Source organism: Aythya fuligula, chromosome 7 (assembly GCF_009819795.1).
Source record: "Aythya fuligula isolate bAytFul2 chromosome 7, bAytFul2.pri, whole genome shotgun sequence".
NCBI classification, from domain to species: domain Eukaryota; kingdom Metazoa; phylum Chordata; class Aves; order Anseriformes; family Anatidae; genus Aythya; species Aythya fuligula.
Window position 1 is genome coordinate 2,195,917 of NC_045565.1, and position 72,089 is coordinate 2,268,005.

At 39.6% G+C, this 72,089-nt stretch overlaps 1 protein-coding gene across 5 annotated transcripts; it reads right to left on the bottom strand.

Moving 5' to 3' along the window:
- Window positions 1-4,246: 4,246 nt before the first annotated feature.
- RHOBTB1 (Rho related BTB domain containing 1) lies at window positions 4,247-52,891 on the bottom strand. Of its 5 annotated transcripts, none has more exons than XM_032191543.1 (11): window positions 52,864-52,891; window positions 48,686-48,784; window positions 27,637-27,838; window positions 27,158-27,261; window positions 14,051-14,236; window positions 11,329-12,299; window positions 10,778-10,896; window positions 8,162-8,312; window positions 6,432-6,520; window positions 5,191-5,296; window positions 4,247-4,678 (listed from the first exon to the last, which is right to left on the bottom strand). In XM_032191543.1, the coding sequence occupies exons 3-11, from the start codon at window positions 27,826-27,828 to the stop codon at window positions 4,509-4,511; spliced, it is 2,088 nt and encodes a 695-aa protein (XP_032047434.1). In that variant the 5' UTR covers window positions 27,829-27,838; window positions 48,686-48,784; window positions 52,864-52,891; the 3' UTR covers window positions 4,247-4,508. The 5 variants fall into 5 exon arrangements, with proteins under 5 accessions (XP_032047434.1, XP_032047436.1, XP_032047437.1 ...); XM_032191545.1 differs by having other exon boundaries at window positions 52,849-52,868; XM_032191546.1 differs by lacking the exon at window positions 52,864-52,891 and adding an exon at window positions 51,961-51,981.
- Between the last annotated feature and the right edge of the window lie 19,198 nt (window positions 52,892-72,089).

Here is a 72,089-nt window from a genome sequence, read left to right on the forward strand (position 1 = left end):
TTACAAATGAAATAGTAAGGCTGAACAATTGCAAAGGCGCCATCACAACTGTTGTCCTATGGTAACTGCTCTCTCTGAATCACATCTTAATCTTCTCAGTTTGACTTTCTCCAGAGCTTAGATACATTAGCATAATTATGCTTGCATTTCTAATGTTCAAATTTTCTTCTTAGCCTCGTGCAGCCTTGATCCAAAAGCTTCTCAAATCTCTACAAGAAATCAAGATTTTTATGTAAGCAGCAGTGAGGGATTTAGTTTTTCTAAACAGATATGCAATAGTCTCATTGCTCTGGCTGCTAGTGTAGAATCAATTTGTGACACGGGTTATATTTTTTTTTGGCTGAAGGCAATGATGTATATTAGCTGAGAATGAATTATCCTGCTGTAGAGCCTGTAGAATGGGGGTTATTGTCACTAATACACTCCTATCCTGCACGCACACAGAGCAAACTTCTGTCACCAGATTTGGAACAAAGACAAGCAACAATGTCTAAGTTCATTAGGTGGTACCTCAAAGCCCAAAGTGTGTTTGTGTGTGTGTGTGCAGAGTATCTTACCCACTTCAATAGGAATTTTGCCTATTAGGAAGTATACTCATGTAAATGCTGTTACATCATATTCAGGAGTGGCAAGCAACCCACTTTAAAGATACCTCACTGCATAGTACATGCCTTGAACTCCAACACAGAGTAAATAAATGCTAGATTATCTGATGACAAAAGTATAAAAACTGCACTAGAAAAAAGGGTAGAAGAGAAGAGGGGCAAAACCTGTGGTTTTATCTGACAAAGACAGCAAATATCTTCTAGACTGACAAAGACTAGTCCAATGAAATGAAATATTTTACCACTTTCTGGAGTTTAGATACCAAAATCAATCCTATTTAATATATTAGATCTTTACCTAAATAACTGTGTAAAGGAGATGGAAGACTTGGCCCTCAGAACAGGATTTCCAAGATGCCTTCAGTCAGACTCCCACTGCTTGTTACTGGAACATGGCAGGGAAAAATCTTTCATTTTACAAAATGAACGCTTCAGGGTATAAATTGCTGTGCTTGAAGGATATTTGCGGGTATACTGATGAAGAATTAGGGCAATAAAGTAGAGTGCTGCTCCTCCCTTACTTTCTCTGGTACTATCACACTTTCAGTGCTCAGAAGGGATGTCCAAATTTGTCTCTTCTATGAGGTAATCCTTTTTAATTCATCCATGTATTTAGTGCTATCTAGCTTTTCTTTAAACATCTTGAAGCCTCCAACCAGAAGACAATTCTGACTACATCTTCAGTAAATTAAATTAGCAAGTTGCAGCTGAAGTCTGGCCAATCCTGTATTAATCACAAAAAACTTTATTTCTTGCTCTGGTGTGCTATTTGTGGTTTGGGAGGCTGAAAGCACTGGTTTGAGTGTTGGTGCAGGTTCTTTAGGCCAGACCTTACTTGCTTGCAGTTCTCTCTGTCTTAGGAAAAACAAACAGAAGAACGCTGTTTCTAAGAAATAAGCTGAGACTTTCCAGAAAGAAAAGATATGCAACTTTCTCTAAATGGCCATAATAATTAAAAAACAAAACTAAAAACCAACCTAAAGAGTAACACTTCTGATTTGATCCTTTCATGCCACTAGTTTTAACATAATCATTCTTTTTTTTTTTTTTTTTTTTTGTCAGTATTGATTCAACAGCCTTTTCTAATGGTAAATTCAAAGGAATGAAATTTTGCTTCTAAAAATATTCTAAATCACTGACATATATAACATTCTCAAATTGCACTTGAGGAGAAATGCACATTGTATTCTGGATGCAATGTCCTTTGCATTGCCTAAGAGCTTCAAGAAAAAATCACAAATGATGTTCTTTGCATGATATCTTGTAAAAATCTTCTGGATCTTTCTACCTTTATAACTTGATAAAGTCTGTATTTGAGGATGTAGTTTCTGAGAGCCCACGAACAGGTAATTAGGATTTCTGTATAATGGCTGACAACAACAGTAGTGAGAAAGCAGGAAAGACAATGGCTGTAGAAAGTTTAGAGTCTGCTGAAAACCTTATGGAGTTCCTGCTGTTTACCTGCATTTTTCCTCCCCATGGCTGTCATGACTAATTAGTTTCATCTCCCTTGGGTAATATCATGGTAATTAAATATCAGAAATTATGTGGAAAAGTGGCAGGAGATTTTTTTTGTTTAACAGTAAGCAACAAGCACTGACCTTGCCCCAGCCCCATCATATACAAACACTATAGGGCTTCCTTGTTACGTTCCCAATCATAAATCCTAATATGCCATACAAGCGTCAGCTCAGCAAAATTCAGTGAATGATACCACAGCTGCATGCTTACAAGTGGCTAGAAAAAGGGTGGAATCCTTTTCACAAATTTAGAAAGCCTCTTCAGAGAGATGAGAGACAACTTGTAACTAAACCATTTTATTGACTTTTTTGCAAAATAAAAAACACAAAATAACCACCATGATTAAAGGCCATAGACAGCATTAACCAAATGAACCAGCCACTTGGTTATAGTAGCTGATAACTAGCACAACTGGATATTATTGCATATACCTCAGGTTCATTTATATATCCCTTAGTTTGGCAAGATTACAATCATACTGTAGCTTTGGTTGTGTAAAACCTAGTAGCAATACTTAAAATGTGACTAGTTAATGTTTCATGACATCAAACACTTATCTCTTCTTAGTCTTGATGCATCTTTCCTCAGTCTTTCTTCTCTACAATTTTCATCTTCACTGACCAAGAATTAAGGAGACTATATTTGCAACTGTCACTTATAGCCCTTCTTTATCACCATACGGTGACAAATCTTTATCAGGGGTTTACCTGTCACTTGCTTGCCTTATAAAAGTCTGTAGAGCAGCATCTCCTTCCATGCTGGGCAGCTTCTACCACCCTGCAGTAGCATCTGCCAAGAATTACTCCGGTCAGAACTCAAATAGGTAGAGACGTATATGGCTTTCGGTCCAAAGCATTTCCTGACCTACAGCATGGGGGCTTGACCATACTGCCTTGCCTTTGAATACAGAAAAACAAACAAACATAAACAGCTTTTCACAGTGGTATGCTGAGGTGCCAGCACAAAACAATATTAACAGACCTAATACACAATACTACCCTTGGTTACAGAATTGTGCCTGAGACACTGTATAGGATTGCATGTGTACGTCCTACGGTCTATGTATTTTAGTTTTGGTCTTTTAAAAATGCTCTCATCCCTTTGTAATCTAGTGTAATACTGCAGCTTTAGAGCAATGGTTGATAAAAAGTCATAAACACACAAGATATTTGAAAACTCTGGAGGCTTTTTCCTTTTTGCATCACTCGTGTGGAATTCCATCATTCTGCCCCAGCTTTCTGGGAATACCCGTTTCCAGAGGAAATATATGACCTACTTAAAAATAATCTAACACTTTGAATTCTATCTGGGAAAAGTTACAAAACAATTTGGATCAAACTGAAGTGATGGTGTGTGAAGATCATTCTTCACTTACAAAAGGCTATAATGCTAGATATCTCTTACTTGGTTTTGCAGCCCTTTCATTTGCTTGCACTGAAGCAAAATGGAATTCGGCATGAGGAGTGGCTGCATGGTTAAGATTTCACCGAACAAGGTAACTGCCATGCAGTAATTCAAATGCAAGCAGTATAACTGCTTTTTGTATTCAGATCCATACTAATATAAGGATATAAATTAATAAGCCCTTCTAAATGGTTTTAGAAATATCCTCTTTGATCTAGACATTTAAAACCTCTGAATACTTAGAATCACTAGATTTCACATAGCCCACATCTTCATAATTATTTGCACTTACATGGCAAATATTAGAAATACATTTGCCTGCAGTTGAATGGGTAATTATACTGCCTATTATTCAGCTAAGCAAAGATCAAGCGCTCTATAACTTGCGGTTACTGGATCTTATTCTAACCCTTTACTTTAGAAAGGAAAAATAATCACCTAATTATATCACCAATGCACAGTACTTTAAAAAACAAAACTTATACTAGGCAGCTAGATTTTTTTTTTTACTAAGATGACTTTTTATGAGATACTCTAAAAGCTGTCTCTTATGACTGAGGATTGTCTATTTCACTGTAGTCGCATAGTAAAAATAGTTAAAATCTAATACAAAGCTGCTACATGGTTATTTTGTGGTTTGTAAAATAAAATGATATCCAGTTTTTTTTTCTGAACAAAATACACTAGACAGTATAAAAATATTTCCCAATTGGAGATTGAAACATTAATGCTGGATTTTTTTTTTGGTATAAAAAGAAATGTAATAATGGTAGACATTTATCTGCTTCCTAACCAAAAATATACATATGACTTTGAGGAGCTGTTCCAGGCTCACTTTCAATGAGCTTGTGCTTTTGACCCTAGCAATAATAAATGTACACGTGGAACAGAGTTTCCTGAAAACCTGAACTACATCTTGTTCCTAACAATAAGACTAACTTCTGACACTGGCTATGGATTTCCAGTTATGTGCTTTGTTCAGGCAACTACAGCAGAGGAATTCCAGAAGCACCACTTCCGCTTTGAATGGTGTTTATTCAGTGCAACATCTTCCTTTTCTCTCTCTTTCTTAACTCGCTGGTAGTGATCTTCTTCCTTTAAATACCACACAGGTGGCCAGCGATGCCTCTCAAAATATTCTTGATTATCTGATTAAAAAGAAACAAAGTCCCAAAACAAAACAGTAAGTTACACATTCAGAAACATCTTGATTGTCTGCCAGAAGCTCTACAGCTAATCATTTATCTAGCGTCTGTGTTAGCTGGCTTATCAGGAATTTCCCCAGTTTCCCTGATACGCCTTACTTATGGGGTGAAAAGTTTGAGAGCAGCTGCACCTGAGACCTCAGTCCACCAAAGAAGAATATAAAAATGCAAGCCCTCTACATCATGTATCTTTCATCATGGAGTTTGAGAACACCTCTGCTCCTTCTAGCATCAATGAAATAGGTAAAGAACATAATGCTTGCCCAGGAATCAGGCTACTGACTATAACCTTTCCTTATAGATTAGAAGAATATATGAATGCTACACAAGATAGCTGAGCTATGAGACAGAACCTCTGCAGTACCTGAGTTCATCTTTGTCTTCATATATAATGGACTGGATGGGGAGAAAGAAGGGAAAGCCTCATGAAAACCGAGGTGGAAAGTTGCTCATACCTGAAGATTTAGCTTTGATTTCCTTGCGGAATTTGGAGCAAACGCTGTTGTAATTGGTGCAGATGTAGTGCAAGCACCACGCTGCCAGCTGGTTAGCGTTGTGAAACTGTAAAGAAAAAACAAGAAGCATATTCCACTTCCTGAAGTTATCATTTATTTTTCAGCCTCGACTAACAATTCAAGTTAGAATCATCCCTCTAAAGTCATAAAGAAGCAAGAGCTATAATGCAAATCAGACTGTACTGCATATGTATCTTTTCTGGCACTCTGTCTATTATCATCTCAGGTTATAAAACATCACACAGCTGTACAGGGCACAGAGGATATCCTAACAGTAGTTAGACACATTACTTCTGCCTTCAGGAAGAAAAATAAAAGCAAGAACCCTTCATAAAATCAAAATTAAGTGGTGTAAGCTGCCTTTTCTTGGAAGGGGTTAAGTCCTAGTTTTGTAACAGCATTCAAGATACTGCAAGAGGCACTCGAAAGCAGCTGCAGGACATCTTGCATGGTGGTCAGCTTCTGCTGTATTTTAGTGCTACTTTAACTCCAGACTTCAAGACAAGCTGGAGCCAGGCTCCTCATTAGTGTGAAATCAAGAATAATTTGATTAAAAGATATTTTAACTTCTACTACTACAAGCTAAATAGCAAATACTACTTGTATTTGGCAGACTGCTGTAGCACTCGTTTTGGAAAACAGATGTGTGCAGTTTAACTGAGTTGGGGGCTCTCTTTTTGCATGATCTCTGAGACTCAAAGGTCATTGAAATGTGTTTGAATACAAAGCACTCTGACTGGCTTTGAGTAGCCATTTTAAGCATTAAGTCTAAGAATATAAAAAATTTTGATGTTACAATACAGGCCTAAATGTATCAACACAAACTGTACAGAGAGGAACCCAAGAATCAGTTACCATTACTCAGCTGAGCAGCTCCATTATGTTATATTTCAGATTGCTAAAACACGGCCATAAGATTGAGGAGCTTGGAAGCTTTGAGATAAAGACTAATTAAAACAGATATTTGAAAGACAACTACCCCCAGTTTACTTACATAGATGTTTCATCTTTGAACTAATATAAAAACCTCCCTTATAATAGAAATACATCTCAGTTCTATTGTTAGTCCCTCTCAGAACTAAAGATTGAGTTTCTTACATGCAATGCTCAGAACCAATAAGGCGCTGAAAGTTAAGTACTGCAGTTGACCAGAGTATCTTTAAAAAACAGCGCACACTAACCTGAGCCAATTCCAAATAGGACAGTACTTCTCCATCTATTGCAACGCCACTCACTGAGGCTTTTGTCAGCTCTTGTACTGCATGCTGTTCTGTTAGAGAAGAAAACTCATCAGCCACATGGGAAATCGTCACATTTCAAGGTCAGATCATCCACCACTAACAAGGAAACAAGAACCCACGTTCTTCCTCCTTATAGTGTTAACTGTAGCATTATGCAGGTGGCACATTCACCTGGATATTCTGAGCAACTTCAGTGTGGCAAAAGCCAAATTCTGGCCTTTACAGTTATGTCTGGCTATTCTTCATCATTGGTACAAACTCTCTTACTCCAACAGAGCATAGTCCATGTGAGTATCTGCCCCTTAGTCTCAACCCAAAATATTCATTTTTGCTTTCATTCACATTTATTATCTTTCTTACAGAAAATGAGCCTGCAACTAATAATCACTTGTAGAAGGACAAGGTTCAGCAGTTGCCTACTTCTGAGTACAAACTTATAAATTAGAAAAATGGATCATCTGTCTCTTTTGGGTGGTACAAAAGTGATAGCCAAGTTTTTAGGCAACAGCAGACCGCTGCAGATATATTAATGAGTATACTGACAGCACTAAGGTAGAAAAGTTCATTTCAAGTTCTCTCAGATTAGTTGTTCCTAGGGAGCCAGCTACCCAAAAAGCTACTTCAAGGGAGTCTCCTTAAGCCTTTTCTAGAAGCAAAAAACATCTTAGAGGTTTGAGTGTTTATTGGGACATTTTGTGAACTGATTTGGCCCTAATGAGTTAAGCTGTTGGCAGTAGAAAACTCAAAAATTGTTTCATCAAGAATTAAATAGAATAAAATATTCATAATAATATATGCATATTTATGCCACAACTACTTAGAAGGAATAATCAGGCAGTAAAGACTTGGTCTATCACAACTAGTGAAGACAAGATACACATTCCCGATGCACAACTGAAGGAGAGCTAGGATTTGGTACCTGATTAAAATTTGCATGCATTTTTGTCCTGTTAATATGTGTAAGCTTTGCTTCATCTGTCTTTGAGAGTTTTGGCCTTGACCATATGTTTAGAACAATGACAATTTACATACATAGAGACAAACAAACAAAAAAAAATCCCAGAGGTCTGGAGTATGCATGGATTTAATTTTAAAACTAAACAGTATCCTATCCGGTCATTTTTCTCTAAACACGTGATAGGAAACCCTCTTCCTGAAATGAAGGTTGAATAACCATGTATGTACCAAAATACCCAACTCCCATTTTGGTAGTGAAAAGAGATCCAGATAGCATTTCTAAAATATATGACCATTTCAATGAGTTTTGAATTGGTTCAATTACTCCCTTTGAACAGAAATGTGTAAAGAAACACTTCATTCATTACATGATAGAAAGTCCAGTGTTCATCCTGTTTTCAGGTAAATTATTAACTTCTGAATGGATACTACAAAGGACTTACATTGTATCAAGGCTAAAGAGAAGGTTTACCCTTCCAATTCTTAAAGCACAGAATGCTTCAATGTTCTGAGACGGTTTTGCACAAAACTGAAAAAGGCAAGAAATACATTTTTACATATGAAAATATGAATTTGCATTCCAATTTTCCTTTCAGGGGAAAAAAAAAAAGTTTTCTTCATGTGCAAAAAAAATATTGTGTGTTCCAAAATCATTAAGACATGTTTAAGCTGTTGCACAAGACACTACATTGGACAAGGTCGCAAGTCCTTACCTGCTAACGCAACCAGGTGAGGAAGGCAAAACCTATTTGCCAATGCGATTAATTCAAGTGTGTCGAGTTCCTGACTGGAGGACAACTGCTTGGTGTACAAGTAATCTAAAACTGCTTGCATGGAAGTCTTGTTTATGTTGGGCAGAACTACCTGGACAAGATATTAAAAAATAAAGAGTTGTTAATAATTGATGTCTTTTTCATATAAGGGCCATATATTACTTTTGCCACTTTGCTGGACTCTCTTTCTCTTCATTGTAGAAATATAAGGAAAATATTTTTCAAGTTAGGAATTCATCATTAAAGTTCAAGAAGCTGCCAACAGGTAAGTCTGCGTCCAGAGTCAGATCCTTTGTCAGTGTATGTACAGGCAACTTGATCAAGTTACTGGAGTTGGACCCACATTGAACAGCGGATCTGCGCAATGCTTTCTAACCTGCAAATGGACAGCTTTGTGGGAAACATAAAAGCCACTGGGCACTTCCCATGCCAAACCTCCCTTGATAGACTTCTGTAGGAATGCAATCTAATCTGCTCCTGGCAAGGGATATTCTGGGGATTCTGTGAATAATCGAAACCAAAGGATAACAGACCAACCAACAAAACAGCCACCACTCCCCCACTCCCATCCCAAACAAGCAAACGTGCACACACAGAACCAAAAAACTTCCTCAGTCTGTTTAAAAATAACCAAAGTATCAAAGTAAATGATGGTTGGAAAATGACTGAGAACTAAAGAAATGAAGCAAAGAAAATACAAACCATTTCTGTAATTAGCACAGCAAAATATTGTGCAACAAAACTACCAGGACTGAGATAAAAGTTATTTAATTTCTCACCAGCACAACCCTAAATCCTTTTAACTGAAGGGATGCCTAAAAGAGGAAGGAGAATTAGAAGACCTCACTTTAACCTATCACTGTGGCACCTCAACTGCAGTTTGCGTACGTGATCATTCCTTCGAGGAGCAGGGTGAACCTGATTCTTGAGGGTCTCAAGGTTGCAGCAGGTAAGCGTGCTTTCAGTACCCAGGACAGCTGACTCATTTAATCAGCAATTTGTAATGTACCTCTTTGCAACTCAAGAGATGCTGCTGGCCCTGAAGAATGCACTGCGCTATTCTGAAGAACTTGCAGTTAAAAAAAAAAAGGCAGAGCAGAAAAATAATAATAGAATTATGATGAGAAATTAGATGTGTGTGCAACTTAATCTGACTACTTGGAAGGAGTCAGCACATAATTCCTGCTAGAACTGAGTTCACTGTTCCCATATAGCTTGCAGTCAAATTTGGGGGGGCTTGGGAATTTTTCTGTCAGCTCTATCTGGGTGGGTGGGAGGGATTCAAGCCCTGATTTGTTAGTACCGAAGCATGCTCTCATGCATATCAGCCACTCTGGGAAATGCTCAGTTCTCCAAGCAAGAGCAGCTAGTTGTAAACCTCATTCATTATTCATATGTTGTGCTAATGCAGAGAAAAGAAAATTCTGTGAATGAGTTGCTACAATGTTGTGTCCCAAATACAAAAAAAAAAAAGATCATTTTGTTTTTGTAAAGCAAAGAAGAACATTAAATTAATATCTACATGTATTTTAAAACTTCCAAATTCATTACTGAATGCTTTAAACTCTATGAAAATTGGAAACTTTAAATTTAAAGTTTAAAATTTTAAATTGGGAAGATGAGCTAAGACTGTCAGATTTATCATTAGAAATAGGCTGGTAGAAAATTTATGTGTATTCTTCATTGCCAAATGTTGCTTGCTACAAGCAAACTATGTCTTTTTTTTAAATGAACCATTTCTTGAATATGCCTTTGGCAAAGGAATTGTTTACAGCTGTATTAGAAGAAACAAGAAAAACTGAAGTAGAACATAATCTTCCTGAATATTAAATACAAAAAAACCTCAACTCTTCAAATGAATGAGACCCTTGAAGATGGTAAGAAACAAAAAAATATTATTAAAAAAAATCAAAAACTGGTTATGGATAAGACATAGAGAAAAAAATGCTAGCAGGATGTTTAGAATTTGAAAAACAGACAACAAAAGCACCTGAAAATACAAGGCTTCTGTTGCAAAATCTTATTTCAAAGCATTGAGATCTTTTATACAGCACTTTATGTCTACTTTACTCTAGAGAACAAGCCAATGCCGTAGAGAAGTTGAGCTCAGTTTCTGTCAAAGTACTGTGAAGCCAGCTCCCCTCTCTATCTTCCACATTTTTTAACATTTTTTTCCTTTTATATTCAATATCTCCTGTCTCATGTATTCTTTGAAATGCTTCTGATTGTGTAAACATTCATTCACACAACTTTAAAACTTATTCTAAAGAAATAAAGAAATTAATATTTAATTTGTTCCATATTTAATATTTTACAGGATTTCAGGATTTAAGTGCATGCTCCAACACTGGAGAAAATCTCATGCCTTGTGGAAAATGTGTCATCATCCTAGGAATCCTAATTTAATGCCTTAAGAAGAAAAGCAACCCACGTCTGCAAGGGAAGGAAAGAATAAATATAAAGAATCATTCCAGGGATTAATTGCAACTGTTCAAATAGCTACTGAATGACGATCGCCCCAAATCCATCACACATTATAAGCAAATGGACAAATACCTCACTGTTCAAGCTTTCAATAAACGATCCTCCAAACATAGCAGACATCCATTCACAGCTACAGATCAGTAGTGGCTTGTGGGCATTTATGGTCCCGTCATCCAATTTAAATGTCACATCTGTCATGGGAACAAAGAAACAGGCATGCTGCAAGTCTGTGCTTAAAGTGAAACTCCGCCTCAAGAATGCATGTTTCAATTGCACTTTTTAAACTGGGCACTTCTTTCACTTTTTCCCCACTCAGATATAATTCTAGGTTTTTTATACAGTTAAGTAAAAATAAAACCTTAAAGCCTCACTTAGAAGAGAGATATTGGATGTTCAACACTTTGGAAAATTGGGTCGCTTATTTAAAAGCTTCTGTATAGATTTGGAGAAGTTAAACTCCAGAATCCTAGGCTGACAAAGTTGGTCCTGAGTAACACTGTAGCTTTGGTCTCATCCTTCCTCTCAGAACAATGTAAATTGTCACAGTTTTTGAAGTCTGTGAAGAGACAGCAACATGAATAACAGAATTAGTACTTGTCCTGTTGAAGCCTGTATTTACTCACCAGAAAATGTCCCTTTGCAAAGGCACTCTTTTATCCGATTAGCTTTTCTGACGTGAAATGCTTTAGTAATCTCTTGATTCATGAAGGCTTCTTTATTCATGATATTCTCCACCATCATTCGCAAATCAAATACTTCCAAGATCTCAGCAATCTGAGCTAGTCTGGTGAGATCTTTTTCATTTTCATCCAGTTGCCCTGTATATAAAAACTGCAGAACAGTTCTAAAAGGTCCAGCCTGCACAGATGAATCCATTTTTACCACAGTTACAGGACACATCCTATTTGAGACAGGATTCAGTTGCATTTCCTTATGCACACTAACAAACCCTTTTCCCCAGGATGACAGAGATCTTGCTGCAGAATTTGTTTCACCAGGTTCGGGTTCAAGTGTGTTTAAAGTGTCAGTACTTTCTGGTGCAGGAATTTTAACAACATCAGCAGATTTCAAGGATGTCTCTTCACTGTCATAATTTGTCTCAAGGTGACTTGTCAAAACATCCTTACTTGTATTTTCTTTTTTACACTGTGTTTCATCCAAGTCTGGACTTCCCTCACATTCCATTAAGAAAAGGTCATAAAATTTTGAAGAGGAGGTAGCTAGGTAAATCTTGTGAGCAAAAATGTAGTCCTGATCCTGGAGAACAAACATAACGTCTGCACACAGGGGGCTTTCCAATAAATATCCAGCTTCGTTCATGTTTGGTACGGGACAGTCGGGAATTTTGATAACCGGAGGAGGGGCTTTTGGAGGTAGGAATGGAGCCTGAAGCAAAGGTTTTTGGACCTTCTTCAAATGAGATTTCCAGAACTGCAGGTGTCTTCTGGAGATCAGGGCAGCTCTAATTGCATTGTCAAACACATCTTTAATTCCAAATTGGTCAAATACACTGGTTTCATAATATGGTATCCCAAGCTCCTTGGCAACCTCTCTGCCTCTTTCTGGTGGCAAAATATCTCCTCTTTTGATCGGCCTAGGGTTAAACAAAAATAGCTCTCCTCACACACTGTGATCATCACAAGGTTATGTCAGAAAGCAAAGAATTTTGCAAAATGTGTCAGCACCAATTCTGAAATAAATATAATTTAAATGAATACAAAATACAAAATAAAGCCCACAAAGCTCTTTGGAAATCCAGAACTGCTGTCTCAGAGAGTTTTAGAATAGCACATAGCTGTAATTCTGTTCAAGGTTGGTGGTTTCTCTGCAATGCATCTCTGTTACTAAAAATATGTATAAAATCGTTTTCACAAAATGGAGTAAGCACTCTCTGTATTAAAGGAAAATTTACAATTAGAAAATTTGATAGAATGCTTGAGAACTCTCATTATTAAAATAAAAACTTCCTAAAACACCCGTTTACTCAGCCATTCAATTGGTATCTTTCTTTGTATACATACTTTAAGCTCAAGGGGAAATTCTCATGACAGAGATGCCACAAATACAGCTAAATATGAAAAGAGAAATATTTCTTAAGCTTATGCTTTTTAAAGAAAACTATGGTAGCCTATGACAAAGTTGTAACAGAACAAGCACTTCAAGAGACAGGCTCTATTTTGGCTGGAGAAGCATTATGTGGGATCTCATGAATTTCCAGAGCAGCTCAAGTATATGATATGGGGTAAACAAACCAGAAAACAATCTGGGCTGGGATCCAGTTTCCCAACAAAAAAAAAATCATCTCACCAGAAGATATGACCTCAACAGTGCATTCTCTGAACACACCATATTGGACAGACACAAGCTGGCAAAGACTTAACACGCTCCAGACAACAGCTTGCTTTTGTTGCCAGCTAATAATCAGTTCAGGTGGCAGAAGTCTGGGCTAGACATGTAGAATACTGATTCAAACTTTATTAATAGTGAAATAATAAAGGAGGGTTAGGGCAGAAAAAGAATTTTAAGTTTTGAAAAAAAGATTATCTTTTAAAGAGTCAACCAGAAAACCCATCCCACCCACCCGAAGAAGTAATCTGTTTACAAAAATAAACCTAAGAAAAGCATATTACCAAGTCAAGAATTTGAATACAAGGCAATGCGAAGTTTTATAAGAATCCATGAAATATTAATTCAGCCTCTTCATGGATATTTGTTACAATAAATTCTTTCATTACATTATCCCAGATATTTCCATGAATCTGGTCTCATTCAAATTCATACAAAATGCGGAAACCAGAAGTAAGCAGGAACGTGTGAATGCTTCCTTTTTGTATATGGGAAAAAACAAAGCTTCCCTAGAAGAACCCCCCACTCACCCTTTATCCTAGAACTTAAAAAAAATAATAATTTGCGAGCACTTAATTTTCTGGCATGATCTGGGATTACATTTACAGAAGAAAAATGCATTGAGAATTAAGAAAACATGAACAGTATCTTTCCGTTTAAAACAGTATGTGACAGTAGTGACAGGATGGGACATGATATACATGTTCGGGTAGAGAATGACATATACAAAAATCTCCGGTAATCATCATTATCTATAGTAGTTTCCAGCCACCCAAGCAAGATTAGATGTCCAATGTGCAAAAACATTGTGGTGAACATATAACAACAACTCTGTGTGTTAACTAACCAGCTCAAACAACAGAATTAAAAAGATGTAAGCACATATATTAACATTTTAGAAAAAAAAAATGATATAAGACTCTATCATTTCTCTTTGGAAAGTATTATACCTGATTAACAAAATAATTTTCTTAATTCTTATTTTTGTTTAAACTTTACCTTGCCAAAGGCCGTCTGGCTCTGTTAACAGCCTCAAGATCTGCATAGCGGAGATCTAGTTGGCAGCCCACCAGAATGACAGGTGTGCGAGGACAGAAATGCTTGATTTCTTGATACCACATCGTTTTCACATGATTCAGGGAATTAGGATTAGCAATTGAAAAGCACAGAACAACTACATCAGACCTAGAAAGGCAACAAGAAGACACCAGTTAAAACCCAACAAGCACGCTTTCCACTGTAGCTTCACCTATTTTCATAACTCCAGCTTGAAGCTACTCCACTCTATGCTTTGAACAATGCTCTGACACACAGACTATCAGAATACATGTTCTTCGTGCAAAGACTTGATAGAAGCTATGCATATCATCACAAAAGCATGGAAGGACAAAGCCACGTACCTAGGAAGCACTGCCCCTCAACGCTGAGAGATGATCTCTGCACATATAAACAGAGCAGTAAGCAGAGAGATAGAACTTGCCATTCTCTGCTTTTATGCTACAGTTATTCACAGGCTGTCACTGCTTGAGAAATAATTCTGCTGATGGGGAGCCTAAACAGCAATTCAAAGATCACTGGTGCTTAGGAGTTAGAAAGGAGTTAGGCAAAACTTTAGAACAGCCACACAGGCAGACAGATCTCTTCTGAACTTGTCATGGAGAAATACCTTTACTGCACCCTTTTAGATTATAAAGCTGTCTCCTCTGCAATGCCCTTTGTACAGCAGTACCTCCAACATCTTTAATAAAGAACCTGTTAAAAGGACAAATTACTGCAGAATTTACAGCAATGACAACTTCTACAGTACAAGTAAAAATAAATGTTACAATGGAAATAAAGCACTGCACAGGACAGTACCTCAAATCAGTGCGAGCAGGAAAATATTTGCAAGCTTTTAAAGGTTTTTGGAAAAGACAAAGTACTTCACTAAATAAAACTGCTTTATAAGGTGTAAGTGTGAGAATTAAGGTTGGCAGTTCAGCCACCAAACAATCACCTAACTTGTCAGAGCTAGCACCCTAATGCAGAGAAATGCTTGAGTACTTGTCTCAGAGCATTCCTAACTTGGGGCAACTTCATTATTTATAAGCTAGGATGGGATATTACAAAGCGGTTCTCAAGCTCTTGGGTCTCTCATGCGAGAATAAATAAACAAAACAAAAAAAAACTCAAAACAATGTTGAATTGAAACTCAAGAAAAAATGAGGGGAAGAGACATTTTGAGGGGTCAACTTATTCCTAGATAACCGTCAGCAGAATAACCCCGGCAATACCATGCCTCATTTCCATTACTCTTGAATTTAGCGCAAATGTGTTGTGTCTGCAGTTTGTGTAATGTACAGAGCAGGAGCAGTGAATCTTAACATTCACCTTTTAAATAATGAAATACCTCCTCAGTGCTGCTTTCTACATTTCACTGAGGGCACAGATATATCCAGCCAGACTGTTTCTAAAGATAGCTGCATACAATACAGGTACTGCTGGGAGCATAAATTTCATGCAAGAGGAATGCTCCGGCTCTGGGTTTGTACCTTATATAAACTGCAATCCATCTGTCATATCTAGAGACAAGGCCTTTTCAAAGTGGAAAGCTATCTGCTAAATAGAGAGAGGTAAGTAGCCAATACAAAGGTCTTCTATGTAACTGAGGCATACATCGATTAAATTCAAACTTGCTTTATTCAAGGTCACGTCAAAACACAACCTAGACCCCCACAGATGCTTCCTTAGCTCCCAGAAAGGAGTAATCAATGAACTGCTAAGATGAAAAATTTGTGTTACGCGTATTCTGACCTGGTCAATTGTTTAATTCAAGATGGTCAGAACTGCCAGAGGCAACTGCTGTCTGTCTGTCCAACCCTAACTATGACTGAGCATCCTGGAGAAACAGTCTGTCTTGTTCAAAACTTAATACCTAAGCCAAGTAATTGCCATCCTGAGTATCCAGCCCTCCTGATGCTACAAAGCGTAAGACACGCAGCATTGCAGCTCTGCAAACCAGAAGGAAACAGGGCTCCAGGAGCTCGCAGGCAGGAGATGACAACAGCTGCCCTGCAGCACTGCTGCTGGCCACACGCCTGGGCTCCTGAGATAGCCGGGGCTGAAGCCCTGTTCCTTGGGGTAGCCAGCCCCAGACTACCCAGCAGACTGGCCCCAGGGCAGCCCTGTGGCCTGGCGTGGGGTCCAGCCCCTGCCAAGGAGTGTCACGTCAGCTCGTGTGCTGAGCTGCATGTGCTTCCCGAGCAGCTCATCACCTCCGAACTTCCCTGGGTGACCACAAAACCAAGCTGGGGGAAGGCTTCTTCACCTGTAACTCCTAACGGGACAAGGAACTGCACCAACAGGACATTTCTCCTTATTGCCTCCTGAATGAAGCAAAAAGCAGAATGAAGAGGTATTTTTTTTTCCATGCTTTATTTATCCTGTGTTAAAATCTGGATTTTCCCTTAAAATGCATATGCTCTGAGTTCTGTACTGTAAACAGCCCTGTGCCGTGAACAGGATGGATGGGAAATCACTGGGTAGCGACAGAGGTCACAGACTGAACCAGCACCACAGCAGGGGCTGCTAGCTCCTAAAACACACCCACCTTATCGCAAGAAATTAAGTTTTCATTCAAGTCATGAACATGATTTGCACTGCTAGCACAAAACAGAGACAGAAAACTGTGAGGAAGTTTAACTGCCTACATAGGACTGTGAACATTTGGCAAAAACGGACCTTTGGAAACTTTGATTAAAAAACCTACATTTCATGTTAGTGCCAAAGGCACACTTACAACTTGCCAACTTCCCAGTATAAAATTTGGTTTGACAACTGTTCATAAAAGCGAGAACCTGCCAGGTTACAATAAGGCATTAATATTTCCCAAATTGTAAAAAATATATATTCCCAGGGAATGTAAAAGGATAGGATTTTTTTTTTTAAATCTGATTTATTGCCATTTTTGTGTGGTTGGTTATTGAACAACACAGAAGGATGAATGAGTTTTACTTTCACTTTCTTCTTTCTCACTGTAGCAGTATATAAAAAAATGCAAGCTACTTTTTTTCAAAAAAGAAATTTCATAACCAATTCCCAATAAAATTCAGGAATGATTCAAGAAAGATTTCCACCGACTTGAAAACCTAGAAGTGTTCTAGGAACACTTCTCCAGCACGTTCCTCCTAGAGCACCAACCGAGATGAGCAACACAGAAGACACTCCTTGCATGCACTTTTGTCAAATGCAGTAGAAGCACGTGGTTATACTTAAGGCATATGCTGATGTTTGATACTGAAATACCAGAAGAAACAAAGGTAAGTATTACACAAAAAAAAAAAAAAAAAAAAAACCAAACACAAACCACCAGCAAAAAGAAACAGTAGCTTGGATATCCAACGCATTGTTTTGTAGATTCAGTTGTTTGTGTTAGAAATACATAACTGATTTATTTTTAAATTCTGCTTTCCATAGGCTTATCAGAAGAAACTATGAGTCATCTATTCTTACTTGAAACATCTAAGCATACCACCAAACTCGTAGTTTCTGCATGACTTGCTCCATTGTGGGACCAGCCAACAGTGCAATGCTCTGCACCACCAGTGCAAGAGAATGGGTTTCTTTCTACTCACTGGGGCTGCAAACAGGAGGGAGCACGATGTGGACATGGAGGACTTCGCAGGTGGATAAAAAGGGAACAGGTTCTCTCAGCTGTAATCAACGTTATCATCACCACTCACATTATCATCTCCTGGCTGACCAGTCTCCTGCATTGGAGTCACGCATCAAAGCACAAGATCATTAAAAATGCTCCCCACAGAGTTGGGGAAACAATTCTTAATGCAAAACACTTGCATCTCAAGCCAGCCCAGCTTGGCCTAAATGTAGTTAAGAACAACCTGTAGGATGCTTTGGTAGGCAAAGAAAGCATGTCATAAACATTCTGGGATGCAACCTGTCTACAAACATAGGCGTTACCTCAATGCATTCAGTGATATATATCCAAACCTCGATAAGAAGAACTTCTGACAGAAGCAACAACCTCTTTTAGACCTCAGAGAATGAAAAAGAAACCCCCAGAGAACACCATCTCTAGCAGGAATCGGTACATGGTGCACTGCCATCTTGGGAGTTCCTACTGTGTGAGATCTGAACTGTGTAAGATGTACAGAGAGCACTCCAAGTCACTGCAGAAGAGCAAGCAGTACAGCACAAAGACAAGCCAATTTTATCGTAGCTACCTCAAGATTCAGCAGTAGTCAAACTACAGAAAACCACTGTAACCACCTGAAGTTTCTCAGCAATCACTACAATCAGAAACTCTTAACGTGGGGGAGAAAAGGCAGTGTGTTAGCTGTGTGACAAGCCTTTCTGAGAGAGCTGTTAAAAGCAGCAGAGAGTTAGTTTTCTACACGAGGCTCTTTTCTGTAACATACTCCATTGGTTTGGGACTGAGATTTCGAAAGACTCATCTGCTTACATGTTCTGTATGTTCCTGAGCTGGCATAATGAGCTGCACTGCGGAGAAACTTACACACCACACTGGTGAGCCATCTCTCAATGACAAACTGCTATCCATTTTCATCTTTCCTAATACTTTTATTTTAGACAGAACTTCACGGAAACAGCAGTATTAAATGGCATCTCATAAATTTTATGGCAAGTGTGCTTAAAAGTTTAACATTCCATAGTCTGAAACTAGAGTTATAAACTGTAATGATGGCTGCCGATATGCTAACGGGTTTATGTCTCATTCAAAAAACAGGATGCCTTCTGAAATGTACACGCTGTATTACTTAGGAAGAGGTTCTCTCTAGTTTATAATTTACGAGATGCTGGCAAGAACTGCTGCACGCAAGAATTGCTGGTCACGTGTACGGGGTATCATTTGTCATATAGTCATGGAATAATACCGTTTGCTTTGTAAAGGCGAAGGAATAAAGCTGAGGAATACAGAATGTGAAGAGGAGACATGTCTGATCTGGAAATAAATGCAAGGAGTGGGAAAGCAGGCAGAAGAAAGGTCGAACTGTATTGCTATGCTATATTCATGTCTTTCTAGAGGACAAGTTAGAAGTACACTTCTTATTTTAGAGAGCTTAAATGAGACCCAGAAAGAGTCAAGTCCAACAGAATCAGTTTAAGGATAGACAAGTTATACTTTGTATGACAAGAAGTCTGTTATACATGCTTATTCAAATGAAACTTTAAGAAGAGACTATGGGGAACGGAAAAAAAAAGTGAATTTCTCCTCTTGTTTTTTTTCCCTATTTCTAGGTATCAGCTTTCTCTGATAAGAACTGGAATTTTAATTTTAGAATTTTATAAATTCTAATTATGAAATTAGAATTTTATAGAATCTTAGAATTTTAGAGATTTTTTTCTTTGATAGAAGTTCATCCAAACTGCTAGACTCACTTGACAATTACAACTAATCCTTAGATGTTTATTTATCAAATAAAAGTTGTTTTGCTTTTGATTCTTCTGCCCTCATTTTTTCCTTATACACTTCCCATAATATTCCTCTGTGGTTCCTCAGAAACCCATGTCACAGCTGAACTCATCCTATTTCAGACAGAATTGGACACAACCTATCTCTAGTGTCCACCTGCATAGTCTTTCAACCACCTGAAAGGAAAGATTCTGTAGGGCAGCCTGGGTTCAAACACCAGCTTCTGCAAAGTTCACAAACACAGGAGGCTCAGGCTGTAGAAGACCATCTAACAATTACATCCGGAATCTCATTTACAAAATCCTGCCATATCTCCATGTTGATTCAGGTACATTTTGAAGAGAGAGATAGAAAGAGATACACTCAGTTATACAACATTTTTTCATGCATGCATCTCACAGAGCTGCAAATAAATGAATAAATAGTGCAGATAGCTATAAGCAAGGCTGATAACATGTTTTAAGTGGACTCAGTTTTTAGTAAATGCAGTTGCAGCCATCACATGAAATGAGAAGAAAGTCGTTAAGTGACTGGTGAGCATAACAAAATGACCTGAAGACACAGGACTTATGTGCATACACTCAAAACAGATGAGTTGATAGGAAAACTAAAATGCAGGGGGTGCCTGGCATGTGAAAAACTGAAGATATCTGGGTAAGGCAGGGCAAGACCATGCAATGCCCTGGATGTGAGCAGGAGAATCAATTAGTTCTATACTTTACCGACTGCAGTGAAGCTTCTTAAGTACGGGTGTAATGTGCGAAACTGTCAAAATGCCCTGAAATATATTCAGATTGGGTGGTGAGTAACATGCAGATCTATTTCTCAAGTTTCTGTAACATCATTTTTAGTAAGAAACAACAGTAATAAGAAGATGATAAAGCTACCTTTAGGAAAATTACATATTTCAAGACTGTGCTTCAAAAGTGGAAAACTATCCCATACATTCCTTACAAACAATGCATATTCTGAAGTGCAAGCATTTAAAAATCTCTCCTATTTCCTCTGAGGTACTCATGGGAAAGTAGTGGTGCACGTACAGAGAATGACAAAAAAAAAAAAGTTTTGTATCATGAAGAAGCATTAAAATACCTCAACCTCCACAGCAGGAAGCTGTAAGAACTATTCTTATTGTCCAAATGCCTGACCAGCAATAGTGCTAAAAAGAATGACAAAATTGTGTGGAACAATATAACAAGGAGAAAATAATTTTATTTTTAATTTAAAGGACTGCTTACACAGTTTGGGGATTTGCTTCATTTTATTGCTGACTATAAGAATTAAATTTACCTATAACTCTGGTTCAGCATATGCATATGAAAAATGCAAAAATACAAGGTGCTAAATAGAACTTGCAGCTGAAATAGGCTGCCTGCAAGCTACCCTAGCATGATTGTGGGCCAATTTTTACCAGCCTCAACTCAGTAAAACTCTCCTTGGAATCTGGCATGTTTGCACCATACACATCCATAATATACGCTACACACATCCACTCCCTCCCCAGGAGCAGAGATTTTGATTACTTCATTCCTAACACAAGAAAAAAAAAAAAAAAAAAAAAAAAAAGGACAAATAGAATTCTAGAGATAGTTAACTGAAGCTGAAATTCTTAAATTTTCACATCAAGGTTTATAAAAGCAAGACACAAAGCCTGGACACCAAGTCAATGGAGAAGGATGGAAAAAGAAAAAGCCAGCAAGAGAGGCACCAGAACTCATACCATAAAAAGGAACTGATAATGATTTAGTTAAGAATGTTTTTGTCAGCTGACTGCTGCCTTCAGATGAAAAATAAAATAATTCACAAAACAATGGACAAAACAGACACATGGAGAAAGGTGGATGTTGCAAGCTTATTTTCTGTTATTGTACAGAAGCAGCTTACATCTGAGAATTACAGAGAACCAATCAACTTTCATCCAAGATACTGCAGAAAAATAAAGGAAACAAATGAACCCCTTCTTAACTCCCATCCCATCCTCTTAAAAAATACCAGGAACTAATGTTCCAATAAAAAACACAGCTTAAAAGAGGTAAAAGAGGTTTAGCTAATGTGTCATCTAAATCTATGGTATTCAGTAGAAGAAGAAATGTTTAAAGGGAGGGGATGAACGTGAGGATGGAAAACAAACAGAAAAAGGAAGATTCAAACCAAGATCCTAAAGTTAATTAAAAGCATGATTCCTTTTAAGTGCTAATGAAAGACAACAATAGGAACAAGACGAAGAGGGAGGCAAAAATCCTACAGAAGAGGAGAGAATGATGGGTTCTGGTTTGCATCCAGTATGAGAGTGACTTCTGAAGTCATTGAATACATGAAAATTGAACATAAATAAAGACATATTTAGCAGCATCTGTTAATCTGGGGAAAAAATATGGAATACCGTTATTTTTGCTTTTCTTGGGCTATCCCCCAAACCAGCATATTATTAATTACTTTTTCAAAAGTACGTTAAAAAACAACAACAAACACACAAAAACCAGCAACAACCGTTGTCAGGAAGCTTCCACTGGCAAGTTGATGTCAACAAGCTATTGATAAGTGAATTGAGTTTAAAACACATATCTTTTTGTGCAAACGACACCTTTTTGTGCATATTCTGATACATTTATGAAGAAATCCAGACTGAGATCCTGAGAGCCTTGGTGTAGAAAACAGCTCAAGAACTCTACCTAGCACACACACAAAGAAATAATTCACTGAGATAAAGATTTCTACAGAAAGTCATTTCCCAGGTTTAGCATTTCTGAGAGGTTCTGGTTTTTCCTTGCAGTACTCAGGATAAAGCCCATGTCCTCTTCCCATTGCCTCCCCCAGACAGTGATTTGTGAGAGCAAAGGAAACATGGAAAATTATGAAATAGAGTAAATAATAGTTGATAAATACTTTCACTCAAGGAAGGCTTGAAGTACTACAGCTCTCTCTTTATTCTAGATACATATCTGTTAAACTGAGTCTCAGACCCCATTAACATTCATTTGGCACATAACTGCCTTTTTAAAGAAGGATTCCTAACAGCAATTCCAACCTCTTTCTACTTACAATATGGAACTAGGATGGGATGCAGAGAAGACACATGGTAGATCTGCTTTGATTTTACTGCTTTAGGTACATGAAGTGTATACTTTCCCACTGACTGAGTGGGAAAGCCTCAAATGTCAGTGTACAAAATGAAAGAAGAAAAAAATAGTACATGCACACTCCCTATCAAAACAAAATCTCTTGAGGATGCAATCTGTCTATGAACCTCTCTGCTTATTCTAGTCTTTCTCGGGGCTGATCGGAATCAAACACAAAAGAAAAAACATTTCATATCAAATATCAAAAATGTTCTTTACATTTCTTCAAAACTGCTTGGTGAAGAACCTGAATAGCCTATAAACCACTGCAAAGTAGAGAAGGCTCACAATATTTTTGTATTGGAAGATGATTGAAGATACTGCACACTATTTTTGTTTTTGTGGTAGCAAAAGGAATCAGCAAGGGCAAACACACAGATCTGAAAGCAAGTGGATTCCCCACCAGCTGACCCTTTGTCAACAAAGCAAGAGACTCTTGTGTCTGTTAAGTGCTACTGCTGCAGAGACACATCTCTGATGCTCCCCTCCAATCCATGTCAGTAAACGGCTCGTAAGGTATGTGGAAAGAGAATTATTGTAATATAAGAACAAGGATTCTCAGGACAAGAAGTCCTGCAGAAGTGTGGGCTTTTATTCAAAGCACTCCTGAAACCTTGGCCTTTCTCTGAAGAAAGGAGAGGAGCTTTTGGCGTAATTCTCAATGTAGACAGTGAGTGATGGGGACGCTGACCTATCTAAAGGCCCGGTAACTCTGCAAAGACACCCACCCTGTCCTAATCTTGCTGTATTTCCTGAAGGCAAATACCATTTCACATCAAATTTACCTGGGTTTTGCTTTTACAGAAATACCATTATGACTGTATTTTAAGAAAAAGTAAACGAATCAACCTTTAAACAGATTGGCAGAAATCTTTAAATAACGGTGATAAACCCCTACTCATGGAATCATTTCAGCAGCAGTCAGAAGGTATATTTTTGTGGATTCAATTACATGGAAGTAACTGGTTAAGGGAATTGTAATCACACAGAAAAAGACAAATACACATGTTTCTTTGTGTACATAGAATACCCATAAGGCTTAGGAAATCCATTCACAACAGAGAAAATACTCTAAACATATTTTAAGAGGCTCTGTCAGCAGTCTCACAGAAAGGCTCATTCACATTTATAAGTCACGAGGAAAAAGCTGTTTTCTGCCCATGCTGTATGAACAGATTTTGTTTGGTCTACAGCTCATATTTAAGTCGCAAGTAAATAAATCATCCTGGCTGCATTAGCTGACAAACCACATTTGTAGTATTGAGGATAAATATTTGTTTGGGTCTGAATTAACTCTTTGCAGATTTGTGCTCATGTTTACACATACTTGAGCTGCATGTATCAAGAAATTTATTAATCAAATTGTAGTCAAACATGTTTACCTGGAAAAAAATAAAGGAAGCAAAAGGAAAACAAGTGCAAGCCACTTTTTTCCATTTGTCTTTTAGAATTAGTTTGAACACAATTACACGTTGTTCAAACAAAACCAAATTGGACAGGAGGACAGAGGCTTAAGAATGCTGACAAGCCGACAGAAACGTAAATGTAGATGTTCTCATGTCTTTAAAACATACAGTTCTGTGCCCACCAGGAACACCGGAACGTAATAGCAACTTCAGCTTATATAAAGTTCCCACTTCATTTGCAGTCTTACAGAGTGCAATAGCTCTGAGACTACGCTGCTACTGGATGAAGAGGTGACTAGGTGCTGGAAATGAATATGCTAATCTTAACAAAGACATGGTATTTGTGTTATTGTCACTTTGGAGTGATTTTGCATCAAATGAAACCCTGCAGGAGAGTATCACCAGGTGACTGACATCACGTGGTGCCTAAGCTGAACTGGATACCTCCAAAACTAAACCATACACTCGAGTTTAAAGAAAAACAACACCAAACCAAAAAACCAAAACTGTAACACTATAAACCACTGCAGAAAATATTTCCACAAGTCCCTCCAGCCACCTCCCTCTCCCTCCCTTAGTCTGCCAGATCTGTTTCCCAAAGCTCCTGTAGGAACATGATTATTAAACTGAACACCACACAGCAGAACGTGAGCTGGATCTCACACTCCACACACCCATTTTAAAGGATGTCAGTACAAACATTAACTATTGCATTCTCATTAACACCAAAATGTTTCTCTTTTTCTCTCACATGAAAAAATAGCAGTAAAACATTCCTTTAATCATTCTCTTTTCACAGTTCTATCTGTGAGAAGTAAAGAATTAAGAAGGATTTATCCTTGCTGCAAGTCCTGCTAACTGTTCACCCTGTCATCTATAGCATGATCTATTTATAAAACGTTTTGCACAACTATAGGGAATAATATTTTTCAATGAGCAACAGGTGAATTAGTGACCTGCTGCTTCTCGTTATACCATGTTTAAGACAACTAGAGGTCTTGGCTGAAATAAACCTTTCCTTGCACAAGGAGCATAGGCATAAAACAATTTTGAAGGAAACTGAAAGGATATCTCATTAAATGATATTTCAGGCAATCAGAAGCCCTGGGTACTTGGAGATGTAGCCTTGAGTGGTTTGGCATAAACTGCATCTTTAACTGTACTGCCTCACCTAGGAGTAGACTAGTTCAATATACTAAGGTAATTTAAAATCAATTCCCATAAATGTGAACATTCAATATTTTTATTGAATGGTAAAATGTTCAGAAATGCTAAAACAGATAAAATGCTAAACAGCTGATTCAAAATAAAACTAACTTTAAAAAAAAAGAAAGAAGTACCACCTGATCAGTGCTTACAGTTAGGAAATATTACAACTGAAACTCTATTTAGAAAATAAATTCTTTAGAGATTCCAGTTACATACTAGATTAAGAGACTTGCAGAAGAAAAACCACTAACAGCACCCTAAGTTTCCAGAACAACCTTTTTAAGTTGACCAGGGTATAACAGACCTGATTCTACATAGGTTCGATTCTGGTAACATCACATATGAATCCCTGTGTTCACATGCTTAATCCCACGAGATCTCAAGTTCTGCACGGCCCCCTTGGTTTTTGCAGGATTAGGCGCTAAGCATGTTGTTTTCCCCCCTCTCCTGTCCTGTCAGTAAACGGTGGATCAGAGTTCAGAACATGCCTGATTTTGTTCTCTTAATCTCCAGTAATCTTCTCAGTGACACAGTATCTGTTGCAGAATATTAGGAGGCCACACCAAAGAGGAACGGTTAGAGGAAATGTTAAGTTACATCCTTATTTATCAAAGTAGGCTCCACATGCTGCCAAATGTTAAAACAGTATCTACTCACATACTTGAGCAACACTATTATTAAGGTCAATGTTACCTTAAAGCCACACACAGTGATTATTGACAAATGGTACAGGTTTTGTAGCCCTGGACTGCTGCAGTGCTGCCTTAGCTTCTGATGCAAAGTTCAAGCTAATTCATGACTCTTAAAATAGACCACTAACACAGGGCTGTATACAAAGGATGGTCTGTACCAACTGCTGTGCAGATTTTTACACTGTGAACATTTAACTGACTGATTCAACCAGCAGAACCCTCTGCAGTGATGCTGAGGGACAAAGAAAAAATGTCAACCTCCAAAGCCCCTCATTTCATCAGGTAGCACAGAGCAAAAACAGTAAGACAGTACATTTCGGCAACATTGAATCTGAAGCTGGGACACAAAATCTACAGTGGACATTCTCAGCTGGAAAAATATTGTCTGTGGAAGCTTGGTCATCTGCAGAGACTGAAGCAGAGAGAATATGGAAAAGTAATTCTGAAAAGGTGAAAAAACATGTGAGGACCAAGACCTTACTTAAATGTCAGTTACAGGGGAAAAAAAAAAAAAAAAGCACAATAAACTTGCAAAAAACCTGTCCATCAGCCATCTTCTTCAGCTAAGTATCTGCCCCACAGAGGTAGTCTGTTCTCATTGTACATGCTTTCAGCCCTTGTTGAAGTTATGTTATACATGCTGGAATAATCCAGATTACTTCTTTTTTCTTTAAAGCTTTTTGAGTGTAATCCATTCACTAACAAACACTTGATACTTACGGAAGAACGTTTTTTCCTTTTGTTAGCTTTAAATAACAAAATACAGAAGAGTCTCACCTGTGATAGAATGGGCTCTGCTCTAAGTAGGTGAGCTGCCCAGTCAATGTCACAGGTTTTAATACAAGAACTATTCCATCCATCAGTTTTCCAACATATCTGCTTGTTAGCTCAGCAATAAGTAGGTAATTACATCATATACCACTTAGGCAGGGAGTGCTGATGTTCAATTTCATGTAAAACCACAATCATATTTTGGGAATGTTCTTTAAAGTTTGAAATGGGACAACATTTGTTGACAGAGCTTAGCAGGCTTTTCAAGGAAATGTAGTGTAGTAAAACTATGCTGCTTTTAAAATATTTATCTCTTTTTAATCCTTGCAGTATATAATCCTCTTTGCAGTAGGCAGGAATATGACAACCCTTGATTGTTTTTAAGTCCTTGCTTTTTAAAAACCAAGATTTGCAAATTCTACTGCTCTGAAATTTTACTACAAATATGATTTGAAGTTTAGTTTGGATCAACTTACCTTCCATAAGCAAAGCGCCTGTCTTTGTGGTGGTCCCCAAATGTATCCCACAGCCTGAGAGAAACACTCACTTCATCCACAACATCTCGTGAGCGTTCAAGGACCTAGAACAAAATACACATTATGTTCTCTTTTCCTCCATCAAACAAATACGTTTCTAATTTGCCTTGTAAAGAGATCAAAAGCATGCTACATCAAGAGTCTATCACATGTAGTCTTTGTTGAATGCTATATTTTATAAAACACAAGCAGAACATACAGCTTTTAAAAATACCTTTAATTTAAGAAAAAAAATGCTTTGGAATGAGAGATTTGGGGAGATGTCAGCTTCCTTGCATATCAGACCACGGCTGCAGAAGAAACTGCACATACAATACTTGTGAGCTCATTGCTGCATTCTGGCAAAGAAAGGCTAGCCAATAAACATTAGTACAAGCTCACAGCATGTGCTCCGTATTTTGTGGACCTGCAGTCCTTACCTCTTGGCAGACACGGTACTGATCAATGGCCCAGACAGTTGGTACATGAGTTGCCAGCAGCTGATACTGAGTCAAGGTTGTATTGCATGCTCTTGCACAAATTAGACGAGTCTTCCCCACTGCATTATCTCCAACCACCACACACTTGATAGTTTCAACGTTTGGTCTTTCGTAGTCCATGTCAATGTCCATTTATCAGGAACTGTAACAAGACGGTTAGACTTATTTTCTATAACTGTACAAATCAATGCTGCTTAGAACCAGAGCCTTCTAATTCCACTTTTCAGAGATGCTTGAAGAGGACAAAGTCTCAAGGAAACACCTTTAGTAAACTGTACCAAAGCACACTAGCTGGTCCTTTAAATACTGCACAGTTATGCAAATGCAGGGCTATTTTGACCGCAGTCAGTCAGTTTATGCTGTTCACATGCTATTTTCACTTCAGTTTCTGTAAACATAAGCCTGTTTCCAGAGGATAGATCTTGGTGAAACAAGGACAACTAGCACAAACTTACCTTTTGCTAATGTTTTTTATGCTACAAAGGAGAAAAGACTGGGCATCAGTGGCTTTAACCTGAAGGATTCTAGTACAAACCTGCCTTCAGTAATCTTGCCCATTCAGGATTTGATTTAGGGCTCTCCAAACAATATTGCTAAGACCAAGTCACACAGATGGTTTTAGTTATATGCACACAATAAAACTGGCTTGTAAGATGACTCCAGAGACTCTGTTCTCTACAAACCACAACTCCCATTAATTCCTGCATGTATTACACGCTCTTAATTTTCCAAGGAAGTTTGTAAAGATCAGGAACCCAAATGAAACCTAACAGCCCCGCAGGAACTTGCAAATACACTCACATATACCGACAAACTTTTTAATATGATACAGAAAAAGTAGAGAGACTTAGATTGTTGAAGATACTAGCCTGATGGAAAGTTATTTACTTAAATGTTCTTTGGCAATGTATTGAACAATGCTTGGATATGAATGTAAGCCAGAACAGAGGGATATTTGAAAGACTGAAATCAACTTTGCATGTTTGCTACAGAAGTCTGTTATTTTCATATAAAGAGACATGGGATCATAGTTCAACATATCTGATTTTGGTTTTCTAATGTCTAAAAAGTTTCCTCAGCAATCTGGTCTCTGATGGGGAATATAATCAAGGAGGGGGAAAAGGCAGAGTGCAAGGCACAAACTTGTTCAGAAAAGCTTGCCTAACTGCTATTTCAGCAAGGAAATGTAAAACAGTTAAACTGAGCAAACACTAATCATCATCTGAAGCTGTTATGACCTTTTTTCTTGAGACGAAAGCACTACAGGTAAGACACTGAGTGTCTTTTGTTTCAGTAGCTTTTTTAGTATTCATATCTCATTGGCTCTTAAATGTAGAATATATGTTAACTATCAGGTTATCCAAAATATTAGATACAAGCTGTTCTGGTGTACATTTTAATTGTGTCAGTCGTTACGTTACTATTTAAGAAAAAGCATGTGTTTAGTCGTTGGGAACCAAACACTAATTTTAAGTGCATTCTTTCACTACTTTAAGTGATGTAAGCTGGAAAAAAAAAGTCAGTGTTAGGACTGAATGCTACACAAATATTGAAAATTTTGAGCATGGACTGCCAAACAAGACCTGTAATGGCTCTGATACAGTTGTTTCAATTGATATTTATGTGTGGCTGGGAGGAATTAGAGACCACATTGAGAGCTGTGCAAGAGTGCCACTGATGTGTAACGCTGTTAAGTTTTCACAGGCATTGAATGCTTCAGGAAATGCCACAGCATAGACTAGCAGCTAAGGATACACGTTAGAGAGCTGTTCTACCCTAGTTTGCAACGTGGGCCCAGTGACTCTAGAGCAGACAATGTGGTTTCAAGCTTGTATGCGTAATATCTACTGCATGTAAACCTAATGGCCTTGTGATACCAACCTGCTATGTCGGCAAGAGCTTTTAGCTGAAAAGGAAAGAAAGCTATTAAGATATTGCCTTTATCCTTTCGTCTGAGTTGTGACCTGCATCCTGAAAGGTTACTACTTGTGCAGTAAAGGACTACAGAGACTTTCCAGTTATTTCTGCCATTCAACCACAGCTGCTGGTTGCATGCAAGCTCTCATCAAGCTGACACCCAGGAGGGCTCATGGGCTCTGTAAAAACTCCATGAATCCAAATATAAGAGATCTAGAAAGAGAGAGAATTCCTCTTTCCTCCCACCCATCCTTTCCAAGAATACAGCCACGATATAAATAAAAGAAGACAAACACTATGGTGTTTTCCACATTACAGAAAATAAGATATTTGTACACTGCTGCCTCAAAGCCAGTCAAAAGCCCCACGAAGTTGCAGTACGTGATCTAAAAATGTCTCATTTCAAGTCTGAGAATTAAGAGTAACCCCCAACATAATACATGGTGTTAAATTACTTCATATTTTATTCATGCATGGACTAGACATCACAGATGGAATGTGTTTACAAGGCTGGAAAACAAAATGAAGGTGAAGGCCAGCCAGTGTGTCTGGTTGGTTTTAAACTACCAAGCAGAGAGATTCCAAAATAAATTTTCCTCCAACCCAATATTCCATTAAAATGCTGCTATTCAGATTAGCTGAAGTGCTTTTATAAGAATCTGATTTTACAATTCTTCACAAGTTTATAAGTCGTAGTTCTGCAAAAATGCACTACAGTCAGTCACAAAATATGTATTAAGTGCAGGGTTTGGAATGTTAAAAAAAATTCCAAGAGAATAACAAAGCAAGTTTAAAATTAATAGGCAAATTTTAATAAACACAACGAGAAATCAATGCAGTTATTTGAGAATCCTAGAAAAAGAACACATGAAAATGATTTTTTTTTTCTGATATACTTACTGATTTACCTAAGGCAAAGATATCACAAAACTCAGACACAGCATGCCCGAATGCCCTGCTGTAGATCAATGACAGCCTAATGAAGATATTTTTAGCATGACTCAATACTGCACAGGACAGAGATTAAAATAAACTGGGAATAGAAAACAAAACAAAACAAAAAAAACAAAACCTAAACTTTCCTGGCTATATTAAAGAAAGCTCTTAAAACCACTCTAGTAGATACAAAGTATGTCTGTACTAAAAATGCAGATCATTTTAATGTTGTTCACTAGTTTTCAGAAAGGGATTAAAACAAAAATAGCTTCTAAAGAGACTGACAGACATAAGCTTGGACAGATATTTAGACACCTCAAATAAATCAGACACAAGCTACAAATTACAGTGTAAACAATTAGCAAAATGTGTGGATTAAATGCTTATAAATGTAACCAGAATCTTTCTGGCTTCTGGAGTGATTAAAAGCAGGAATACATACAAGATTTTAAAGATACAGACATGGTCAGTTTTTTTCTTAGTTTTTTGTTTGTTTTTTTTAAGGTATCCTCTAGGTTAAGCTCATGCTAAACCTATTATATAATCACCCTGATTAAAAATGCTAAACATGTTGTTGCAAAACTTAAAATAAAAGAAAAAGATTTGAGCTCTGAAAGTCTGGTAACATCTGGAAGAGCCAACAGGAGCTAAACCAAAACTGGTCAGACAAGAGCAATCCAGCTTATGTGAAGCTTAAGAAAAAGTAGCATAAAATTCCAGCACCAATGAAAAACTTGTCAAAACCAACCCACAACCTGCAATAGCTTAGTTTACCAACAAAAGACAAAAGGAAAAAGTAAGAGGAAAGTTACTGGAAGTGTGATCAATCTTAGAGAGGACTCTGGCAAAAAAAAAAAAGCCACAGAAGAACAGAAAGGTCAGCAAATGGGGAGCACTACGAAATCTACTAGGGGAACCATCAGGTCAAACATGGCTGTTCCCACAAAGAAAGCAGTGAAAGATTCAGCTGCTTAATCCAGTTCTAAGGAAGGATGAGCAGATGCATGGAAATGAAAAAAGATACCCACAAGAATAACACAGGATCATAAAAATCTCTTAGGATGTTTCTATTTTTACACTGTCACCCTTGATTGTTGGCATATGATGAGGAGACAGAGGCAGCCAAAAATCAGATGTGAGTAGACTCAAGATCTAAGATAAAACCAATTAATTAATTAACTTCATTGGCAGTAAAGAACTACTCTAAAGCTGATTTATTTCCAAAGAAGTGTAAGGTTACTGTCATGAACCATAGCTTGCTGACAGTTATGGTCACTAATTTCTTCCTCTGTTGTTTTACCTTGAATTCCGAAGGATGCTTGCTTTTTTTGCTTAGTTTTTCTCAGTGCTGAGTGAGTTGTTGTTATTATCACTAAAAACAGTTGTGGTTGCTATAGCATGCAGATCCTTCTGGCTAGTCACCCTCAGTAAAGAAACACTGCTTTTCTAGAGAAATTTTCCAACAGATCTGTAGATGGAGCATATCATTTAGTCATCTAGTGCACTAGAACACAAATTAAACGTGACAGACACACACAACTCCTCTCTATGTATGCATGGAAGTATATTTACATACAAAACATAACCAGACCCTAATCATGAACTTGCCTTGCTTTAAGAATGCAGTTTAATATATTTAAAGCTATAATTGCATTTTTCTCTTCTGGAACGAAAATGGATGAAGATCCAAATTTAATAGGAATCCCCATGAGCCGTCCCTATAAAACCTTATGTGGGATCAGATATCCACCCTTATGGATCTCACTGCCTGTGCAGCTAACTGCCCACTTTGAACTTCCTAGGTATTTTAAATCATCACTTAGTTTATACTAAATATACCTAAGATTTTTCAAAGAGCAGTTGCTACTTATCAAATCTTTTCTCTTCAGCAAAACAGGACAAACAAATCACCAAGAGTGTCTACTTTAATCAGTGATTATGGAGTGATCCTGCAGGCACTTACTTAGCTTAGTGCTTAAACATGTCCAATAAGACTGAGAGAGCATCTCTTAGCATGAAAACAAGCAAGCACGTTACTTTGTTCTTGCATTAAGAGCAAACTGTTTAGCTGAAGTTTCAGAGTGACAGCATGTAAGGACCTTGCCTGCTCAGTAAAGCTTTTAAGTTATTTCATGGGGAAAAAAAAATAATCTAACCTGTCTCAAGGAATCTAATTAAACATGCAAAACAGAAAGGCCTTCAAACAAACAAGTTGCCAACCAAAATTATGTCATCACAATTACTAAAGGAATCTAATGAAAAGAGACACAAAAATTTGCCACCACGTAACGTGGATGGTGCGAGTGGGAATTGTTTGAAAAACTCAGGCCAGCAGAAAGGTAGTAAACCCATCAACATTTATTCCTGAAAAATACACTCTTCTGAAAATGTTTGAAAGAGCATTTGTAGGTACTCCATATTTCAATCTAGTCTGAAGATGTATTTTTTGAGCATACTTTCAGAGCGATGCCCTCAGTGAGCCATTACACAATAACACATCAAAAGGGCCATGAAAAATTTGACAAGGGTAAGCAATGATCTTACCTCCATTCCCAAGTTACAAAGTTACTGCTTGCAACCATTGCCACTGGAAAAGGAGATGTAAAATACCAAGTTCTTCAGACACATAAGTCACTACCTTGCAGTGCAGAATCCCAAGGCACTGGCACACTGGCAAGGACCAAAGAGCTCATGAGCCAGAGCAAATAAGAAAAGTGAAATGTTTGTTCTCAATATCTAACCTGCCACGTGTTGTTTCAGAATCTAAATGGATGAACACACATATGCCAGGGAAAAGCACAGGGGAACTTACTGTTCATTTGTGTGGATTAGGACCCTTCATCAAACCCAGCCTACCTCTGTGATGACACAACACCATTGGAGCACTTCCTTAGACAACCAAAAATCTACGATACACCTGAGCCTTCTGAAGTGTGCATTCCACAAGGACACGTCTTTGTGTTTTACTCACAGACTTTCAGACAAAAGAGAGAACCAAATGCAAATGCTAGCAGTAGACTTGAACTATGTCAATTTTCTGACAGCTTCTGGAAGACCTGAAGTGCAGAAATCAACAAGCTGATTACTCTGAGCAGATTACGTATTATTTTGACCTGTGACATACATTGCAATATCCTCTGTGATGAGATCATCTCTCTAGAAATTAATCCATACATCAGGTGAAGGACGTTTAACCATTTCAGAAGCCAGGTACAAGAATTGGGGATGAATCTTTTCTGTAATGAGGGAGAGTCTACAACACTGCTACCCCTCCCTTCATCAGTTCTTCAGTCTACCTCAAGAACAGGCCTCGACACAGAGCAGTCCCTTCTGTTTCTTCTTTTTTGCTGTGCAGAGAGATCTGAGGAAGAGTGACCACACCGAACCCACCCCTGGGAAGAGGGAAATAATCTGGGCTGGCACATGGTTGATTTAAGGCTCTCGCATAGTTTTGTGAATGCATTTTGTCGGGATTCAGGATGCACCTGGCTCCAGTGGCTGCCCTTTCCATTTAGCAGAGATACCCACAGCAGACACAAGGGGCTAGGCAGTGACCAAGCTCTGGCTTTGCTGTGTGTCATAACTTGGCACATCAACACTAGCTGAAATTAGCTGGGGCTGACATTAATAAAAGTGACTGAGAACTGAGTAAGTGAAGAACAGGCAAGACTCATTTAGACCAGGTGGTAACCGTCTCCAGAAAGCTGTTACTTCAAAAAGCAGCCCCCCAAAAAATGCCGTTGTGCACTGAGACCTTAGATTATTCCTCCTTCTGCAACAGATCACATTGCAGGAACAGATTAAGGGTGCAGCTCTACTAGCATTTTAGTTTGGACAAGAATGCATTCTTGAAGCAAAAACCCTGGTCACCAACACTCACCATGCTTTGGTTTGCATCAGGAATGGCCACCTAAGTGAACAAACTGAATTTGTTTCAGATTAATCTGAAGTGAAAGACATGCCACCCACCACTAAGGAGTGAGCATTCAGCCCACACCAGATTAAAGGTAATCTGAAGTAACACCTGCTGCCCCTGAAACGTGTACTACATGCACACTGGGGCCTCAGCACCAACATTTTCATCCTCAGATCCCCTGCTACTGCACTGCATAACCCACTAATGTACACAGCATCAGATGCTTTGGCTCCTGGTTTGGTATTTGGCTCACTATTTTGGGCAAAGCTGCAGCTGAATCCTTAGTGACTGCAATGCTCAAGAGTACCTGGGATAAGACATAAAACTCAGGATTAAAGGGAGAAGCATCACTGAAAAAGCCTGATTCAGCAGTACTGATTTCCATGGTCATAAACACCATGAAATCCTACTCTTATGTAATTCAGAAGCTCATACAGCATTACACCGCTGCCATCGTAGTAGAGGTTATTACCAATTTTACCAATTTATATAAAGACAGGTATTGACATTGTATGCTCTCTTTGGTAAGAAACCAACCAACCAACAAAACAAACAAACAAACAAACAAAAACAACGAAGGCATTCTCCCAACCTCTGCACATTTCTATGGGGAATATATTTATCAAGTTTTGCTCGAACTACAAAGACAAATATTCTAGAGACACTAGTGACCTTCTAGCCCAGGAAGCTGTTGAAGAATTCACTTTCTGCTTTTTTCCTTCCAATAGACAGAATCAGGCTCTCGTTTCTTGAACTTTGTGTGATATTTCTCACGTGTTAATCAGTGATGTTTTAGGAAGATATTTTTTTGTGACATTATTTACTCTCACATACAATCAGTACAGGGAAACTGTACGTACAAGGTGAATAAAATTTCTAGATGACAGCATAAAAAAAATCTAAACACTGACTAGAATAGTAAATACTTCAGTATTTAAGACTTCAGATAAGTGCTACTTCCAGATCCTGGCTGAAGTCCTGCATTTATATCCCAAACGCAAATCCAGTGACATTAAGTGAACTGTGCAGGAAGCAAGTGTATGTGGAGTTTACTTGTAATGTCTAGTGCCATGCAGACACTTGTCAAAAATTTTTAAAAAGAAGATACAAATTGCCATATCTTTTGCCATGTCTTTTATGTCAGACGGAAGGGATAGGAAAACAGAAAAGTAGAATGTTAGATGAGAACCAAAGGGAATCCATAGTTTAATCTCACGAGCCTACCCCTATTAAGAAAGGGCCCAACTGTCACTGCACGCACCCCAGGCGGCACCAACTCTAGCTCACACACCCTGTCACCACCCAGTCCTTCAGCACAACGCCTTGAGCTCTTATGCGCACACCATCCACGATCCAAGGGTATTTTCACATTGATCTGAGCAGTCTTCGCCTCAGTGATGCCTTGCTGTGAGCTCTGTAACTGCTGTATGTAGCAATGACTGCTCTGCCTTATTTTTCCCCTCTTGGGGGAAAACTGACCCTGCTTGGGAGACAGTCACGGGTACGTTCTCTGTTCTACAGCACTTGATAATTTTCTTCTGGCAGAAAAGGTGGGAGCAAAGGAGGGACATGTCAAACATCTGTTGCTCCTGTGCTTTTCCTAAATTCAAGGCTTCTCTGTCTTTTCAGCTCCTTCAGCACAGGGCAACATCTGGATGCAGGATTTAAATAGTTTTCCAGTGAACAAAATGTATTCGCAAAGAATCAAACATTGGGATTTACCAGTCAAGTGATCAGCTCTTCCTCTCAGTCTAATGCTCTACAGTATTTGTGAAGCCTGGAGTTTTAAAAGGGCAAGAGTTTTAGAAAGCTCCCCAGAGCTAAAACTGATGTTTATTTCTTCTTGGATAAAAATACTTGTACACATCTGAGCATGTCCCAGATCTTACGCTCTGTAAGTATTATGTCTGTGAGATAAAAAAAAAAACAACCCCACAGTACAAACATTCAGCTCACCAAGTTATTTTTTCTATTAATAGCGAATGGATATATCACAGACCTGAGGCATACAAATGGCAATACAAATCCAATGGGCATAAAAAAATAAAAAGCACAACCTAATAGAAGAGGACCTCAGAAAATTACTGAAGAGAAATTAAGCTGCTCTACTTCCACGTGCTGTGATAAATCCTGATCAGCCTGTACACAGATATGTCCCATTCAGTTGCTACTGAACAGTTACACAGCGACTCTGTCCTAACAACATTGCTTCCTCCTCACATGCTCTATTTTTGCCTAGAAAGAGTGCTAGCTTAAGAGCTCCTGTGAACACACTGAACAAACTAATTTCCACCTCAGCTTCTATTACAGATCAAGCTGAACATTTGGCTTCAAGTCAGCTGTGTGTCCTGAAATAGTACACAGACTGAGGATGAACAAAGTCATTGAGAATATTCTGGCATCTCTTCCTTGCTCTCACTGTGACCATATGCACAGCTTCAAGGGCCTTTTTTTTTTTTTTTGTAATTATTACTATCATTTTTAAACAAGTACATTGCTGCCTTTGGAAGCCTGAGTAGTGCCTTGACCAGCAGAAGGCAACCCCGAGCTCTCTGGCTAGTCTTCCTCAGCCTGCCCAGTGACTGCCTTCCCTTTGCTCTAGATGTTGGATGCTACCATATCCACTGCAAGCTAACCGAAAAAAAATAAGGTCTACTACCGCGTGCCTTTCTTGGTCCTCTGAGAGGTCCAGCCAGGAGACACCTGATAGCTGCGTGCTGCAAGCCCCCCACAGCAGCCTCCTGCTGTTGTCACAGCAACCCACAACAGACTCCACAGACACAGCAGGAGAAATGAAAGGTGGGAAAAAAGAGGGAAAAAGATAAACCTTTGCAAACCTTCGGGCTTTTAGGAGATGCCACTCAGAAGCACCAAGCTCCAGGAGGTTTCTGCTTCCCGTAAGCATCATCTATTTTTGCCTCGAGCCTCGTGGCTGGGAGAGGAGGCCGGAGGGCTCAGCTCCTGCGAGGACTCGGTACCGGGGAGGGGCGGCCACCTCCTCTCCCTCTCCCGAGGGGCGGGAGCGCGCAAGGCTCGGCGGCACCCGGCCCGCCCCGGCGGGGAGCGGCACGATCGCGCCCGGGCGCCGCGGGACCTACCCGGGAGAGCGGGATGCCCGGGAGCCGGGCTGCAGGGCCGGGCCGAGGGTACCGGGCGCCGCCGCGCCCTCTCCCCGCCGCTCCTTACAGCGGGGGGGCACCGGCAGGCGGCGGCCCGCCGTGGCAGGGAGGCAGCATGCCGCCGGCACGGCTCAGCACAGCACGGCTCGGCTCGGCTCGGCTCGGCTCGGCTCCCCCCGGCCCGCCCCGCGGCGCTGAGTCGGGCGGGAGCCGCGCGCCCTGTGACGTGCGCAGCCCGCGGGCTATTTATAGCGCGGCCGCCTTCATTCATGAAAAGCGGGACGCGGCGGGAGGGAGGGAGGGAGCGGCACGGGGACAGCGACAGCCGCACGGACACGGGCACGGGCACGGACACGGACACGGAGCGGCCCCGGCCCGGCCCCGCACCGCCAACGGGACCGATCTGACCCAGCGGGGTGGCTGCGGGAAAGAAAGCGTGCCCTTACAGCCTGCTGGACTCGTACGTCGCCGGTCTTCCAGCAGTAACACAGCCTTTTCTTCGGAAAACGGGATAAAGTTGTTTAAAGAACACCTGGACTGACAGTACCCAACTGCATTTTGGTTATAGCTGACTGTATTTTTCAAATACTGTGAAGTCAAACTCACATTAAGCAGGTCAGACTGCAACAATTCTCAGCAGAGTACAACTGTGTCACGAAAAATTACAGTTGGCAGCTTCACAGGAGGCTATGGGGTGAGGCACTGCAAATATTAAGCACGACTTTCCCAGCTTTGCACAGAATTGGGATGGACAGGGGAAACAAATCAGAAATTAAAACAACTTTTGTTGTTCGTACATGCTCACTCAGGACATCTGCTTGCAAGCAAAGTATCAAACTGATAGTGCAGTCAACAGTAACAACAACAAAAAACAAATTAAATTTCACAACCTACAGGTTTCAGATTAACAGTATGATTAACATCCATTTTGTAAGTTTTAACCTCTGCACAAACAACTTTTTCTCTATAAATGAGGGTTAAAAAACTTTAATTCTATGTAAGAGCACTCCCCCGTGTACTCACTCTTTTCTAGGACCTGCAACTTTCAGGGAGCAATAAGGCTCAGGTTCAGCTCACAAAATCCAGGGACTAGGCAAAGTAGGGCGATACAGAAGGTATCCATTTTACTGGGCTGTTTTAGAGCGGCAAATCTTAGTTTCTTACTGGCACTTTTGTTTTACAGTTTAAATACTCACGTTTTGAAGACAAATCACAGAGCTAGAACCCACATCTCTATTAAACACACCTAGACTGCAATGACTGCAAAGATTACTCAGGTGTTTAACAAGGAAAAAAGAGAAATAGCGCTTTGCTTTTGATGAACAAGAAGTCTGAAGTTTCTTTTTTTTTTATGTCCCATCAAAGGGTACCCAAAGCCTGAAGGCTTCTACAGCTGTGGAAGCAGCTGCACGTTACTGTGTAGTTTCCATGTTAATGACCATCTGTGGCAAATTCTAGCATTCAGTGTCTTCCCACCACAAATGTGTAACTTTCTATTTAATTCAGACTGCAGCTTTTCCAGCGAAGTATAAAATAAAAACCCAGAACAGCTAGAAGATCTCTGTCCTGTGTCACATAATCCTATTGAACAGTACTTATTTATTTTGAACAGTATTTATTTATTTTTCCAAACATTTTAACAAACAGTACAGCTGTGACCACCAACTTGTCTGAGTGACAGACCTTCACGAGTGGCTGGAATGCATCTTTAATAGGGTATAGAGCAACTGACAGTTTCTAGGCTTTGATACAAGAAAGGACAGCAATAAACCACAAGTATTCCCCCTGAGTTAGCACAAGCATTAAAAATACATGAGTGTTAAAGCTTTACTCAGTTAGATGTTTAAGTATTCCAGGTAGCCAGCTTGCATTTTTCCTTTTTGGCTGTCTGTTATCAAGGGTGGATAACAGCAAGAGGTAGAGGGTGAAGGAAATAAGTTCCATTTTTACCATCCCCGAGGATATGGCATTGGACCATGGCTAGCATTTAACTACAGAGCCTGGTTTTGCCAAGTCCGTAGAGCTTTCCAAAACATGATTATGGACTGCCAAGTGCATCCCAACATTGCATCTCCATTAAGTATCGTTAACTACACCACAAAACTCAGAGTATAACTGGATAAAAAAAAAATAATAAGAATGAGAAATGTTCATTTGCACACAAAGAATTTTACTTAGAATTATTTTAGTTTTACTAAATCACAAAATGTATTCAGAAGTGTAAACGTATGGGTATATTCCATATGCTCCAACATTTTATTCATTACTCTAGGGCTAAATTAACATTTTGGTTTTGAGAATGTATTTCTCAGATGATTAAAAAGCATCACGAGAGAACATGAGTTGTGCGTAAACCATAAATGAAGTTACAAATGGCCTTTCCGCTCCTGGCTTTGGAAAGTTAGTTTAACTTCAGAGGCTCCTCCAACACGCTCCGTTAGCTGAACTCCTTAGGGAGCTTTCTACCATGGCAGAGCTGCTGACACTTAATGCCCTCAGGCCCTGCCATCCTCTGTGCTTCTGAGGGACCAGAGCAAGGTTCAGGAGCAGATAAGCTGAAAAAATACCAGTCAAGAATAACAAAAGGTGATGGAAGAGGGGATTAGAAACATTTAATTCAGCTTCTCTGTGAAAACTGTTCAAAAAGAGAAGGAAATTAAATAGCCCATGCTTTTCACCTCCCCATTATAATCTAGTCAGCTGTATCTGCAGAAGCGTGATAGTACGAGCACATAAGTCTGTGATTAAAAACTCACCCCCAGAATCACAGAATTGTAGGAGTTGGAAGGGACCTCAAAAGATCATTGGGTCCAACCCCCCTACCAAAGCAGGTTCCTTAGAGCAGGCTGCCTAGGTAGGTGTCTAGACGGGCCTCGAATATCTCCAGAGAAGGAGACTCCACCACCTCTTCGGGCAGCCTGTTCCAGTGTTCTGTCACCCTCACTGTGAAGAAGTTCTTTCTCATGTTGGTGTGGAAATAATACTGTGTGTTAACATTGTAAGAAAGTCTGCATCTCAGACTGATCCAGACTTGACGCCCTGTGGAAACAAGGACTTCTTGCCTGTATTACAGGTCTAGGTAGGGTCCGTAAGAGATGGCTGAATCAAAAAGTGAAAATAAATAATCTAGTGATGTTGGCATTTGCTCCCTCTGGGGAGTCATACTTTTAATTCAGGACAACTGAAATTATTTCCCCTTCATTTTTGGTAGCAACACCTAAGCACAACTTCCGTTTCCTAAGACAAGTTACACACAGATGAGCAGACAGCATGGACAGCTACAGGACAGGGTTTGAGCATGCACTGAGGGAAGGCAGATCTGACATTGCAGAGGCAACCCAGGACAGTGCAAGGATGAAACTCAATAGCACGGGACAAACTGGAGCTCTTCCCTCAGCTCTGAATGCAGGGGCCCTTTGTATTAGAAGAGCTTTTAAGAACATGTTGAGATTAAGAGGCTTTTAGGGGAAATAAGTTTAAATCCATGAGGAATTCAGTAAAGCAAAGTAAGTTAAATTATCCCGTATACGTATGTGCTCTGTGTTGCATCTGGCGGTCTCACAGGGACAGAAGGTGCTCCCTACAATCTATGAAACCTACTTTCAACAATACAAAAGAACTCGAATGAATGATGTACAATCAAAATAAGGAGACATGGTACATCAGTGATGGACTTCACCATCCTCCTATTGTATGTTATATGTAGTCTTAGCCAACTGGCGGCAAGTGAATTAAAATATCAGAATTACCCAGCTCCCATCATTGAAGTCTACTTTTTCCCCACAATTAGGCTTAGAGGCTTTAATTATGTGGGTAGATCAAAATCACTTCTAACTACTTCTGTAATGGATTGGTATATACTCCATTAGATTTTTTTCCATAAAAAATTCATAAAGAGGATAAATGCATTGGAAAAAAAACATGTAAATGCATATTTTATGCATGTTAAAATAAAATTCAAGTCATTTCCTGTCAATACAATTTTTTATTAATGGGTTTGCATTCAGAGCTGTATTATTCCCATGCCAAATACATATGCATTCACAACTGGCTTTTTCTTCAGAACTATTCCATATTGTATGCAGTCCTTTAGCAATGTGAGGTTGTGGGTTTTTTTTGTGTGTGTGTGTGTAGTAAGGACAGAGTTTAGAGTTTGAGACAAGGTGCCTCTAGTTAGTGATGTTAACAACTGTTCTCAGCCAACTGTGATACAAATCAAAACAAACGTCAGTTGCATCTCTTTTCATAATATCCCACACAATTCTGTCTCAGTTCTCAGAGATGGAGACATGTTATTCCCATTGTATGCGTTACAGACACTAACAGACCACCATGCTTTTTTTTTCTCCAGTTGTTTACTGAATACTAATTACAGTGCAAGACCATCATCCCTTTAGAAGACAATACTGTATCAGATCTTACTGAGGCACTCTGAGAATGAGATATAGCACCAGTTTGCTGCATGAATTGTATTTCCAGTCTTTTTCCCTAATATGAATATATGAATATGAATATTGGATATGAAATGCTGAATATATGCACACCTTGTACGCAGTCCCCTTGCTGTGCAGCTCTAAGAAGAGCCTACTTGTTTTCCCAATGGCCCCTTGTCACGTATCAGAAGACACTAAGTAGATGCTCCCTTATCTGGAGATGGAGAAGGCTAAACGTAGCTCCCTCAGTAGCTCCGGGCATATGTTGTGTTTCAGGCCCCTAACTGTATTAGCATTCATTCCACTCCCTTCAGTACCGTGAAACCCCACACTGGACACAGTACTTCAGGTGCAGCCCGACAAGTGCCTGAGTAGAGAGGAATAATCACTTCCACTGACCTCTTCCTTAGGCAGCGCAGAACACAGATAGTCTTCACTGCTGGAAGGGCACCTGCTGACTCAGGTGTCTCAGTTGCACTGAGAGAGGCTCTGACATGAAACCTTGCAGAACTCCATTACTGCCTTCACCACTGCACTCCTCTTCTCGTGTTAGAAGGGAGGGAATTCATTTCACTAGTCCTAGTTTGCTAGGTTAGGTCTACCAGGATACAATTAAGCAACATAAAATTTCAGCTTAATTAGAAGGACAGCAAGAGGAACAGCTGAATGATTATATAAGAGTCTCCCAAGGGAAGAAGTAGAAGAGCTACAGCTCGCTGAATTCACAACCCAGAGAGGACAAAGCAGTATTAAGAATTTGTAACACAGCTCAGTTTTGTATTAAATGGGGATTTTTTTTTAATTTTATTTTTTTTAAGATAGGTTTGCAACAGCTTATAATGGTTATATTCCCTGCTTCTAGATCCTCAGAATTACAACATGGGTAAGAAAGATTTAATCAGCTTATGTACCACTTCCAAACACAAGCTAAATGGGAACAACTGACTAGTAGGAGGATTTCTTCTTGAATATTTATCATTTTGCTGTCTCACAAGGGAAGGAAACTAGAAATGATTGCATCAAAATGTCATAAGACTTTTCCAACTACCCAGAGCATGCTAGCTTTATCAGCTATTTCCAGTATTTAAGGGAGTTTCCAAGATACAGGAGGCTCATCTTTAAAATCAATGGTTTGCCCTCTGAGAAAATCTGTTGGAGCACTGTATTCTATACCACTTGCTAACCAAAATACATGCTAATGTATCAGTGAAAGTTAAACTAATACATGAAGAATTATTCTCAAATCTTGGCAATTTTGTCCATAACTTCTGCCTTCGTTCACCAACTGGGACATGCCAGAAACACATTTTCAGCCCAGAATAACTCTTTATTGCCACTTCACAGGAAAACATTCACATATATATGAAAACCTAATCCCAGGTGCAAATTTTCACCTTGAAGAAGTGATTTCATGCCTGTACTGCGTTATCGACTTATCTCACCTGTGGTGATGATATCTGCATAACTGTTAAAAGTTTTTCTTAACCTTTCTGCCGTCCACTTAGATGTTAATGGAAAGAATATATTTGGGGAATTAAATGAGAGTCACAGCAAACAGTCAGCTGGGGAAAATTCTGTCTGTCTAACCTTCTGGCTGGTTTCAGTCCCTTCTCTACAAAGATCAGTCAAAATGCACTTCTGAGTACTAAGTTTTTAAGAGACAGAGATATCAGGGAACTACAATAAAAAGTTCTCAATGGCAAACACTGTCTCTGCGTCTCACTCTTGATCTTGAGCTTTAAAAGCCATATATAAATGGATCTGCTCTCACTCTTTAAAGCATTATAAATGCTCTGCCTGCCTTTTGAGGCCTGTAAAAGTCACCTATCATATTCAAAGTCCAGTAGCTTTATATGCAGGAAGTTACAAAATGCAGACCAAAACTGAAAAGCTGAAATATTGCTCAAAGACTGCATAAATTCTAAAGGATTTCTAAATAGAAGTCTCTGCACATATGTGCAATTGCTGCACCAAGTTGTTTATACGGGCACTTTCAGAGAGATCATGCAGACAGTCTTGAACAAAGCTCCCTCGCTACAGGAACCCTACAGGTGTAAGTTAGAGGTGGTGAGGGGAAGAGAACAAATGCGGATTTTCCCTCCTTTCCCCAGCAGTCAAAGACTGGTATTAGGGGGTCTCTGAATCACTGCTTGCATACAAGAGCAGCCAATAGCCATATTCTGTTCTCTCCAGGGGGCCAAAACAAGAGCTGGATTAAACAGTAGAATCAAGGGCAGCTTAATCTCACCATCATTCAACCATGATAAACAGCCTTGTTAAATGTGATTTACTCTCGTACCTCTGTCCTACAGGTGGCTATACACTAAAGTAAAAGCCCCTGGTTATGGTTTAAGTCTGATAAAAATCCCACTGAAACTGATAGGAAGAGTTTCTACTGATCCCTATGGGTTTCAATTTAGGTGATAATTCAAGAAGAAAAAGATCTGTAGAATTCCTGTTATATTCTGTACATTCTCTGCTTCTGAAACATACATGATTTTTAAAGAGAGCTTTGCAGGGAATGTAAAACCTTGTGTCTCTTACAGCTATTTACACCAGTTCAGTGACACGATTTAGTTACATTAGCACAGATTCCCATGCAAAGACCTCACTTCAGCAAAACAAACTTAATGGGTTAGCTTGGCTTATATCAACAGAAGGTTTACTTGGTCCAAACACTGCTCATCTGGTTTAGTGGTTTAATTCAGTATGTCCAAGCAAATCTAGTTCCCACAGTTTTTGTTTCTCTAATCCAGAAAGAATATTACTGGGGTTGGTTCTGGTGGACACCTTTCTCTCTTTGAAAGGCTTTATATAAATTCTACTGAAACTGTGTAGCTAAAGGATAATGGTAACTGTGGAAATTGCAGAGGAATTCATGTAGTGATCCACTGTTGTATCTTGAAGAAAAGCCTCGGAAGCAGCAAATGCAGTTTGCATGCTTCACTGCAGGCTATCTGATGGGCCTTTCACAAAGCACTGTTACCAGGAATAGTTAACAAAAAGTTATACTATTTTTCTTTAACATAACTGATTAAAAACCACCACCTGTGAAAACACATCTTTCTTACAGACATTTGCAGTTTTTACAGAGGATTTGGAATATACTACCTCCAGGAACTGTCCAATTATCAATCATTGTTACAGGTTTTAACTAGATTAGGTAAAAGAACTTGAAGGATTCAAGATACCATGTATACTGTGTGATTTGAAAAAGTATGAAAAAAAGCCATTGCTTTCCACTTAAATTCAAAAACTACAGTTAAAATACTGTATTATTGTAAGAGAAATGTTGACAGTTCCTTAACTATAGAATTACCACTGGGGACCACTGTTGCAAACATACAAAGAAAGGAGGATTAAGAGAACCTGATTCACGCCTAGAGAAATCCTAATGGAATCGGTCGCATCGCCTCAAGTAAAGCCTCACCCACAACAATTTCCCTCAGAAGACTGAGAAGAACATTTCTACAAATATTTCCTTATTTACTAAGTATCTAACTATATGTCTAAGCTTGCATGCCAATGGAAATCATGCATCTGAAAGAGAGACACATTTAAAGAGTGCAAGTGTTAAGCAACAGCTATAAATCAAGAACTGAAACATGCAGGAGTCATGAGGTCCACAACACACACATCTATCTCAGACCTAAATGGTACTTGTTGCTCAGAACAGTTATTGGGATGTTTGCCCATTTATGAGCCCAGACACAAACACATTTCATCGCTGATAAAGTCGGTGAAAATAAGCAAGTATCATGCTAAGAATGTTTTTACTGCTGTAAAACCTCATCTTGAGAGTGCTAAGCCCTTGTTTCCAAAGTGTGAGACACAGGTAATTCCAGTTGCCAACTGGATGCTCTGGGGTGACAACACTGCTTTTATATTACAACTTGGATTTATTGTGTTGGGTACCTTGTCTAAGATCCCTGGATTAATGGACATTTCTGACTGCAACATTTCTTTCTCAGTTTCTCACCTAACAAAGAATTGTTTCCTGATTCTGCATGGGTGTTGTGAGAATCACTCACTCTCTAATTTCTGTGCTTTTAATAAAGGAGATGTGCTTAGTACAGGATTTCAACATGCTGTGAAAAACACTACTAGAGAACAAATTTAATTCTAAGGATTAAAAGCTGTAAACATAGCAACACTACCTACCCATTCCCACCAACCACAGATACACAGCAGTCCCCCAGTTTTCATACTTCCTAGTCAAAAGCTTGGGAAGGACTAGCTCAAGCAGTTTTAAGATTAAAAACTTCCTATTCTACATTAGTTCTACTGCAGGTTGCTGTTTCACGGGCATACATGCTCCTCTGCTGGTTTTACACAGACCACAGCTTGTTTCATATCTACCTGAATTGGCAGCTAAATTAAATTGCTGGAGTCTGCATTATTGTGTGCACTAGCATACACTTACCCAATTTATTCTATTGTCTGTGGAGCGTTCTACTGACTACGGAGAAAGTAATCTCTGACAGCAGTGGCTTCTTTAACCATAGAGCTAAGTTTACTACTAGTCATCTCATAATTCCTCAAGCGACACGGAAGCCCATAAGAAAATAAGCTGTGACTGGGATACTAAAGAACAACTAACAGCTCTACAAAGACATGCCTTCTGCAGACGCAGTATTTTCTGACTCAAGCACATGGCTTTACAATACCTAAGTTAACTTCTATGTAGACCTCCATATATGTTCTCTTCAAGAATTTATACCCAGTAACAGAAACAACATAAATTCCGTCTGGAAACAGTGAGTTCACAGAGTACATTTCACAAGAACAATAACCATCTGTAAATTAATTGCATGAGTTATGAGAGTTACCCAGAAATCCATTGAGAGACAGAAAATCAGGCTGGAAGTGTGACTTGTCACTGGGAATGAGGATGAAGAAAGATATTGGGAATTATTAGATGTGCCATTTTGTGTTATTACTTATTTCTACGATGATGAAATCACTCATGGTATATTAAAAAATTCATAGCATCAAAACTTGCATACATGTAATAATACACTGGCTTTCAGGAACTGCACTGCCTATAAAACGATTCTATTTTTGTTCCTCAAGTATACGTTTGTCATTGATGGTGCACTGGAAGGGGCTCATTAAATTACTAATGTAACTATTAAGGCTATCAAATTACCAATTTTGAGGGATCGATTCAAAGCACATTAAGATAAGCAGAAATCCAAAGGAAACAACCATGTCTTCCCTTCAGTGACCCTCCTTTCGGGCTTTGAATGATGAACCCTCTCTCTGCTGACAGTATTAAACCCTTCTTTGGATGACCCTCCCTGCCCAAAACACTGAAGTAGTTACATGTATTCCAAGGGCTCATAAAATGTTCCATTTGGTAGTACACAATGGGGGACGAAGCGGTGGTGAGGAGGAGGACGGGGTTTGTGTTTATTTTGAGAGCCCGGGGGGAGAGATTGCTCTCTAAGCTTCCTGACAAGATGCTTATTTTTATTCACATTGTCACTATGTTTTCCCATGAACAAATATACTTCAGAGGAAATGTTTCAATAAAATGTATTGGGATAAGAACCATGTTTACTTCCTCTCCATTTATTATGAGAAAGCAATTTGGTTACATGAGAAAGTAAGGAAATTGATTCCCTAGGGATGTCTGGGAAGGGGGTCATTTGTGCAGGGAACCCATTCTTGAAAATATTGGCAACACGTCACTGTGTTAGATGACCTGTAGAGGCTTCATTTGTGATTACAAGTGAATACATCAGAGATTTAGCTTTTCCTTTGTTCAGAGACAAACCCTATCCTTTTACAATCCTATCTTAATTAAAATATTTTCCCTTTGACAAGTTTTAGTAGCATGTTACATTCCTATCTGCATTATTATAACGTACATTTAATACATATGGCAAGATATAAATCCATTTTCCTTCTTGTTTCCGAACATAAATAGTTATTTTACTCACTGGCGTTTTTAGTCCAAATTTCATTGACTACTGGAACATTTGAGCAGGGGGCAGGACTATATGGCCTCTTGAGATTCCTTACAACGTGAATTTCCCTGATTCTGAATTCAGGAGATGTGTTTGGTTTTTACTAATTCTTACATGTGAAACAGCAGTTTCCTAGCAGTACTGGCTCAGTACGGAAGTAGCTTTTTGCCAAGTCCCATCCTAGCATTATTAATATGCACCTGTAATTCAGGCTAGCAACAGCACCACCTTTGCTTAGACTGCACAGAGCAGAAAAAGAGGGATGCAAAAAAAAATGTGGTACAAACTCTTCACTTTAGGAAGTCACTCATTTCCTCTGTCTGCAGTTATTCTTGGGTGAATATTCACTCTTGGAAATCAGACTTAGCAGCTTCTATTTCTTTGATGCTTTGAAAAAAAGCTCATTATTGGGTCAAAAGCTACTATGTGTAGAAGTCAACCGTTATACCAGAGCACACACCTTTACACATTTGTTTTTATCTACTGGAAGATCACAACAAAGATAAGTAATCCTGTAACCAAAAGGATTAGTTCTAGGACATTTCAGTTAAGACTTTCGATGCAAAGTTCTCTAAGTCACAGATGCTATAACTTCAAAATACGCGAACAAAAGCAGCTGGACAGACAGCAGTAGTGACAGCAACACTAAACAAAGTAAGTCACTTTTTCCTTTAGTTTCTCCCTGGCATTACTTACCTCACAGAAGAAAATAACTTTCATATCCATTTTTAACAGCTTGATCAAGAGCAGAATTCCGTTAAAGATATTTCATATCTTTCTCTTACTGTGGCTGCCCTGAAGGGAAAAGTAGAGAAAAAAGACAATAAAGCTTACTATTTTCAACCTAAAAATCGTCACACATGCAAAACTAGAGACACCTCTTTTGACCTAATTTATATTATAGAACAGGCTTGCTTGGTCAACAGAACAGTCTTTCAAAGTTCCAAACATAGGTAGACTGAATATCTGCACTAAAACACTAACTTTTCACTCCAATGAATTGAAGAGGTCACGGGTACAAACAAGGTGTTGAGCATAACTGGAAATTGATACACCTCTGTCAAATAAAGCTGGGTCTTGAATAGTTTTCCTCTAGATGTAGATACAGAAAGCATCCTATGCACGAGAACCAAATACTGCTGTATCACAGTCAACTAGTTCTTCATAGGTTAACTAACAGCCCCCTTCAAGGGGGTGACAAGACTGCCTAAAATATGAAGTAACAGCCTGATGATGCCTGGATTACTGTGTTGCATCCACCTTTAGTCCCAGGTGAAATTAGTTATATAAGTGTTATGCTGGGATTGGTAAGCATCTGCATTATTGTGGTATGGTTCGCATCCAGAAGCAATACTGTGGTTTTACCAGGAACCTAACATGGGTGCAACATTGATTTCACCCCGATGCTTCCCGAAAAGCAAAGCTCACTGAGCCAAATAGCTTCAAAGGCTTCACACTAGCTTGAAAAGCAGAAGTAAAATGCAGATTCTTCAGCTGAAAAGACTAGTGGCCTGCTTAGCTTTTCTAGGCATTTCTCTCTCTCCTAAGTAAGATTTCAGAGTGGAATTTACGACTGAAGTTAATTTCCCACAGAAATTCCTGCCTTCTGTAAATAGCCTGCACAAGACAACAGTGGGAACAAAAAAGGAAAATGAGGTAACACCTGATTCCACCTCATGGAACAGGCAATCCACTGGCACGAGCCAGGGATACAATCTTTATAGCCCTCCAGAAGTAATTCTACTGCCCTAGAAGCAGCATCTTTTCCAGTCAGCCGTAATGCCTGCACAGCCTACACATGTAGCTCCCCTCATCAACCCTAGCAACCACAGCCTCAGCCCACAATGAAACAAAATCCCAAATTTTGAATGAAATAGCAGCATTAGCACACACACACAGAACGGGATGCTCAACTGCTTACATGTAAAAACCTATTTATGTGACACTGTACTATTCATAACTGTTTATTTGTTTCCTCAGCACTGATGCCAGTTTCAAAGTTATTTGCAGCTTTTGTCAGCGCATCCCTTTTAAAAAAGGATCTGACTTATCTGATCACAAACCCAGAGCTTTGTGTTTTTATTTCACTGAGATCTCACACTTTCTAACCTGTTTTTCTCTGCTTTGCCCTCATTAAAATCTACAGACACCGACTCCACAGATAGATTAAGATCCTTGTCACTTTTAAGCAGACATGCAAAGCCCTTCCACAGCTCATTCATAATTCTTTTTCAGAAATCATTAATTATTTACATCGCTGTTCTGTTGAAGGCCACACTGAGACTCTCCCGCTTGCTGAGAGATTTTTTATTTTGTTATGCTATAAGGTCAGACCAGTTGTTTAAAGCGTATAAACAGACAGAAACGTAGTTAAACCTGATTTTCATCATTACTAAAGCATAAGCCTAGAAGTTCCATTTCATTAAAATAAGAAAGATTCTGTTTTCCGTCCCCTTGCCCGTCAATCTTCTACTCTCTGGTTTTAAAAGTAGTTGGGACCATAAAAAAAAAAGAAAAAAAAAAAAAGAAAGGTTCTAATCTTAATTAGCACTGTGCTACCTAATTACAACTCTAACTCAGTGAAGATCTTCACTACCATGGTAGTAGGGGCAGATCTTCTGGTCTTCTGAGTACAGATCATCATCACAGAAAGAGAGCAGGTAAACCACGCGTGCAACTCCCTTATTTGAGTCTTAAGGAGCTCCCAGCTGAAGAGACCTGGCCTGAAGCCGCTCTTGCCCCAGAAAGCAACAGTTCTGGCCGTGGCAGGGCAGCTCTTTCCCTCTCCCAGGCAGGAAACAGGCTGCTACCTGAACCAGTGCTCACACAACACAGTATTGTGAGCCTACTATGGTGCTGTCTGCAGGACAAGCAGTAAGGACATCGTAAGTTGAGGAAAACTAAAGCCAGCTGGAGCGAAGAGTAATTCAGTGAGGGATGCACTTCTGTTCTCCAGGTGGGGAACTATAAATATTGGGAAGCAGAGGAGCAGGTGGTTGTTGAAGAGGCTGGCAGGTGACATGACGGCAGCACAAGGAAGGCCCAGGAGGAACACAGACAACACCACACAGAATACCAGGCTCTCTGGATGGCGCCTTGGGACCAGCACATACCCACCCGGTCATGGGCGACCTCGCCCAGGAGCCTCTTCTGCTGCAGACAAATCAGTCCCCTAATGCAGTGACACCAGAGAAAACTCAAGGAAAATTCAAGGAAGCACTCAAGGAAAATTTTCTCCTCAAACCCACCCAAGCTTCACCTTCGGGTTATTCTGTAGCCTATGGTGATTCAATCTTTTCTCTCCCCCCAGTTTGTTTTTTTGAAAAGATTATTACGAAACTAACATTGCAGGACTTTATCCTCTCAAACTACGTAACAGCCTCTTTCTACCAGCCTGTCACCTTCACCTCTTTGTTTCATGTTTCTATAACATCACAGTTTTCTAGTATATCTGCCCAAAATTTCTTCACCAAGCTTGAATGTATTACTTCAAAGAAAAATAACTGGTTATGAATATGTTTCTGCTTTAATACAGTCTCATTTTAACTTTTTCCCTTTAAAATTCCAAATACTGAAAAAAGTTCACGTAAAGCAAAGTGCAGAACGTGAGTTCACTGTTACAATCTTTGCTGTGACGCACCTCACTCACTGTACATTACATGGTTGAACAGACACTAGAAATCTTACTTCCCATTGATATCTAAGCCAACGTTTCCTCCAAACACACTTTCAAACCTTTAATTGTCCAGAACCCTGGTAAATGTTAACGTTTCACCTTTCCTACATCAGTATCAACAAATGAGTCTTTACCCGAGGTCTCCCTTGGAGATGAAGGAATTTTTTCCTGTATCAATTACCTAGAGAAAAGGAACTGATCACATGTACATACTTTTATTCAACTTGACAATCAGGTTCTAAAAGAAGATGGGGTACCATGATTGCCATTAACATGCCAGAGTAGGAGCACTCACAGTCTCAGTTAATAGCTGCTCAACAATATGCAAAGTCCCACGCTTCCCAGTTCTGGAAAAGTTTTGCCCTTTTCTCATTCCTCTTTTCTGAGAGCTACAAAAGAGCTGGGCAGGGCAGAGCCCGCTGTTGCTCCCCCAGAGACCCCAACAACCCTCAGGAACAGGAGGGGCTCTCTGCCTTCATCTTTCTTGGACACGTCCTTCTGCACAACCAGCTCCTCTTACATCTGGCTCTCTACGTGCATCTGTGCTCAGCGCCTGCCGCAAATTTCCTTTGTGTAACACAGAGATCCATTAATAATTTAAGATTAAAAAGGAAGCCAGGGGCAGGAACATTCCATTTTTGCTCATGCGATAGATGCTACTCCGCTAGTACGTCAACTCAAGTTATCTTTGTGCACGCTACGTTAATTCAGCAAATTGCTTTTCAAACAAAGTCCATTCAGAAACTGCCCGGAGAATCTACACGAGAAAAAAAAAAAAAGTTAAGTTTTTAAGGTGAACGTGCCAGATTAACACCCAGAAAGAGAAACGTGAAGAGATTCTCATTTAGCCCATCAAGTTTTCCAAACGGCGGGGGCAAACAGGGCAAAAGGCATAAGGCAGCCCTCCTCACCAACGAGTCCGACTCACACCAGACGTGCCGCTAAGCGTCCCAGCGCCGTCCCCACACCGCGGAAATGAACAAAACGAATAAAATACTTCAAGAAGGAATGGAAGGAGCGCGGCGGCGGCACCCGGCGGAGCCACCAGCGCCCTGAGCCCGGCCGCGGCCAGGCGGGGACCGAGGCCGGGCAGGTGCCGGCTCCCCGGGTCCTCTCCTCAGCCGCCCGTGCGGAGCGGAGCCGCCCCGGCCTCCCCTGGCTCCCTCCCGCTGCCTCCCCTCACCTCCTCTCCTCTCACCTCAGCTCCAGCCGCCGCCGCCGCCGCCGCCGCCTTCCCCTCAGCGGCCCGGCCCCGCCAAGCGGCCCCTGGGCGGGCAGAGCCGTCACGTGAGCGCGCTCGGGCACGCGGGGCCGTTAGAGCCGTTAGAGCCGTTAGGGGCCGTTGCGGGGCTTCCCGCCTCGCGCTTCCCGCCTCGCGCTTCCCGCCTCGCCCCTCGCTTCAGGTGAGGCGTCGTGGCCCCGCCGCCTGCCTGAGGGAACGCCGAGGGGCTGCCCGGGCAGGGGGCTGCTGCGGGGCTCTGCCGAAGGTCCCCACGCCCTCCTGGGCACCGCTGAGGGGCTGAATCCCCCTGCGGGGGGTGTCTGTGTCGGACGTTTCTGTCAGCTGAATAAACTCGGGTGTGCGCCTCGGTTTCCTCACGCGTTTTCGTGCTGAAGCTGAATCCCAGCTAAAGAGGAGCGGTGAGTGCTCTGCCACCTCCTCCTCGCTGAGCGTGGCCTCTGGACCAACAGTGCAGCGACAGAACTCTTTAAAGAGAGAAGTTTGAGGGAAACCACGAACAGCCGAGGTCGTGCAGTATCTCAGAAGGTTGTGGGGTGTGTGGCGTAGTTACAGCGCAGGGAATGGCACAGTGCTCTGGCAGGAACGGAGCCATCTCAGCTTACCTCATGTCCTGATCGTCAGCCCTGGATCTTTCTGTCTGGGGGCTCAGCGAGAGTTTGGAGGACTGGTGGGGGATTCAGCCTTGGTGCACCTGCTGGTGCTTTGTGTCTCTCAGCAGGTACGTTTAATCTTAGTTATCGAGGGTTACTGACAGCATGGGTCTTCTGAGGAAAAAAAAAAAAAGATACAGGGTCTAAAGACAACACAAGCTAGCAGCATTAAAGGTTTGCTGTCAAAATGCTCCCCCGTTTCAGTGGCAGAGCTCAGCCACACTTCTGTTTAGAACTAACAAGTCTATGCCCCAAATCACATAAACCACAGCAAAAGTGGAGTTCATGGAATTTGCTTTCTGTTTTTGATGCTTTATATTCCACGTGCTTTCCTGTGTAGTCACGAGGGCCTGAATGGCCTTACCTGCTATCAGCAGCGTTGTGCATATGCTGTACGGTGCAGTAGGGGGGATTAGCCTGTGTGGAGCGCCGCGCAGCCTTAGCTAGTCTGCCTCTGGCACATGCATCATTGCCATAGAGTACTGCCAAGCACCAGCATACCCTGTGCTGTAACTTTGAAAAACAAAAACAAACAAACAAACAAAAAACCACATGGAAGGATAATCGCAGGATTTCAGGAACTAGGTCGTACTGTGAGCCCCTTGCTAAGGGAACAAAAAGAAAAGATGCTAACAACTTTGCTAAATGTTAAGATTTTGAATAAATTCTGAAAGTGAATCACCTTTATTGGTTGTGTGGTATCAAGGGAAAAGAAACATTGTTGGGCCACAGTTATTCCCTAGAAATGGAAGGATTATTTTGCTTGGGAAGAGTTTATTCAGAGTTCTGGTAACACATGTTTAAAAACCCAGTAAGGAAGCTTCCACGGTGCTTCCACAGCATGTGAGTGCAGAAGCATATAGTTGTGCAATTTCAATGAGTACGTGCAGTCTAAATTCCTGTAACTCACGCTGGAAACACACTATTATTTGCAAGGCAATTGGAGCAGACAGCAGAGCTCACAAGGTTATCATCTGCGTCTGTTCAGAAGATGGCCTCAAACCTTGTATTGGCTAATATTTTTAGCTCTGCTAAGTAAACTCATGTAAGATAAAAGTCAACCCATGCAACAGGTTATATAAATTGCTTTAAATCAGCTGCTTTTTGTGAACACTGAATAAGTTGCTTCTATTTCTTTCCTTTCTTTTAGCACTTGAAAATGAATTTAAGGTGTGTGAAAGGTGTGTGACTGACAGTTCTGGAAATTGAACTCCCATGTTTAGTCCCAGACGAGGTACAGCACAAGCAAGCTGCTCAGTGCTACTGGGGAGAAAACGGTTAGGCCAAGGGTAGTCCATTCACTTACTTTCTCATGCCTGCAAAGGCCAGATATCCTGGGAATTGTGACTGACAATTCACTTCAAGACTTAATGGGAATATATGGCTAGGCCAGGTAGCTTGATAAGTACTTCGAAACCAGTGTAAATACCCTGTGGAAAGCAACAAAGAGAATCTGGCTGTTTGGGTCTGTCCATCAACTGGTGCATAAGCTCTCCATCTTTACAAAAGCCTTTGGATCATAGGGATGAAATAGGAAATGCATAATGTGAGTAGTCGTAAAAAGACACTTAAAGACTACACTATAAGATTAATCAATGATTTCTTAATCACTGATTGCATGATGTACCAGGATATTACGATAAAGTAAATGGTAATAGGTATTGTCTTCCTAGGCACACCAGCTTTTCATGGATATTGAGAGTAATACAATTTGATACATTTCCAAGATATATTTCCTTAAATATCAGGCTAATTGTTAATTTATTACAAGAGAATGCTAAATGTATTTTGATACCACAATATCAAGATGCCAAAAGTTTGCTAGATTTTTTTTTCTAGCAAACACAGAGATAAAAAGGTTATGTGAAGGAAGCTGTGGAATCTTTGTCTGTTAATTAATGAAATATGTTTTGTAAGTTATCAGAAACTGGTGTTGCACTTAATTTTTAAACTGTCAAGGTGTTTCCTCGCTGGCCTATAGTTACCTGGTAGGGGATATTTTTTTACATTAAATTTGTGCCTTGGATACTAAGGTTACATGTTTAATTCAGAAAAAGCAAGCATTTAGTAATTAATCTGTTTTCTAAAGTATGATTGTCCTGTTTCAGCCTTAGCCTACTGTTAAACGGTTCTATGGAAATCTTTACAGCACACTTGTTTTTACAAACTTTGATTTATGATCCTTATTGATTTTTGTAGATTCATTTATGCTTTTAAATACAGTTTCTTTTTGTGCAAAATTGCAGGTCCTGAAGCTGTGAGCAGACATGGAGGATGTGATACTATCCTTCAAAGTGGACATGGACTAGATGATCAGAAGCTGTGTAAGTTCCAGGCTTCCAGGAATGGACCCCTAAGTATGTTATTAAATTTGCTGTTAAGAGTAATCATTGGCTGACAGTTGTGTAATTTTTGTGACAGTATCTCTTGAACTCAGTCACAAGACGGGCTGATACCAGTCATGATGTCAAGACTGTGATTACATTGCTCCCCATTCACAGATATGGTGGTGACAAAAGTATTTATGGTTAAGAGTTCTTTTGTTGCTACACCATAGTACATGAAGTACAGTTACGTTATTCTTACTAACATAGCTCCTGATGACTCATGTCTGGAGATAATAGATTTGGGAGAGGTTTTTGTTCTGTAGAAAAGTGATATAAAATCTGATCTGTGGTGATTAATACATGTGTCCTTTTCTTCAGCACCCACTAAGCACATCAAGTGGAGTTAGACTGAGTGAACTTTCTGAAAGTCCTAACACCTGTTTTCAAACAGTGCCTGGAAGCATGATGTCGTGCTGGAAGTGAACAAAGCCTTTGTGCTGTGATAGAATAGGAAGGTTCATCTACTCGGTTCTGCAATCCGAGCAGTGGTGACCAGGGCAGTCATATATGGGAAATGACAATGAGTAGGTTGGGGCAGTGATGCCTCTAGCCTTTCCAGTTAGGTCTGAAAGCCAATGGCTTATTATGCTACAATTCATTGAGATACTTTTAATATTTTACTCTCTATTGTCACAAATGTAGTCTTGGGGTTATGGCTGTGGCTACTGTTCTCCACAACTTTGTGTGGCAAAGATCACAATGACCTTATGTCCCATAGGTCATCCAAATCACAGTGATTCAGCTACTCGGGATTTTTAGAGTCTTTCCTAGAAAGCCTCGTGATGTCTTTAAGCTGTAATACAACAAATCATTCCAGAGGAGTGAGAGGTTTTAGTTCTTTCCTACAAGGTTTTGGCAAGCCTACACGTAAAACACTATGCATAGTTCAGTGGGAGTTGTGAGCAGACCAGCAGCTGAATGAGACATCAGAAAGCATACTACAGCATTTTGCTGTTTACATCATCTTTATAGGCTGTTATAAACATAATATTCTAACACTGAAGAAATGACTGCTGTGAATCACTTTGTGATTGTGTACTAGGGAAATCTTCTACGTAAGACTGGAAGAGGTTTGGCTGAGTAAAGATGCTGGCTTGGAAACTACATGAGAGAGAAAGGATTTCACTGGCTGGTTGTTGTAACAGTGAAATATTTTAGCCTAAGCAGAAATACTAGTTAGGCTGGAGAAATGCCAAACCTATAATACACAAAGTCTACTTTGCACAGAGCAGAGGGAATCCATCCCTACTTGAATCTCTCATGGCTTTAGGGCTCAGAAATGGGCAAGATTGAAATGACAGCAGAATTCCTGAGGTCTGGTGGTTCTTACAAATAAAATTGTACTTACTCTGCTTTGACGGATGGTTTCTGTTTATCCAGCATTACTCAAAGTGGTGTTTTCATACAGCTCCTTCTTGTTAAATAAAAAAGCTTATAACCATCTTGGACAAACCTATGAAGAATACACTCCGAAGAACTCTGGAAAGAACATTAATATTACGTGAGGAGGATAGAGAAGACAAACCTTTTTCCTCGTTAATTTCCTTGGTTTCATTAAACAGTCAGTGAATATGATCAGCCACCCCTAGGTAGTCTTCTGGAAAGCATAAAATCGAGCAAGGAATTTTTATGTTACTTAGTAATAAAACCAAATTGATTCAGGCAAAAAGAATATAAAGTAATATAGAGTGTTAGATTGTCTGAAGCTTATTCAGCCTCAAGTTCAGATGTAAAACTCAGACAGAGCAAGAACTGATCAAAAATTCCTATCCCATCCATTTCCTACACCGGAACTGCAGAGCTTAGGGGTAGATTTACTATGGGGAATGAGAAGGGACTAAATCTCCATTTACGTGGGGCTGTGTGCCCTGCAATGTTTAGTAAAAGCATTGTGTCCCTAGAATCTTCCTCTGTCTAGCCTGAGTTGCAGAATTTAACCTCTGCTAGAATCCAAGGTGGATTGCAACAATGTGTAGTGTGTACAGTCGTTTACTCTGCCAATACAGAGGATTTGCACCAATGTAGCTGCATTCCTAGCAAATCCTCAGTATAACAAGCCAAGGCCTGAAATACCACCTGGACTTCTGGACTTGGTTCTCAGCAGCCTTTCAGCATAACCTTTCACCATGCAGTGAGTATGAAATGCGGCCAAACCAGAAGAGCACGGTTTTATTCTGCTTCATGAAGAATAAATGATCAGATGCAACTTGATGGAGAGTAGGTCCATTGCGAATTAAATATTCGTTAGCTGAAAACATACACTGGGTTTAATCAAATTACTTGTTTGATGATGCAGATTCTTGCAGGGAGCAGTCAGTTCCCAAGAAAAAGAGAGTTTTGTTTCCCTTCCTAATTGTAGTGTGATATGAATATCAGATTGTTTCATGTGCCTTTGCTCCTGATCTGGGACCAGTGAGGGAGATGAGAATTAGCACATTGCCTCCAACCCCTATCACCTCCTGCCACTGAACCCCTTCTGTATACAGTGTGTGGGAGCTTCACCTAAGCATCTCTCTCATGTAAGCATCTTTTTTTTGTAGTGACTGTGCATGTCAGTTCAAATACTGCTTGCTGGAAAACAACTCTGGAGCACATACTGGAGCTGCCATGCTTGCCCCCCTCACCCTCATTTATCCTGTTCAGTAGTTACAACAAAAAACTATGGGTGTAAAGTATGATTTTGTTTCTGTCCTGACAAATGCCTCTCGCAGTTCCAAAGGACTTTGGCCAGAACAAACCAGTCTGTATAACTGTAGGAAAAACAGTGCCTTCTGCCATCTCAGAATATGATATGCATACAAAAATAGATACAGATATACCTGAAAAGGCACCACTGTTTTTTTATTTGTTCGTTTGTTTGTTTGTTTTGTAGCTCTCTAGCTGGTACAATATGTTATTGCAATTACATTTAATTGTCAAGTCTTTGAACCTCTTGTAAACATCCTTTCCAGAGCTGATAATAGGTTACTGTTCAGAAAAGGAAATTTAACTGCAAACACGCATGCTGTTCATTCTTCTGACTGTTTATGTTGTCTATTCTGTCTGTTTTCACTTTTTTGTTCTTTCTGACGTTTACCAGCTAAAATAAAATGTGGTTGTTTAGGTAACGTTTTTTCAACAGAAGTTTTGTTTTAAAGAGAACCCCAAACCAACCCTCAGGTTAAAGTAAGACATTCTGCATTGGTCTGTGAGTATAGGGGCTGCACCACCACATGAAGCCATCTCTCAGTTATTCCAAGTTTCCTTTATAAAGATTTCCTTTATGAAATGTGACACCAGGGTGGTAAAGGCTGTCAGTGAATCTTCAGATAAACGGTCAGACTCTGGGCTTCAGGGATGAAGGCCTGGCAATTGTGGTACTACAGCAGAGCCTGCCTACAGGGCATCCCGATTCTGTAATGTGGAAAGGGATTTCAGCTTGCAGCTGTGTACTGATATGCACATTCCCTGCCTAGTATGGGGAAAGAACACTTCTGTAAGCTGAGTCTTTGAGGCTGTTCTTTTGATCGGCAGGTCACAGACTGTGTTACTGGGAGCACTTCATTTACAAGAACTTACTCTAGCAAGTCAAAGACAGGAAATCAGCATCAGTATTTCCAGCTGTGGAAAGTTTCCTTCCTTTCCATCCCTGAATCTGTACTGTCTCTATATTGAAAGATTACATGGCAATCTGGCCCCTCGTCTTTTCTGTCATGTCATTTGTCCTGTTATATATTGTGACTCCTAAGAACAGAAAATACAGTGAAAAACATGATGAAATCCATAGTTAAAAGCCCTGTTGTTCTTAAAATTTGGGGTTGTTTTGTGGAAGTTATATAACTTGATTATTTTTTAGACTGAAATTGGTCTATGAAGAAAAAACAAAAAAAACTTAGTGACATAGTGACGTGATTGACTTTCTGCATTATTTGGCAAGGGCATTTGTATTTTGGTATAATGTGGGCCATTAGAAAGAGAGGTTAAGAAATATTTAAGAAATGTTTTGTGATTGGCCATGGTAAAATTGATTGATAAAGCACATGCATTCATCTGAAAACATTTCAGTTTTTAGTCTATTTCTGAGCTTTCAAGCACTCTGGTTAATTATTTATTGATAATTGATCCGAGAATGAAAAGCAAGCAGCACTGCTAATTCTATAGTGACGATGATATAGATGCATGTCTACTTTTTAGTGGCAGAAAGAGGCAAAGAAAGCAAAAAGGCCCATGGCTCAAATCAGTAGAAATCTGAGAAATGATGATGAACGTGATGTTCAGTGGTTGCTGTTTCACACTTGGAGAACAGAGCTGTCATTTTTGCAGTTAGAAGGCTACCAGGAAGGGAAGTAAGTGAGCACTTCTGCAACTCTGCCAGGGCATCTTGTCTGGTTTATGCATCTCTATTGAATTCTGTGAGAGAATTCTTCCTCTGAGAACTGAGGAAGGTCCAATTTCACATTTGCATGTTCTAGGAATTTAGTAGTGTCTGCGCTGTGACAAGAATTTCCCCACAGTTGGGATATTTGTTGTCTGAAATTGGCTAAATGTTAGGATGAAACTGGGTGTGTACATATAAAGAAAGTGTCATGCCCTAGGACCAATTGCTTTTTAAGGGATTCTTTTCTCACTAGCCTGGGTTCCGATGAAATATGCTGTGTTTTTCATCTCCACTATGTAATGGATTGGGGCTTCCGAGCTAAAGCCCAATTTGTTTTGTTGCCTGGTGCAATGCAGCAGCAGCAGCCTGCCAAATAGCTTAGGTATCAGTAAGAATATTGCCATGGGCTTGTTAGCTCAAATGCTGACTTGGGCTGATGTGGTTCCGCTGCTTTCAGTTCTGGAGCAGCGTAGGCTTCCTGGGTATGCGTGATGAAGACCTTCTGTCCATGTTCTATGGGAATAGCTGGCCCATTCTTTGTGCCTTATTTATGCTGATGAACAAGTACAGGCATTGTGTCAGCCCTAACAGATTCAGCAGGACAACATCTCTGACGGCTTTGCCCGTGTGAATAACTGAAGGCCTTGGGTTTGTAAGAATTCATTCTCAGAATTTACAAGTGAGGTGTGATAAAATCACTGTGGGTTGAAGGTAAAATAACGTGTATTGCAAACAAGGACTTTGCTGTTTAGCAACACCTGCTTACAGAACGTTTCAGTTGAGTTCATTTTAAGCCTAGTACTTAGTTTGCTGCCTCACCATTCGCTTTTTCCCTACCTGCAAATCATAGGGTGACTGTTTGAAGAAGATTATGTGTCTCAGAGTGTGCGGGTGAATGGAAGGTTAAACATTTTGACTGGCATTCAGGTGCATCTTGTGCAATAAATCCAAGTGGTATCATATTCAGTCAGAAGAGTTTCCAATTGTGGGGAGAAGAAAAGGGAGGGGGAAGGTGAAGGGCAGGCTCTTGAGTATGTCTTCAGCGTTGCATTAGAAAAAAAGGACTTGGGCTTGTTGGCTGCAGCTGAGTTCCTAGCAGATACGATGACATGCTGAGTGTTTGCCCAAGTGTTCAGGAAGGCAAGGGAAAGGGGCTGGTACCCAGGACCTGTCTGTTCACGTTTCTCCTAAGTTGGCAGGCAGTTGAGGAGAGCTGGGAATGTGGCTGTATCCTATAAAATAATGTCTGTTTCTTTGCATGGTCATGGAGGGGCCTGATACATTTGCTTTATGGGTACTGTATTTGTATAACAAAGCAAGACACCTTAACAGGAAAGAAAAGGTCTTTTCTCTGCAGTAAGATGCTGGAATGTGTCCAGGATTTTGATGTACATAAATAAACAAGATAGCCAATGTTTTGTTAGTCCGAAGATGATGCTAATGGGTGACTGTAATATTCTTTTCTACATGGAGCTCAGGGGCTTAATGGGCTGATTCTGCCAATGATGTCTGCATTGCTATCACTGTACAGTAGCTAAAAGAAATGAGTTTAAACCTTAAGCTGAGAGGCAGGGAATCTCTGCATTTTTTTCAATTCCTGTTTCAGTCAGTGAAGTGCTCTCAGCATGTCGGTAGCCACTAAATGCTTTACACGGCATTCATGTTCTTGCCATTATGGTTGGAAAACTTTTTTTTATTTTATACATGATGTTCTTGAAAAGTAGACTATCAAGACCATTTCCAAATTATCAGTACATCCACAAGTCACATATGCTGGCTGTTTATCAAGATTTTCCTGTGGTGCTAGAACACTAGTTTACTTGAAATAACTGGGCTTAACCAACTGCTATTCTTTCTGGCTGCCCTTCATGTAGAATTGGGAAGTAACATCCCTTTTGCAGTCTTGTGCAGCTAAGATACGTAGGTTGGTGCCAGTCTCTGGTCTCTTGAAGTTAGTGATATTCAAAGCCTTGAATGTCTAGGTTATTTCATCTGATTGTTGTCAAGGGGCAGGAATTGCATGTTTTGTCATCATTTAGAAGGTAGCTGGGTATAAACAGTTTGTTTTGGACATCTGGGATATATGATGCTTGTGCAGCTGGGCACAGTTAAATAGAGAAAATCAAACAAACAAAAACAAACAAACAAACAAACAAAAAAACAAACAAGCAAACAAAAAGGACCAGATTGAGTAGTTTTGTTACAACAGTTTAAAAATGTATACCTGCCTGGAAAAAAAATCTTCCAGAGGGAGCAGATGTAGTGCAGAGAGTTAATAGAAAGGGCATGGGACAGGAAGCTTCATGTCTCTGTAGGCTGTTGGAGGGATTCCAGTAATAATGTAGAATCTGAGGAGTGGTAGGACACAGAGGTGGTAAAGCAGCTGTGGATGGTAATGCATTCCTAAGCAGTTCTGCAGTTGTGTGCAAGGAGTAAGAGGTACCAAAAGAAAGGCACAGAGACAAAGGGATGTATAGTCTGGTACATTATCCTCTTAAAAGTGAAGGATAGCCTGGCACTGTCCTTTGCTATCTGGCTTTCTGCAGCAGAGAGCACAACTGCCTGAGTACTTGTACTGGGTCTGGCTTCAAAACTGACAGACAGTCACTGAGAGAATAGTAGGGCTCCAAGGTCATTGCATGCTGGATGTTGGGGAAATGTAAACACAGTTTATCTTAGAGAGACACTAAAGGTGGCTTGCACCCCGCAGCCTGCCCTGCCCTGCCCTCCCCACCCTCCAATAAACCACGCACCTTTTTAGCACCATTTGTCATCACAGAGGGAGGCCTTTGATGACATTTTTATTTAGTTGCACACAATAACTGGGTGCAGCATAGCATAAAGCAGATGTAAACTAACTAGGGGAATAACATAATCCATCTATGTATAAATCTAGTGACATCTGCTATAGTTATTGTTATATCATGATCCTAAGGCAGCTCAGTTGGACACAGAGAGACAGAGTGTTTCCTCTAAATACAGAAGCTTCCAGCCACTAATAAAGGTATCTTATGTAAAATTTAATTTAGAATTTCATAGCTATCAGTTTCCTTACAGCTGCCTTTTCCTGTACAGTCATTAAAACACATATGTTCTGCAGATGCTGGCAGGGTTTTCAAATACCATATGCAAAATGGAAAAAGGACATTTTCCTTTAATGTAAACAATCTTTCTTCTTGCAATAAAGCACTTTTTTTCCAAGATTTACTGGCTCGTTACTTTTAGTGACCATCATGGAACTTTCTTTCTGAAAAACGTGGAACACCTGTCCTTTTAAAACCCAGTCTTTTCAAGTTGTCTCAAATTTGACATCCCAAAATTAAGGTCCTCCAGGTGGATAACCAGTCTTTGGAATTCTGGCTATTACCTTTACTCAGCCCAGGTGACCCCTCATTGCAGCAAGGGGAATTTTCTTATCATGAATTTCTGGTTAAGTCTTAAATCTCTCACTGGCAGAGTTGTTCTACCTCATGAAAAAACGAACAAAACAAAACAAAACACCAAAAACACATTAGCCAAACCTAAGACAGTGCTTATGAATCCAGAACAAACACGACAGTTTGACTCCATAGGCTTTAAATTACATTCCAAATAATTTTTTCCCTAAATGGTACTGTATAAAATGGCGTGTAATTTGATTATTCTTTTCTTACAAGTTTTGTACTTAGTGATCCTGGGCAGAAATAATGTTACCTCGAAAGAACCTACATAAGAATAATGAGGAAAGGAACTGTTGTAGTAATACATGTAGGTCAGAAAGAACTTGTGGCTGGGGGGATCTCTTATCAGCATTATTTTTCCTCAGTGCTGTTAATCTGGATAAAGCTAAGTAAATATCTTAGAAATGCTGGAGTTATACAGTGATACACTTATGTCCTGTACCATTGGTAGCCTCACCTAGCCCCTCACTTGCATAATTATTAATGCTAAAGCATAGTCCTTCAGTCAGACTCAAAAAGGTTATTTCTGTGTGAAATAGGGAATTACTTTGAGCCCAGGCGCAGAGTGAGATAAATTATTGTCTTTGGAATCCATTGGGAACGGGACCATCAGACTTAGAAGAAGATAGCTTACATGTTTGTTGAGATTCTTCTAGGACTTAAGTTGACCGTCTTCCCTCTCTGCCCTTATGAACAGGCCGTTTGAAAGAACACTGCACATGGTCGTACCGTTTTCCTTCACCATAAGGCCTGGCAGTGCAATCCTGATCCTGATCCAACCATTAACTTCTGACTCTGATTCTTAGGTTTTATGCTACGTGCCTGGCTCTGTCAGTCTTTGTATATGTACATACATGAGTGTGTATATAATAACAGAGTTTTATGTCTGCCTGTCTGGAATATCCTGCTGTATTCATTTGTGGTTCGACTGCATACGCTGTTATGTACAAATAGACATACCAGAAGATCACAGCTACATTAAGGCTTTAAGGGAAACCATATGGAAAGTCATAGGTCAGTGAGCAGGCAGTGGAAAATTGAGCTACATTATCAGATCAGAATTTGAGTTTTGTGAAATACAGTGTGTAGCTGCAGCTGGCAACGTCTGCCAAAACATTGCATTTAGAGTAATTATGTAAAGGAAAATTAGATCCTCACACTGAGATTCAGTTGCTTCCTGGAAAAAAACACTAGCAATGGCACACTTTCTGTGTGCAGATTTCTATCACTACTCCAGTTGTGCAGGTGTGCTGTAAATCATTCTTGACTATTTCACTTACCATGATTAACATCAGCCATGTATAGTATAAAGCAGAACTGGTCATTGGCAGCTTACACAAATGCTGCAGCAGGATAAGTTTACAGTGAGGCTGAGGCTAGTAGAAAGCTCCACTTGGTGGCTGTGGGCCTGTGGCCATCCCATATCAGGCTGATCAGTAGTGCACTTGGGATTTGTACCAGCAGAGAGTTCATGTTGCCTTCTGTCTGTGCCACTTGCAATAGAAGAGGGCCATTAGAGGAGATGGTGAAAGCATACTCTGGCAGCTCCATACTCTGTGAGAATTTCCTCAGTACAACAGGGATCACTCACATAAGTCAAATTCAGCAGACTTGAGGACAATTTGAGCATCCCAGAGAACAAATTGATCAGTGAGCTAGTTTTCCATCCATTTGATTGCTTTATTGAGCCAAAATTCCTGATGCCAAGGGAATCCCTGAGGTCTGACAAGTCTGGTGTGATAAGAGATGTTTGAGTTAAGCACTTCATGGATGAAGAGGACATGATGTCTCAAAACAAGTTTGGCTATTCTTACTTCCATTAAGAATCTGTGGTAATATTTGGAGTCTGCCTACAGGTTTTAAATGGACAGATCTCATTTCTCTGCTGTAGTATAATGTTTAATACACCAGGCACTATAATGTTTAATATACCAGGCATACAATGCATTGCTCATATTGTTATGTGTAACTCACTTTTTATGTGTATGGTGAAATAAAGGTCCCACTGCTATCAGGTTTGTAATTCAAAAATTGTTCGTAAACTAAGAGCAAAAAAAAAAAAAAATTACAGGCCAGTGAGTGAAAGGTAGCTGTAGGAATGCTTTCTCCAATAGAAGAGGTTTGAGAATTTTTCACATTTTTCAAAGGAAGTGAATGATAGTGCTTTACACTTGTATTAGTCATGCCTGTATTTACTGAACAATATATTTACTGGGTTTGTTTCTGATGGCAAATATTTGTGTCTTCTTATCATAGTCCCCCAGGCATGGTTCATTTTCTATCAGTTCATCAGCAATCTTCCATTTAAAATACGCCCTGAAAACCTCTGTCACAGCTGCTGCTTTTAGCATTTTTTTTATTATGAATGTTGCTGCAAACGACTGATTTGAATGAAATTCTCATTCATTCAAATGCTTGAGTAACCTTATGTATATAATATAAAAACAGTCCCAGGTGAGGGAAAAGGAGAAGTCATAAGAGATAAGAATCTAGTGAGGTCATACATACATATGAAGTTATTTATTGTTAAATCTGGGCATGATCATGTTAAACCCTAGCTTTGACGGAAGTTCATCATTCTGCCATCACAAGCTATGAATGTGTTCGTAATAAATTTCTGCAGCAAGCACTAACAAAGACAGCGGTTTGGAAGAAATTTGGCCAAAAGGCCCATTGTGCATCTTGGGAACGTAAAAGATTATATCAGAAGTCTGAAGGCTTCTGATGATTACACTTAATGATGATTACATTTTAAGTTCGGAAACCCCAAACTTAAAGATTAATACAAAGTTATTCACAAATCACAAATGCTCATTCTTGTCAGGCTGGCACGTATATTGCTTACAGCTTCCTCTAGTTCTTCAGGACTTACTCATGGGTGACTTACAACTCACATTGGAATGAATACTGTGTACAGTAAATTATGTAAGAAGATTGCACAAGGCGCCTCTTCCTTGACGTATCTTGCATTAAATTGTTAATCATAAACCTGGGGTTTCTGAGTTTCTAATAGCATGTACAGCTGTTATACAGCCAGATGAAACATTGTCTGAGGAGTCTGGTGAAGTTGTTCAGTTCTTACTGGCATTTGTTGAAAACTGTAATCAGCATGTAAACCAAAAAGAAAGTGAATTCTTGCTTCAAAAATAAAAGCTTGGTGTATGGGAAGGATGCTGAATTTTGAAAAAGTAGTTTATTTTAGCAAATACATGTTTTTATTTGGTCTTTTCTGGACACATGACAAAGCCTAGCCCTAAGGGAAATCATTTGCTACAGCTCAGTGGTGTGTTGTATTATTCTCTGATGAGATTTGTTTGCTATGTCAGTTTTAAGAGCAGTTTATAAACAATTCATGTTGATCAAAACCAGAGGAGCTAAAAGATTCTTAAACATTCATTGCAAGTGATGTTTTTTTCCCTTAAAACAAATCCTCCTTCCTTTTTGTTAGCCTGACTTTTCATGAAGTTTTCTTGTACAGATGACTGAAAAAAAATAATGATCTTTTAAGCTGAAGTTGTGCATGTCAGCTGGAACATGCCATTCCCATCATACCCTTTCCCATAGTTATTAACCATAAGCCAGTCTATAAAACAATACTAGGTTTCTCTGCATGGGGTATAGTAACTAGCTTGCAATTTCACTGTTTTTTAGCCTTGCTTAGATTGTGCAGTGATATAAATCTTCAAGTAAAGCCTATTTCATTCCAGGAGATGTGTATTCCAGGCACATCGTTTGCTTTATTAGATCTTTTTTCTGCTCCTTTGGCATTCTTTTCCTATGGTAGATAAATGTTACACAATGTTTGTAGGAGGCAAGTAATTTTTTTTTTTTTTTTTCCTATTGGGAATTATGAGAAATGCATTTGAGTGGTCTGTATGTGCCAATGTGAAGTTTATGTATTTGGGCTTCATCAAAACCATGAGTGCTTTTTCTTAGGCTGGTCAGGAAGGAACCAGGTGTAATTGCAGAAGGGTGATACGGTGCAATACCCATGCTGCACAGTGGCTGTGCATGCTTTCTGCATGCTTTCTGCCACTGTCAGATGAGGAGCAAGGTCTGTCTTGTGCACTGTGCCAAGGCTGTACAGTAGGCTGGGTGGAGGACCAATACAGCAGACTGTTAATGCCTCATTAAAACATTCTGTGACAGCCTCATAAGGCATGAAGACGTGTTGGATGTGGAGAAAAATAATTAAAAAAAAAAAAAAAGAAGAAGAAGAAGAAGAAAAGGACTGGATTAACAAAATAACATTTTGTTAGGTCTACAGACCCCATGAATTGTGAGTTGCCAGTGAAAATGAAATGCATTGCAAAACAGTTATGCTTTTTTGTGATACTGATGACTATGATGAAGCTGTTTCTATAATTCACATACTGAATCATACTGGGTTATAATGGATAAAGTGAAACATATTGCATAGTGCTTTAAGAAAGGAAGAGGAGAGGTGGACTTTGTAACATAATGATTCTTTATTTGTACCTACTGTGCAGGCTTTGAGTCACAACATTGGCAAAAATGTGCACCCGTTGCTGTGGAGTTTATTCTCTGCAGGGGCCAGGTTCTCCAGTCCAGACGCTTCAAGATGCTTTGATGGCAGAAAGCTTACAGGTTAAAATGTCTTACTACTGTGAATTCCCAAAAATGTGCCTTCACTTTTTACAGCAGGTCTTCCTATGCTGTGCTTTCTATCCCTACAAGGACTACAAGAATTAGTTCAGAGTAGTCCATGGACAGAATCTGTCCTACTGTATTTCTCTAAAGAAGACGACAATTGTTGATTGAACAGTAGATTTTTCTTGAGGAATGACATGTGTCCTCCAGTTCTTTGCAAAGCCTTTAAGAGAGCTTGGAATTGTTGTCTTTGCTTTTAAATGAAGGTACGGGGAGTGGGATATGCTACCCCCTCCTCATCTGTGCTCACATAGCCTGGCAGAGTTGAGCACAGTTCTCTTTCTGTGCTGGCAGTACCCAGACTAGCTAAATTCAGTAATGAAGGATTTTAGAATTAATAGAAACTTTCGTGCAATAAATATACTCCAAGAATCTGTTAATAAGGGTAGCACCTTCCTTTCCTTTTTTTCTATAAACAGCTGTGGTTGAAGCTTGCTACTTCTCCTTTCTGTCTCCTTTGCTGAGTACGGCGTCTTCTTTGCTAGCACACCCTTACGTGTCCTGTCATTTGCCCAGGTGGCTTAGATAGTGCTGAGTCAGAGGTGAGCTGCTAAGTCGGTGTCTGGGGTTGTTCTTTGTGTCCCAGCCCCCTGTGGCTGACATATGCATATTTTGACTGGGGCGGCAGGTTGCTGAACTCTGTACTTGATAGCATGCTGGAAACAGGCTTAAAATACTGCAGTAGGTGCAAAAGTCAATGTGGCACTGTTGATGCCTGTAATTACGTCAGTGTAGCAATATGGCATGCCACTCTGTTTTCCTCCACTGCAGGCCATATATAGCCTGCTACACGTTGATTCTCTCAACAAAACCGAATGGATTCCTTTTCTCTGTAAACAGCAGCTGGGTGAAAGGAAAGGGTGATGGAGCAGGAAGGGCAGATGTTCTTTTGGAAAGAATATGTGGCCTGGCTAAACTGCTGTGGTGTGCCTTCCAGTGATCCTCTTGTTATATGCATTATTGCAAATAAGACTCCCCTTGTTCTTGGCAAAAAGGACAGGCACATACATCCAAAAAGCACAGGTAGCTTGCATTTGCTGTCACTTTTGAATGTGGATCTTCACATTAAAGGAGTTTCAGCTACACAAATGGAAGAGTTTTGTACCATCAGATGCAAAGCTGACTTGAAATGAGCATATGGAGGCATACATGTATAAAAGACTTACACTGAAGTTGAATGTCTCAGAGGGTCAGGGAGGACCAGCTAATTTAGAATAAATACTTTAATTTTAAAACATCTGTTCTGGAACTGGGGCAAGTATCATGAAGCCTGGAAGATGGTGTTATCTTTTCCTATGTCATCCCACATTTTCTAAGCAAGTGTTCATAGTTCACATCTGTTTTATATACCGTCTGTTAGATTTACTGCATTCTTATCAAATACTAGAAAAAGAAACAAATATCTTTACACAAACGTGGTTATAAAATGCTATTATAATTCCAGGGCCTTCAAACACTCATGTTGCAATGAATAAAAGCAGACATTTCTGATTCATTTTGCAGGACAGAAATGATTGTCACATGGCTCATACTGTATAAAGTGATAGAGAGCAGTTCTCTCTTTGACTATTAAATCACATACTTAGTAACGAGCATAGACTGTGAATGCAGAATTCATAACTATTACAATAAAGTGTGGAGTATGAGATATATTAAAATTCTTAGCATGCCAAAGGGTGTGAACTAGATTTGGAAATCTGATAGTGGTTTTTAACACCTCTTTTTAAAATGAGTTAGATGCAGAATAATCTAATCAAGATGTATATCCGAAGAATGAAATGAAATGAATTCAGAACCCAACTTTCTGCATCCAGAAACTACACATCCACGAAGTTCTCAAATAAAGCAATACAGAATCTAGGTTTCTTTTTCTTAGTGAACAGAAGAAAGGTGAGATATTTGAGATTTTAACAATAGGCAAGTGCTGTGGTTTTGTAAAACCCTTCTTTGAAAGTGAGCACTAAAAGCAATTGCAAATGCAAAGGCAAACATGACTTCTCATGTGCTGTCCATTCACATCAAGTCAACAGATTATGTGTAACTATAAATGTGTTTTTGATCGTGGTGGAGATGCAGGCCTCATGAAGGCATGCATGGCTTTGTGAATTTGCAGATAGAAAGTGCTTAACAGTGCCTTTAGCAACAGCAAGAGTGCTGCAGGATACAAACACAAAGGATTTTCTAACCCTGTGAAAACAAACACATTCCTTTAAGGTAAGTTTGTTTTGACACTGGTTAAAGTAGATTGAAACAAGGCAAGCTTTTTTTTAGCATCCAAGGTAGGGAACTCTGGGGAGAAGGGTAGCTTTGATCACATAACTGGTCGGGTGAAGAGATCTCTCTTTGCCTTAGCAGGAAAGAAGGAGCTGCATTACCTTAATTGCTTTCCGTCCTTTTCTCTCTCTCATCTTTATACTGTTATCCTGAATGTCTTTTAACTGTACAAACTTTGCTATTTTTCCTGTGGCTAAAATTTATCTCATTTTATTTTACTTTCTCTTAGTTAGACATCTACAGTAGGAATCAGTTCCCTTAAACAAAGACGTGTAGTGCCATTCCAGATGCCCTAACAGTGTCATTTCAGATGCCCTACATTTTATAAAATTTTGACTTAGGGCTGGCAGGTATGACAAATGACATAAGGGAAATCTTTGCTCTTCTGGAGCAGCTGTGGTTATGATAGGGCATCTCACATAGAACTAGACCCTTGCATTTAGGCCATAGACTGAACAAGTTATCTTGGCTCCTTGTGTAGTCAGAAAAGAGGGAGGCTGACTTTCAGGTGATGGTTATTCATATCTACCTTAGACACCTAGACAAATCATTCATCCCCTCAAAATATTTGTCTCTTGCTCCACCAGAGAATCCAGGTGACTAGATAAGTTTAGGACCCTAACTTGTGGATGGCACGAGTTAGCTATGATAAATCTTGTCCTTTGTAAACAAAACAAAACAAAACAACCAACCAAACAAATAATAAATTAAAAAAAAAAAAAACAACACAGAAATTATGGGCTTTAAATATAATGAGCTTGATTTAATAGTATTGCTGAAATTTATCACTTATAGATGCGTTGTAGGAAATCCTGAGGATGAAACTGGCTGAAACTTGGGAATTAAAGGTGCAACTGGAAATTTGAATTAATTGGTATTTAAGGAAATACAAAAGAGGCTTTTATGTGGTTATGTTGAAGAAAGCATATCTTTTAGTACTAAGCCTCAGTTTTAAACTGGCTTGTTAATTGTCACCTGTCTAAAGTAGGTTTGTTAAAATGTGATGGACTGAGGATACAAATGAAGCATGATTTATGAGAGGCAACGTATATTATCTTTTATTAGACCTGCTATTCTATCAGGAGAAAACAGAAGAGTATTCATTACACAACCCACTCCTTTAGGTTCTACAAGCTTCTGTTTTCTTCCAACTATTTCAGTGCAGCTATTAAAAGATACTACTCCCCTTACAAGACTAGCCTCATTTATTGTGTAAGGAATGCAAATCTATTAATAGTGGAAATGAGGTAAGGAGGTCAGGACTATGAGTGGAACACAAAGTATAACCTTTAGAGCTGTCCCTGTCTCACTTCAATTAGACTCAAAATGATAAAAGGATTCTTTTGACGTTCTAAACCAGCATGGGAAATGTGGCAGTGAAGTTTAGTGTGATAGTTTCCAG

Bases quoted from the DNA above. Each gene is read 5' to 3' on its own strand.
- RHOBTB1 (XM_032191543.1), bottom strand. From the start codon at position 27,828: ATGGACATTGACATGGACTACGAAAGACCAAACGTTGAAACTATCAAG. The intron at 14,237-27,157 runs GTAAGTTGATCC...TTGCCTTTCTAG, and splicing joins AGGCGCTTTGCTTATGGAAG to GTCTGATGTAGTTGTTCTGT. The intron at 6,521-8,161 runs GTAAGGACTTGC...CTTCTCTAACAG, and splicing joins TCACCTGGTTGCGTTAGCAG to AACAGCATGCAGTACAAGAG.